Raw genomic sequence first — 72089 nt, forward strand, 5'->3', positions numbered from 1 at the left:
GTTTTAGGGTTAAATAGGAAACAACGAATAACACTTTCCTAATAAGTGAAGCCAACTTAGAGATTCTTGAAATACTTTTGGGAAGCAGGGTTGACAGAGAGATGTTTTGTGGACATGCTCCACCATTTCATAACAGACTTGTTCTGAGCTACTAGAACTATCTACACTTCTTATTCATTAGGCTAGATCCCATACTCTGTTCCTCAACTCTCTTACAGGTAGGAAAGTGGAGAGGAATAAGAAGCCCAAAATATATATATTTTTTTGTGTTGAAGACACTGACTTTAAAAAATAGAAAAGTGTAACTTATCATCAGGCGTAAGAGGGTTTGGCTGCCTTTGACTCCACTGCAGCTGCATTGATTGACACAACCTAAAGACCCGAGTCTAAATTTTTTTTATATTTCTCTCATAGTTTTTAAAGCAAACCCACTGTTCGAGTCTTTCTTTTAAAACAAAGAATGCATGTAAAAGCATGTCCTCTATGTTCATCAGACATACTGTTGAATTTGATAGTCCTATCATTTGGAAGCTACATATATTGTTGCTTTAATGCATTCCCTCACTACTTTGATAAAAGCCTTAAGATGTTGCCACTAGTCCTTTGATGTTCCCTTCTGATGTTACAGTACCTCTTTTTTTTCTTCTCTTCCAAAAAATCTGTTTTGCATAAACATGAGCAGGCAAGACATTTCTAGTTAAGGATAGAAACATCAAGTTCTATCAATAAAAGGACAAAACGAGAAGATATATCCAGACTTTCATATACTCTTGTCAAGCCCTTACAGATGAAAAAATACTCTGCATGGGTGTTTATATTGTAAACATATTACAGCAAATATATTTCACTAGTTAAAAAAAAAAAAAGGCAACCTAGGCTGCAGTGAATTTTCTTGTGATGCAACAATTCATTTTCTAATAAGCTGTTACAGGAACTCTGGGAGAATAAATCTTATACTGGTAAGAAAATATTTGCATGTCTAGCCTTGTCCATAAACTACCAGTCTATTAACAGGGATTAACTGGTTATCATACAAGAGAAAAGACTGAATTTTCATATTTAGCTTCAAAGCCGTATGTCTTCTTTTGAAAAATAAAATTGCATAGGTTTTTTTTTACTGGGAATAAGTAAGTGATTATTATTATTATTGTTATCATTATTATTATTATTATTATTAGCAGTAGTAGAAGAAGAGATGTTTCAACTAAAGGTCCTAGTGAAAAGGCGGTGCCGTTGTCCCAATGGGACTGAAATAATCCTTGCCCCAAAGATTTTTCAAAATGAAAAAGATATAATAGTGATAAATAAATATTATTATTTACATTTATCAAGGAAAATAGATTAAATGTTTTGCTCAAGGCCATACAGGGAAAATGTAGCAAGGGTGGAGACTGAATACACAGAACTCCTGAGTGCCAAACCACTGTAATTTAAATTACTGGCAAGTGTTGTGGAAAGAGTTATTTTCCTATGAATGGCACGACTGTTTTGCTGCATTCAAGAAGAACCCAGTGTAGTGGAGCCACAACATGGTCTGGTGATTAAAGAATGTTAACTTAAGCCAAGAAATGCCAGCTTGTCATCTTGCTTCTCCCAAGACAGAGATGTCCTTTGGCTAGTTAAAATTTTATGATCACTTCTCAATAACATAAATAGGCATAAAATATGACTTCTTTGTCGCACAACTGAAGCATGGTATACTTCTTAAGGACTTTTTTCATAGCTCACTAACGTAGGATGCCCTTTTCAATTACTGCTTAAAGCTTCAGTCCTACAAGCAATTGTCCATGTGAGTCTTTCCCTGAAATCAGTGAAAGCCCTTTGTAGGATAAAATGGGAAAAGAGTAGGTAGTTGCAGGATCAAGGCCTAGAAAGGTATTAGCAAGGATAAAGACATTCTTGTACCAATAAGCAGTGATTAAACAAAAACAAACAGTCCCCCCATTTTCACCCCCCCCCCCCCCCCCCATGAGATCGAAGTAAGTAGACACAAAGTAAGCTCCTGCTTAGCTAAGGGGAAATTTGGGAATTGGAAATAAGTAGGTTAAATAAAAACTATTTAACTGTGGAATCAAAAACTGTGCAACCACAAAAAGTTCTAGAGGAACTGAAAAATGGAAGGAACCAAGTAACTCTTGAGAATTAATATTTATTAAATACATTTACTCCTTCACCCTACTTTAAATCAACTACTGCTTTTGTGTTCACCTGTCTTCACTGTGTTGTTAAAGCTACTGAGTTTGGACTCAGGAGGATGGAGACATGGCCTTCAACTTCCATTAATCACTAGTAGAGAAGGTCACAATTCTGAAAGATCCTTTTTTTTCTAATCTGCAATACTCCATATACTCTATTTTAATACTGATTGATTTTACTGTACAGCTGTAAAACAGAATCTGGAATTTATGTCATCGATCAGAGTGTGAATGATCTCTATATACGAAGTCTTATATGTAGACTTCTGTTTCCTACTGCTGTGCAGGCCACTTCTTGCCGTAGTCCTGTGTTTTCACCTTCTTACCAGCCTTTCTCTTTTGCTTACCCTCCACACGTTTCCTTCAGAGGCAGTGTCCAGATCTGAAGCCTACAGTAAAAAGACTTAGAATTTTACAGTATAGCGGTCACTGGTACCATGAATAATTTTAACTTGTCTTGCTTGTGTGCAAAGACTTTTTCTGTATCTGTCACATTAAGGGAATCCTATAGTGTCTTATATCAAACCTCCCAGAAGGTGGGCTTTAAAGGTAGGTTTCGAAAACTAATGTGCGGGTTCATCTCTCTTGTAATACACACTTCTTATTATTGAAGTCTAAATCCTATGACTACTGGACAGCCCGTACACTGAAATTGAGATCTGTATACTGGGATTGAAAGAAGAAATGTTTACTATGGAGTTTTCTGTGGCTTTTACTGAATCCTCAGCCAAAAAAATCCCAGGTCCCTCACTTCTCAGTATTTGAACTATGGTTAGTAACCAAATTAGCTGTTGCCCAGGGCTGCTTTTCCATGAGACACCTTTCTCCTCCCATTCATGGCAGTTTTTGCACAGTGAACACACACCTTGCACGCTTTGACATAAAATCTGTTTCAAATAAGTTTCTGTGTACATCCTCTAAACAGTGAAACTGTATTGCTGGTACTGCTTTCTTGTCTATGAGGGAGGATAGACTGGGATTTGCTTTAATGAAGCAGTTAAAGCTTTAAATTATTTGCCTGCCTATTCGCTGTCTGGTCCAAAATTTGCCATCTTGAAGAAAACCCTAGCAACAAACCAACCAGATCTACTTTTGATCAAAAACCCTGCTGGGAGTCTCACTGTTTCTTCTTTTACTGGTAGTCTTTTGTATGATTCCCAGCCCTTTCTGGCAAAGGACCTTCTGGCGGATGTACTCCTCTGGGCTCTTCAGCTTCAGGTGTAACATCGGGACCCTTTGTTCTTTGCAAATACAGAAAGTGAGCTAATCAGGATTTTCTACATCCAAGCTTGTTTTTATGTTGAACACCTTCTATTTCTTTGTTTTGTTTAATAGTTAAACATTTCTTCTACATAATCACCCAGGACATTTTCTTGTGCCAAACTGGGAACTCCAATCCTTTATGTTTATTATGGCAGCACTGCTTCATGCTGCTTGCTGCCAGGGCCAGTTTTAGACTTGGCACCTAAGTAAACTATCCACTAGAAAACTGGAATAGGCTCTAAATTTCTTCTTCTTCTTATGTTCCAGCATTCTCCGGTTGTTATTATTTTGTCTGCTTCCCAGCTTGTGTAATTGCCTTATCTTGGTTTTCCTATTCTTCTTTTCAGGTTGTTTAGTTTTCGTTATGATGACAGACTCATCTTTCTTTTCCTTCACGGTTTTATTCTACCTATTTTCTTGGTGAAGGGCTTTATTTTTGCTTTCAAGTATTGTGGCTGGGAATAGAGGGATACCCAAAATACCTTCTAAGGAGAAACTGAACTTAATGTTCTTTCCATTGCTTAGTCTTCTGACAGCTTTTTATCGAGCCCTAATTTTTTCTACTTACATTATCAGCCTAATCTAGCCAGTTGGTCTAACTTTTCTAATTTTTCTTAGTCATAGTGTTTTCCTCTTTCGTAATCATATGAAACCCAGTTCTCGTTTTGCCCCTATTCATCCTGAGTCAGCATTTCCTGCTTTCCCCACTACTCTGAACATTGCCTCAAAGCTTTCCAGCAGATAGGAAGATAATGCCATCTGCACATCTCAGGTGACTGGAGTATTCTCCCTTGATACTGCTATGCTTGGTTTCTCATTCAAGGTTTACAGAGACCTTCGTGCAGGAGAAAAGGAGGTTGGTGATATAATTGAAAAGGACCTTTTCACTTACCTTGTCAAACGTAAATTTCAACTCAACTGCACTATAAATGTTTTTAAAGAGAGAAAATCTACAATAAAGTAAAGTGTACCTTTGGAGGTGAAAACGAAACTTTAGTAGTTGACATGAAAATCTTGCTTCAGGAATTGAAAATGTGGGTTAAATTTAGCTGGGCTGGAGACTCATGGATTAATGTGACAAGCTAAATTCTTCTGCTGGAGATCCAGCTGTGGGGAGGGACAGCAGGAATTCTGTACTTCAAGTAGTGGGATTTTGTAATCTTTAGGGAAGGATGCTCTTGCCCATTGTAGAGACCATCCTGACTGTAACAGTGAGCTGTGCACTCGTGCAGCTGTGGGCAAAGAAGGAGGGACAAGGCAAACAGACAGCTCGGAGACGAGCACAGCTACAGTCTGAGGCCACATTTACCTATGCTGTCCTTTTTGTCAGTTTTCTGTAAGAAAGCCTTCCCCACTCTGGCAAGCATTTATGCATCCGTTAATTCAGTGGGATGGTCCTGAGGGCGACCAACGTAAAGATAAAATCTGGACTTGCCTAAGAAAAATAAGGGTGTTACCAAAATGTAGCTGTCTTAGATATATGCTCTGCATACACCTAAGGAAAAGATGATGAGCCCAAGTAAATGTCAGTAAAATTGTGTTGTTAAACTATTTTGAAACAGTGCTGAATAAACCAGGATTGTGAATTGGGTTGAGAATAACCCTAGAGTTTGATGTTGATGATAATTAGCTCATTCTAGTTTATAATAATAAAAGACTGTAACAGGAAGAGTTGCCTCTGTGTTTAGGCTTTGTGGCCTTTTGAATGGCAACAGCGATGACAGACTGACAAAACGAGTGAAGGAAACTGCTAACATGGCCATACTATTATGCTATTGATTTCTTTCAGCATCTATTCTTCAGATAATAAAGCATTTAAGACACAGACAGTGTTAAGTTTCTTTCCTTAAAAGTGCTGTATCATTTCTTCTTTTCTAACTGAAATTCCAGCCAGCGTTAAGGAAATACCCTTATGAACCACTTCTCCTTTCTCTCCCTCGAACCAACTGGATATACACAAAGAGTGACATACATTATTCATGGTCAGATTTGTACTAGTCTTTTCTTGTTTGCCCTGCGGTGTTCGGGTACCTGGGCTCTGGGGCGATGCTGTTTTGTAGAGGTGATAAAACTGATAGAAATCCAGCCACTGCCGGTAGGTAACTATGCTGGCAAACCACTGTTTCTGCACTTTAACTGTGTGATGAAAATCAGGCTAATCAGTTCTTGCTTTATTCTGCATGTGTGACGGAATCACAGTTTTATCTGCCATCTTCTTAAGGCAGACCAAAGAGACTACCGTTTGCCTTCTTTCCATAACATGGCCTACTGATTATGCTGATAAATGCTAATTAACTCACTTGATAATTAAATAAATCTGTTAATACTAATAAACTCACTCTCTAAATCTTAGTGTTAACATTCACAGCACACTACTTTGTTGCAGTACAAACACTGTGACATGTTTTCCTGCTGAAAGTTCTGTGGCAACATACTAAAGACTCTTTAAAATACAGTTATCATTATTAAATATTCTTACTTTCAACTAAAAAAATTAATTTGGGGGGCAGAAAGATTTCACACAGATACATAGCTATGACAATCATTTTTCTAGGCAATTCTAACTTATTTTTAACTTGTACATTCCTTTCCACATTAGGACCGTTGCATTTGAAAGACGTGCTCTGTACAATACAGCTTATAATTAATGCTCTTAATAATGACTTACCAGTAGTAATCTTTAATTCCATATTCACACAGAACTCTCATTTAAACTAAGTGGGAGTTTCTCTTGATTAATCCCAGTAAAATCAATCATCTTTTGTTAATTAACATGTTTTTATTTAGTGGATATTGGCTGAAAAGTGTTGAATGGTTTGAGCTTACCCTAATATCACTCCTCCAGCTCCTATTCTGTAGCCTCAAGTGCACGAATGTTTGTTGTACCTGAATTGAAATGGAAATGCTGTAAAGTACAACTCTAACACTGAAGGACATGTACTTGTTTCTGCTAGGCTGCCTTTTGATTCTATTTATGGTGTTTTTACAGCAGTTCTTGTTCTAAAGGTTTTTAAAGGCTGATTTCAGAATTTAAGCAATTATAAAAGGAACTGAATTTTGATCTGTTGTACATTAGAAATGGTATTAATATCTTCTCTAATTTTTTTGGCTATATTGAATTACTGCTGAATGGAACATGTTGTGAACTAAGATTAGTTTAAATACACGTCAAAAGGCAAGACTGCTTGCTCAGTTCAGTACTGAAAGTACCAATTATGCTATTTTTGTGAGATTTCCAGTCAACTGCGGAGTACAGCAAAACATAAGTGCTTGGAGCCTTGCACTCTATAAGTGTTCACTGAATGAATTGTCAGCTTCTCTTCTCCTCTTTAGCAGATGTTAGGCTGTTAGGCTGAAAAGTATCTTTTTGTCGGTGTTAAGCTGAAAAGTGTATTTTCAGACTCAAACATGCAAAACTATAGTTCAGAAAAGACTCCTCAAAATAAACTATACAATTTTAAGTAAAAATTTATATTCATTATAATTTCTGCTAATATTATGTGCTTTTTCACTAACAGCTAGGCTCTTTATTTAACTCTTACTTGTAAGAATAGTGGCATACATAAATCCTATAAAATTATTAAAATATTTCAAGGACCACATAGTTATTGCACTGTAAATCCACTGTTACTACTCTCAGAACATAAGCAGAAGTGTATTGCCGAAAGAATATACTGATTTGTACCTGGTGTTCAAGTACTGAAAGTAATGTTTGCTAACCCCATGAACAGCACGCCAACAGCATCCTGAAGCATCAACATGGTCGACTCATTGCCACTTGTATCCATAAAACATATTTGAACACAAAATGGACCAGGTGGATTTAAAAAAATGCTCTTAACAACTGCTATGAAATATTTTTTGTTACTTTTTTCTCATATAGCTATCCTTGATGTGCCATTCCTGTTTTTGACGGAAACATCACCTGCTGCTGTCAGCTAACCCAATCTGCTCCCCTTGTATGAAAGCACACTTTGTGGCCAGATCCTAAGCTGACTCAAAATGATGTTGCTGCCTTGATTTCACAAAAATCGTGTTGTGAAGCTGAACCTAAGATGCCTACTTTGAAAGCTTCCCCCCTTGCCCTCTTTATCATTCTGAGACTGAAGAAAGCAATAGAAAGCACATTTCTTAGGCTGAAGCTGGTTTTGTCTGTGTCTTTACAGAAGCTATAACCCTTCACAGACTTAAAATAACTTGTCCAACAGATTAGCCTCCCTGATGTGACTACCTCACCAAACCACCTTATGCCACCGGCTTTGTTTCCTCCGTTCTTACAGTGCATGGGCTGGGGGGTGCATATCTCGGTACAGTTTGTTTGCAAAATGAGGGAGGACTGAAACACACAAAAGGGTTCGTAATAAGCAGTGCTGTCATCTGCTGGTGAAATTGTTACCACTTTTAACAAACTGATCATGCTTTTCAACCAACGGGTTTCACTTTTTTGGGGAAGTTGAGGTAGTCCCCTTGGCAGACAGTCATGAATCTTTCATATTAGAAATAGGCAAAACCAGTGGTTTTATCCAAAATCACTAAATCTTTTGCACTTACTCTATTTTTGAAGAAGAATAGCACGCCAGAGGTAAGCTTACTGTGTTCAGGTTTTGTCTTTTTCTTCTTTAGCTTGTTCTGCCAAAACATGACAAAGTTATTGGAAAGCACGTTATAAATGTTATTATTTGTGTGCAAACACTACTTGTCCAATGGAATAAAGACGTAAGGACAAAAAGACAAACCCCTCCCTCAGAAATATCAGTATACTCGTATGCCAAAGTACTATTTTATCCTCTTACAATTTTACCATCAGTACTTTTTTCCACATTATATTTGATGTCCATATTCTTACATACCAGGAAAATACACTTTTCAGATCTAGCTTCTAGGATTGTTTTGCTGTCTGTAACTGAACAGGAGGGATATTACTGCCATCATTGCATCTCAAATGATACAGTGTCTGCTCACCTGGGGAGCCAGAAAAAATGTGTAGGACACAATGAGAAAGTTACTACTTCATGCTCCCTCTTCATACCTTTTAAGGCGGACTTCTCTCTGAGTTCTCTTAACCCTTAAAGTGAGATACAAGTGAGAAAATGATAGCTGTCACATGAAAACAATTAGAAATCAAAGAACAAATCAGAGTCTTTTGAAACTATTCTGGAATTTACTAAAGTAGCCATCACACCAGTGATCTTTCTGCTTTTGGTTCAGTCATTTTGAAGGTCAGCCACCTGACTTTCTCATCTATACATAAAGGTAGCACACATACTTAGTGGTTCTCTCCAATGTTAGACCTATATTCCAGACTTCACCTGTGGGTAACAAAATAGACTATATGGATCTTCATAATACAGTCATCTTTTGTCTTTTCTGAGTGCTTTCATCTGAAGTTAAATAGTTAAAAATGCTGACATTAAAATATAACCTTCCCTGTCTGCAAGCATTTTCATTATTCCTGATCCCTGTATCAGCCTGTGTTATATGAATCCTATATTTTGGAGTAGATTTCTTTTTGATATACAATATTTGTCAGAAAATCTTGAATCTCTGAATATAATACATCATTCGAGTTACAGATTTCCCGTGCTGCTATAACTGTAATTTTTATGGATTTGTGTTAGTTGTTGCAGTTGACAAACACAGGAGAGCTTTAATGCTGTTACTTTGTTTCTTCTACAAGGGCTGAACAAACTGCACCGGTGGAGGTTCACTAGCAGATGATTTTTAACTAAAAACCAGATGATTGTACTTTCCATATTCAAAACTGATTTTCCTTGAATAAGTGTGTGATACCCTTTTCTCCATTTAATAGCATCTTATTCGCTGACCTAATTTGAATAGCTTCTAGAGATAGAGACAAGTAGTTAAGTAAAGGTATCAGGACCTAGCTCTTTGAACATAGCTAGCCATACAAAAAGTTTCTTTCCATTCTTCAAATGCAAGAGTCACATTCGCTGTCCTTTAATAACACCAACAATAAAGAGGAATGGGAACAGTAAAGATTTATTATATTCACAGGTCTCATGAATCAATGAGAGTGTGGACAGGGTCACTGTGCAAAGTCAAAGTAAGGATATTAGCCAGGGTTTCATAATTTGCTTGAGGTCCATTTTAATGCTTGTGTGGCCTATTAACTGTAGTGGTTGGTTTTATTCACCATTCAGATTTTCAGCTTAAATTCTAACTTAAATCAAAGGGATAGATTTGTAAAAATACTTCTTGTAGTTTGCTTTGCTTAACTTTATAGGCTGTTTTTATCGTGCAATGCTAAAAACTTGAGTCTTTTCTGCCAGTGAAGACCACAATGTCATCGAGACTCATTGTTATTTTAAAACATAACAAGCTGGCCTTAAGACCTTAGGGATCCTTTCTTCAGAAGTCAAGCTGGTGATGGCTAAGGAGCCATCAGAGCTGTGTGTATCTTAACTGCAGGAGTTCAATTAAGAAGCCAAGAGTGTCTCAGGTATACTGGCGCAAATGGAAGTGCTTGCTTTGATAATGTCTCTGTAGCTGCTCTGTGCAGGTAGTTGGCTTCCCCCAACTCATTTCTGATTGCACAAGGAGGTTAGCACAGAGGAATACCTGAAAGGACTGAGCTCCATCAGTGCTCAGTGAGTGCTAGAGAATACCACAATGAGGAAATGCTATCAAAATCCCTGCGTCTGCACGGGGATTTGGCAGGAAATGGCTAGCTGTAAGATCTAGCCTCTAATAGCCCCAGCCCTGAGAGCTCTGCTGCCTTTCTCTCCCTGAGAGAAACGCTGCTCTGCTGCCTATGCTGCGCAGAGAAAGTTTCCTTACCCAGCACTGGTTTCTGCAAAGTCTCTTCTGCAGTTCTTTTGCTCCTACATTCCTCTTGGTTTTCATAATGGTTGGCAGTGTGATGGAGATTTTCCGATTGCTCCCATCCTACACCACATTCATACTTATCAGCTATTTTTAGACATTGAGATACCAAAATACAGATGCAGTAGTCATTGTTGAAGACATGGCCTTTGTCAAAGAACTTTAAACTGTTTCTTCTTCAGTCTTTTCAACCTTGAAAGAACATTCACAACTTCCTGATGAATATGATGTTAAAGGTTAAATAAGATGAAAAATAGTGCATTAGAGTCACATGAGAATTTTTTTCTTAACTTGAAAGCTGCTATAATGCATCAACTAAACACAGCTGTGAGTTGCCAGACTGGATGTCTTTTGCTTTGTATTCTCTCTTCATGCATATTAATGGAGAAGGTCTCATCTAGTCAGATCAAAGTTCCAATAAGAAAAATATTCACATTTAAAAATTAATTACTGTGTTTAGCTTAAGTAATTAATTGACATAATCACACATGCTTTTATAAACTAAACATTAAAGTGAACAGCTACATTATTTAGTGATAGTTTTTAAGATAGAACAGAAGTGTATAATTACTATGTTAAATTGAAATTTCATTTTATTATGAAATAATTTCACAAATACAATTTTCTCAAAAAGTTTAACAGAAAGAGCAGGACAAACAAACAACTGATGTTCATTTGTAATAGAAGTTAAAAAGGATTATTTCATCACTAAAAATGCTTTTTTTCCTAACCCTTAAAATCCATTTGAAAGTCCTCAGAAACAGAGCTAAAATACTCTGTGTTGTGATTGTGTTTCTTATCTTAAAATGGAATTAGACTTTTTGGGTACTTACAGAACATTTTAATAATTAAAAAGTTCATACTTAGATGCTTATTTTCTGGTACAGTGGCTGAAAAGAACATGAAGCCCCATAATTCAAACAGTTTCAGAGGTGTTGTGTTCAGGACTAATGATAAATGATGCGATCCCATCTGGGTGAGAAATTTTACTTCAAAAGCTATTAAAAAGCTGGAACAAATTAACATCCAGCATAAATGGTGAACTGTAATGAAGTCTACTGATTTCTGTCCAGTACACTATGACCATATTTAAGCATATTATTTTGTAGCAGAGGTTTAAACATTTATTAAATTCAGAGTGAATTTTCATCAAAGAAAAAGTTGCTATTATAACAGCCAGTTCTCAGATCCAAAAATCCATAAAATTTAAATACAGAAAGGGCTATGAGACCATGTATTCTAATTCCTCTAAAATCACAAGCTTTTGTATTCCATTCAGTCATTATACTAGTACTCAGCTTTGAGTCCAAGAATGTGTTTGAAAAAAGTGTATCTTGGATTTGGCTAATCCATCTCTTCCAGAAAGTAATCAACCCTTAGTTTGAAGAAAACAGCAGTTAGAGCATTTCTTTTGAGTATTTCACTGTTTATTCACTTAATTTCCGATATGAGCTTGCCTAACATCAGCTTGTGGCCAGTGGTTGTTGCCATGCTTTCTGTGCTAGCTGAAAGACCCTGTCACATTCAGCATCTCCCACAAATTTCACAAATTTCAACTTGACAACAAGAACATAGCAGAGGTGCCTTAAACTTCCATTGAAGTACCTTTTCTTGGTCTTCAATTACTTCCATAGTTCTTTTCTGCATCCTTTCAATTTTTTCAACAGTGTTTTAAAAATGTTTATGGTAGAAATATTTTTAGGATTCCATTATTGATCTCTCCTGAGCCATAAATAAAAGCAGAGTAAAGCCAGGCTCCTGTTCACTACTTCCTTTATGCCATTTTCTATTTCTTGCTATAGCACCACCTGGACACTCCTGCTGAGTTGCTGGTTTGTTAGGACCCCAAAATTCTTTACAGACTCGTTGCTTCCAGTGTTTTCTCCATTCACTTTTCTCCATTGTTGCATCCTGTATTTCTTCCTCCAGCATATGCAGATGTGTATTTGGATGACTGGGAACACATTTTCTTTCAATGGGATCACTACTCTAAAAAAAATTTATTCTTTTTAGTTGGTTTTATTTTTCATCAGTCCCAAATCACTGATGGAAATGTTGAGTAGTACAAGACCGAAGAGCCCCTCTTTCTGATGCTGAGCCTTTGCTGATTACTTTCTTATGCATGTTCGTTAGCCAATTCTTAATCCAGTTAAAACACGCTTTATTGATATTGTGTAGTGCTATATTTTTAATTAGAATATTGAATGATACTAAGTCAAAAGGCACACAAAAGTTGAAGTGTATTATACCTACATCGTTACCTTTGGCAACCTAACTTGAAATCTCATCAAAGAACAGAAGTAGATTTGTTTGACAAGGCTTATTTTGCACAGAACTATGTTGACTAGCATTAATTATATTCCTATCTTTTAATAATTTATTAATTGAATCTCTTTTCAGTTTTCCTATTATTTCTCCCAGGACTGATGTTGGGCTAAGCAGCCTGGGAGTACAGGTATCACCTGCTTGCCCTTAGTGGAATACCAATACAAGATGTAGCACTGCTGCTTACTGAAATATCATTGACATTGTGCATGCCTCCTTTAGGGTCCCTAAAGATGCCTTCTTTCTTACTTTTGGCATACTAGGTATTCTTTTACTAATGGAGAAAAATCTCATCAGCAAATGTGGAAGTAAAATAGTTTATGTAAATAAACTACTGAAGGGCTAGTTATGCCATTGTGCAATATATTGGAAATGAAAGTAAAATTAGTGTGAATGTGGGAAAAGGTGTTACACAACTGTACCACAGTTTTACAACATGATGATGTGTGCTCAAATTAGAAAGAGCAATTGAAGAAGTTTGAATATGCATCTGTAATTCTGAAAGGCTGTTATGTTCTTGTTCTCAGAACTGGCTTGTCAGTGAGATATAAAACAGAAAAAGGTACAGTCAGTTACTTGTGCATTAGGATCTTTTCTGGATTACAAAATCCACCTCAAAGTGTTCATTTGTGTTCTAGCTTTGTTCTGGTGGAATTAAAACACCTGAGTTTGGGCTGGATGCTTTTGGCTCCCTGCATGCTCAATGTTTCTGGTTCTGAATAGGCTTTAATTTCACCATGATTAGGAAAGCCAGAAAATAGATAAAAACAATGCCTAGGAGGGAGCAGATAATCTATTTACTGTGGAACTTTATGCTGTCCTTCACTCCTCAAATAATCTGAAATAATTAACATTTAAAGTACACGGCCAAGCCTCTGCAAGAGAATGCCTGGGAAGAGAACCAGCACTTCATCTGCACAAATTCATCACCTTGTTCCACCTTGCCACGCAACAGTCAAAAGAGCCTATATAACTTCAGGAACACTTGACAGGAAGGGTCAGGTCACTGACTATACCAAGAGCTAGAGCAGGTGTGCCAGTAGGAAAACACTAAGTCCTGGGCTGTGTCTGAGGCTTGTCTGAGTCAGGATCTGGATCGTCAGGTGGTCACTGGGTGCCTATTTCCGCTAGGAATTCACAGAAATCAGGCACGTCAACGAGCAAGGTCATCCATTTCAGAAAAAAATAGGAAGGCAGAGAGACATTTAATAGAAAATGGTCTACTGAGAGATAGAAGATATGCTTTATCAAATCAGACTGCTTAATTTGTGTCAGAGACGAGAAACCAGATTCCAAGGAGCTGCCAGCTTCTTGGATGCTCTACCCTGAAAACCATCTCAGGGTCTTCCTTTAAAGCTGTTCTGCTTTTAACAGATGATTAAATATTCATTGACCCAGAGAGAAGAAAAAAATGAAAGTAACCCTATATTCAGACTGTTGTGGCAGTAAAGGGTGTGTCAGCAGCAACATTGCAGGTCCTTGGCCCAAAAAAGCTTTAATGATTTTATATACGGGAGGACTCCTAGACTGGAGAGATGCAGACACCCTCACCTTAAAATTTCACATAGTCTCTGATAAAATGTTCTCACAGATTATCGGAACTCCTCAAAAGATCAGGACTTAGAAAATTAGTCTCCCAACTCTGCTAGAGGATACCATACTGGGATTATTGAGCGAAGTAAGGATGCTTCTACTCTGAAAAATCTTTTATTTTTCTCAGTTTTCTGTGGAAGGACCTTATCTAGCAGATCTAAGATATGCAGATGGTCAAGGTCTCTAAGCAGCTAAGTGCACATTGCTCTGGGCTGTTTTACTTGTGGGATTACTTATGTGTAGGAGTGATCTTCCAGTTATTTTGCTTTTTGCATTTATTTCACTGAACCCCTAACCCAATACTATTTTTTTCCCAGACTTAATAATGTTTATCCAGATTTTCAATATTTAGACTACCAGTTCATATTTCCCTGGCTATTTCTAGAAGTCTTTTGCTTTCTCAGGTGCTCAGTGCTGTGTCCTGTTAAGTTTTTAAAATCTCTGAGGATGGAGATTCCACAACCTCTCTGGGCAAGCTGTGCCAGTGCTTAGCCACTCTTTTTACACCTTTAAAAAGAAGTTCAAAATCAAGTCAATGTTTAATGTTTATAATTATGGGAATAGTTATTTAAAAGAGTTTATTTAATCTAAAATTTTCAGAAAACCTAAACTGAGCTTAATAATACTGATATAAGATAATAAAAGTCATCCAGCATCCCAGTGGAGAATAAACTGATCATACTTGGTATTCGACACTTGACTATCAGGTTTCATAAAATTATAAAGTTTTGAGTTTCTGCTCTTATTTCACACATGTTACATGGGCAGTTTCAACTGTCATTTCTAATTTTTGAGAGCTTGACTTTGCAATCTTAGTATTCCTTTGGCATAGCATGACTTTTTTTCCCCATTTATTATACACTAGCAGTAGGATTATAAAAATGAGTCCAACTCAGCTTTGTCTTTACACAGTGGCTTGACTTTCAGAAGTGCTTTACTTCTTGTTTTTAGCATTGACTTCTAAGACTTATTTACATATATAAAGATGATCAAGGATTGCAACTTTAGGCACTTTTTGAAAATCAGAGCATAGATTCCTTTCTAATGTCAGTGGTTCTGCTTTGTAATGACTGCAACTGGCACAGGAAAGGGGATGGAGAGGTTTGCAAAACCGTAGCAACAGATCCCATCAGCGAAGCTTTAAATTCTTTTCCTGTTTGTAGAAGTTCAAGACAGTACTGACAGGATATAAGCACTGAAAGAATATCACAGAAAATCAGCTCTCCTGATAATCTTGATTTTTCATGTAGTCAGCAGTTAGCTGATTGTGTTTCACAGATCCTCCCTCCACCCCAGTGGGATGGCCCTGTGGTGGTTCACTAGGAAATTGGGCTGCACAGAGGTTTCAGTTTGCCACTAGCAATCTGAAGTCCAGAGAAAGCAAAAAGCAAGCCATTGACTTCTCAGCAATTTTCTTGTGGCAGAACCCACTTCCTTATTAAAATTCCTTATTAAACACAAACTTTAAAACAAGGTAATATAGACTTCAGACACTGCAAATTTCTTATGTTTTCCATTCAGTTTGAAGATATTTGATATTCTGGATTTCATACTTCAGGTAGGCCTGTAGAATTTCTAAGACAACAATTCGTTGCTCATTACAGAGTGATCATCAGCTTCATTTAAGAGAAAAAATAGCTGGACTGAAATGCAGTACATGCATTTGTAGCCTGTGCCGCTATCCCACTCCCATTTATGCCATGGAAAGAAGCTGTGCCTTCAAAGCTGTTGACTGCAGTGCTCTGCATTGCTGGAAAGAGATCTACATCAGTTTAGGCAGTGCAAGGGTCTGGGTAGTGGTTACTTTGCGTGGATTCATCCAGTGACCCTAGAGTCCAGCACAAGCACGAAGTGTCTGTGGGTGCTTCTGAAACGGCAGCAGAAAACAGGGGTGCACAGCAAATCCCTGCTCTGGCCATACAACGGAACATATTTTCTTTCCCTCAGCACATTGCATTTCACCCAAGATCGATACTCTTGTTAAACTGGCATGCAGTAGATTTCATGTTTGGATTCTAATTTAAGAAACTGCTTGAGTGTCTAACTTTCAATATGAGCTTAAATCTTACTGAGGGTGAAGGAGTAAATAGATGCATAAGAATCTGAATGATTTGGGGTGGTTTTACATGTATCCTTACACATGATAAATCAGAGCTTAAATTAACAGTACATTATACACTTTCTAAAATTAACACAAAGATCTCAGTTAAGTAATATCACGATTTAAGTAAATCCCAAATACACATGTAGTTCTTAAAACCTTACATGGGATGCATACCTTCCTAACATAAAATGGGGAAATCTAAACAGTGTATTTAAGATTTTATTTCAATATTTTAATGGAATATTATTTAATAACTTTAAGGCTTACATCAAAATAATTAATATTATATTCATTACTGCATGCCTTAATCTTTTTTATATGACTAGAAAATTAGTTTAAAGAAACATAATTAAAATAATTCTAGACATGCCACCATAACATGATTAAAAATAAAGTAGGTATTGCAATATTGTGCAAAAATATAGCTGATTTAAATGCAAAGCCCTTTTATGGGCTATTTATCTCTGCTTATGTATGTTAGGGGAATTAAAAAGAAGTTTGTTTAAATGACTGAATTTTATTTTTTTTTAAAAAGGTCTGCAAAGCAAGTCTTGCTATTATTTAACAATTAATAATCATGCTTACACAGAGGCCACTTGGGAAAAATTTGTTACAAGAAATTTGTGACCACTCATGCCATAGGAAAAGAAGAAAGCCACAGGGCTGAAATGACAGTAAGGTTTGTGTATGCAGTGCTCCTCTGATAGTTAAATTGGAGGAATGTGACATTGATCTGAAATGGGAGCTGTTTGAAGTAGCAACTGTCAATCTCTGTAATCAAAGGATGGCCCAAAGTCTTACTCAATTAGCCATTTTGGCATGACCACTCAGTTTATAAAGTCCTACCAACTCAAAAAGTGATCTGTCCTCAAGAGGCACTTCAAGAAGACTGCGTGGTTTGAGGATAGTGAACTGTCACCCAGGACTAGAGCTTGGATTCTTTATTTTTGGGGGTTTTTGTGTTTTTGTTTTTGTTTTTGTTTTTGTTTTTGTTTTCCAAAAGTGCAGCAATGCCTCATTTAACTGACTGTACTTATTACAAGGTGAGCCAAATGTGGATTTAGGTATGAATGAATTTCTGCTGCTGTTGATATTACTTGAAGTTGGTTGGATTATGTTTTTCTTTATACATTTATTTACATTTATAGTACAAAAGAGTAAATACACTGTGATATTAATTTTAGAGTACATATATGCTTGTAGATTTGATTGCAATGATCAGTGATTTCAACAGAGATCATTCTTAAATGAGAAGAGCAAAATGTGTAGCATACTTCTGGTCTTTTCTCAGGATCATGTTTATCTTTTCTAATTCTATTTTTCTTTGATAATTATTCAGAAGGTTTATTCAGCTGGGTTAGGGGAAAATAGTACACAAATAAGAAATGTGTAAGGGTGCAAAACTGAAAAAAATAAATTAAGGTTAATAATAATACTATTCAAATGTTATTAAAGCTGAATCTATTGTTTTGAAGATTTTTAAGTGAACATATGGACAAATACTGGTACCAGTAACTTGAAACTTTAGCAATTATTTCCATTCCTTCCCAGGTACAAACACACTTGGAAAATCAGTCTAGATACCACATACAGCAAAGCCAGAGGCACCAGGTGAAGCAGTACCTGACCCTCGATACCAAGCTGTCCAGCCAGACGCTCTCCCTGTCCCACTCCCACACAATCCAGCCCGTGGGAGTGACCTCCATTTTAAGAAACGGACACATGCCTCCTGTCAGCGATATTGGCACACCAGAAAGCCCTGTTACCAAGCTGCTGGCCCTTGGAGGAGAACACGAAAATGCGGTAGGGCTGGGCTGGCGAAAAGAATGGGGAAATGGGCTTTGTGTACTTCTACAAAAAAGTTACGTGCCCCACATTGTACTAGTCGTGGGCAAGAGATGACTTTCTTTACTTTCACGGGGCCTTCGGTTGCAGCACTTGCTCCCTGAATCCTTTTGGGTTATGTGGGTGATTCCCTTGAAAGTCTGTGAATAGCTTATTGCATGATCAGGCTTCTAAATTACTGGCAGTTAAAACGTACTGTTGCATCTTTTTATCTACATGTCACATATTGCTGTATGTTTTTTGAATATGTACTTTGAAATGCAAAACTTTTTTTTTCAGATGAGAGTTTTTTCTGTCTAAAAGTATTATCCTAACTGCATAACAAAGTTAAATACTGATTACCTTAAAGATGTAACTGAAAGAATTGCTCATTCATTTTTCAGTTAGCTAATATATTTATATATGGGTTATCTTGGGTAAATTGGCGCAGATATGCTAACTTTAGTGCCACCATTGATTTTAATAGAGGTACAGCTATTATACAATGTCAGATTCTCAGCCTATGTGAGATGTAGATCATTATGGCCTTTAATACTTCAACAGATTTCAAGAGAGTGCTTATTAGGTAAAAGGGGAATTCCTAGAGAAATAAGAAATGGAGATGCTGTACCATATCTTGGGCTTTAACAGAACAGAGTAATCTTTCTTACAAACACACTGTGAGCCATGCGAGCATCTGGACATTATGCAGCTAAGCGTGAGGAAACTGAAAAAAATAAACCCAGCACTTCCTGGAGAGCTCATCTGGGGCCCCTCCATTCCTTCTGCATTGACAACTGACATTTTATGTCAGGTTTATGGATTACTGGAGACACTAGTCTGCAAAGATTGTTTTATATGGCCTTTGTGGGGGCCTCTGTTGTCACCTCTGTGCTGGCAAGCACAGCATGCTGGAACCATTCTCAGGCACTTTGGGTATCCGACCAGGAACAACCGGCACCCACCCGGTACTACCACTGGTGGTACTACCAGTGGTACTACCACTCTCTGTCCTCGAGAGCAAGATGACTGCTTGTAAACCACTGTCCTGAACTGTGCCTGGTGACGACTGGGAGAGTGATAGTTGGCACAGGCCAAAGTCCTTGTAGGCATCACTCCAATAATTTGAATAATCCCGTCCCAGAGCCTCAGGGAGATGACTGGCAGAGTGTAATTTCCTATTTGCAGATGTGCTCTGTGGTTCAGTGTAGACTGTAAGTATATTAGTAAATAATACAGAGCCAACACACAGGTTGGTGCAATGAACTGTATTCATTCATATTATTTAATTGCTGGTGTTTCCTGGCATCCTTTTGGCCCAGACAGCACTTTCCTAAATAAGTCTGGGCACAACTCCTCAGACAGCACATGTCTGGTTTTTGCAGAAGGAGAGGAATACACATATGAGCTGTGCTGGGCCACATGGCCTAAAAGTCTGTGTTGAAAGGCCCCTGGCCTGTGTGATACTTTCTTTCGTTGCATAGGACCCTCTACATTCCCTTCAGCTACAGCTCTTCAGAGCTGCTTGAAAAGCCTCAGGGCACAAGTCAACCACTCCTGCAGACGGTAGAGTTAACAGTGACAGGTTCATCATGGGATCTTTCCCAAAGTTATTTTGTGAATGGAACAAGACCAAAATTATCATTGAAAACTCATGCTGTACCTTGTCCAAATCTATATATCTCTATATGTCTGCAAAGTATTAACTGTTTCATCCCAAGTAATTAATTAGCTATTCCATGTGCTTCAGCAGCTTTTGATTCAGATTAGAACAAAAGTGGGACCAGAAGGCTGGCTGGAGAAGTATCCAGTGTACTGCCAAACACAGCACAAACCTCTGCCTGTTGAATCTTGAGAGCGGTGTGTAACACCAAATCTTGAGTGACTCATGCTCTTGCAGAACCACAGGTTCCTTTCAGCCTTCCTGCACCAATGCAACAATACACTGTGGATATGACACATTTGATGAAGGTGACAGATCACAGTCACAACTTAGCAATGCACTCCTGTCATCTGATCCTGGTGTTGCAATAAGGGGTTAAAAAAGGGGAATGGGCTGGTGTTTGGGAGGAAAGAAGTAACTTGCTAAACCACAAAAACTGTTTTCACAAGAAGTAAAAAATGTGAATATTGTGTAAAAATGCTTAAACTATTTGAATTTTAAGATATAAACTTCTGAAATTAAGTTTTATTGATGCAATAAATACTCAAGATTATTTCCTCTGTATTTTCAGAACAACTTTGTTTCCATTATTATTTGTAATGCTTGGTCTTAAAATATTATTTTATTAGATGGAAGAGGTGATTGAAGACATAATCAATATGGAATCAAGTTTTAATGATGAAGGGATAGGTTGTTCTGAAACTCCTCTACTAATGCAAAGAACTGTAAGTATTTTGTGGAATTTCACCTTGCTGTTTATAATTGAGAATTTCATTGAGTGATTCAAGCACACATCACTCTTCAGAGGCTAAAGCAGTACTCTCAGTGTAGTATTCTCCTTTCTCTTCAGTTGCTTGTCTTTTTGTCAAGAAATATTACAGGAAGGGTTCCAATGTGGTGGGACACAGCTGTTTTAAGTGGTCTGAATAGCATTTGGAGTTCTAGCCCAGCACCACGTCTGGTGCATAACCCATTGGAGGTGCTAATTCCCTTGCAGGACTATGGGTATGAAGAGTCTCTAGACCCTAGGAGGCCTTTTAAAGTCTTGCTTAAAGATCCTTCTACCTCATCTAAAAAAGTCAAAGCTTCCCCATGTGACAATTTCTACAGTACAATAGTTTCTCCAGTGTTTTATGCTGAGGCAAGGGTGGACTATATTTCTTGACTTTCATAAAGGCAAGTTGCACTTAGTAGAATAATTTCAAGAACAAAGATGAGAAATGTCACTTTTCAGATGAAATGCTTTATTGGAATAATTGTAACTGTTATAATTTTGCACTGTCTTTTTATAAAAAAATGACAGAGGATTAACAAAGGCTACATACATTTCCATATAAGTTACACATTTCAAGAGGAAGGATGGACCTTTTCTGGACACAACAATGCATAGAGCATTATTATTTTTGAAAATAACACCTATCATAACTGTAATGCAACACACTTTATAGAAGGGATGTTCTTTGTTCTCTCAACCCTGATTTATCTTGGGAACCTTTTTCCACAGATTTTGTCCTCAGAGTCTTAAAATGGGTACTGATAAAGGGAAACCGCTCTGGCAAAGGAAGAAGGATTTTCACAGATTTTGACAGTCTACAAACTTCATTTCAGAATACAGAGTCAGATGCTTGCTTTTAATCACCTAGTGGAGGAACATCTTTTTCTGACTACAGAACATCACTGGCTACAAAAATACATTAGGAGATAAGATCTCTATGCCTCTGTGTTGCCCGCTACACAGTCCAGTATTAATGGCAATTAATAGTTCCATGAATACCTGGCATTTGCATGCCAGCTACAGAACTAATACAGTCAGTCTGATTTATACATATCTCAGCACAGAACATAGCAAAGAAATGCTCCCTGGGGAGTGAATTAATATTTTGTCTCAAATTAACATGAGGCAGGGGAGGATCCTTTCAGGTGTGGTACCGTGGGATGGTGATGAGAGACACGAATTCTGGGTTTTGGATTAGACTCACACTCCCTCAACACCTTTTAAAACTGGATGATGTTAATCTATGCTAATTCCAGCCTCATTAGCCTTCATCTTCAGCCATGAAGGACGTATCTCTCTAAAAATATTGAATACCCTATTCTTGATGAACAAGGAAAAATGCAGTGACTTTTAGGCCTAGCTGGTATCTTACTTGCAAAGATTTGAGACTCCTGCAATGCCTGTGGGCCAGGTAATTGTATTTAGATTTTTGTTTGTGCTGAGGAAATCACCAGGCTGCCAGGTAAGCCGGGGAACAGTGTGCATTTCCAAATCTCTCTGTGAAATACTATGGCAAAATGAAGCCTGCCTTCAACAAGGCATGCGAACTGTGCCAGCGTGGAAGCAATAAAACAGTGTCTCTGCTTATTCTGTCTTCTGTTTTGGCAATCTGTACTCCAAAAATATATGAAAGAAATGGGGCTGGTTTCAGGCATTTAGCTTGTGACTCAGGGTTTTATAGTGTCTTTCAGGCAACATCCTAAACCCGCCTGGAAAATTTTGGTCATAAGCTGTGTAATAGAGAAAGAGAGGCACGTAGAAAATATGTTCTTTAGATCCAGTTTTTCGTCATCACATTAAACATAATGACATTTGTTTATCTGAGTTAAAAATGTACATATTGCAACAGCGTTGGACTAGGAGACATGATCAGGAATGAGAGAATATGTAATTCCCCTGAGAAGAGGAACTGGGGCTGTGCTGTGCTTAAACAGAGATTCATAGTACTTCTCATGTACTTCTGCACAAGGTGCCTGGCTCTGGTGGCTGCCATCAACACAGAGTAAGTGAGATCACAAGCGAGACTGAGTTGCCCATGTGCCTGGCTGGTTTGGTGTTTGCTTCCTCCTTACACTTCTCCAGTGTATTTTTAGGATTGCATCTTAGATTTTTCCCTTCTTGGCATTGTCTTGAATTTGTCCAAACTGTGCAAAGCAGTCTGTCTAAAATTCTGAAAAAATCTGAGTCTCCTGGTTTTCTGAATATGATATAAGGCTTGGGGGTTTTTCAGCAAAATCTTTTCTTGAACAAGCCAAATTCATGAAGCCATTTTCTTTTCTCATTTTTCTCAATAAATAGTGACTGAGAGTAAAGACTTTGCAATGCTACCTGTTGTGTGTTGCAGAGAATTAATGTTTGCTTTAGTTAGATGCATCCATGTACCATTTTAATGGCACATTAAATGAGGACATTGAATTCTGTGAGACCACTCATGTGAATAATTGCTCAGAGGCTCATTGTCTGACCCTGAATTAATGAATTACAGTCATGTATTAGTAGAATCAGAGAAGTGAAAACAAGAACATCCCTCCATCTCTCATTAAAATTATTACAGCTTCTGAAGAGTGAATTGTCTGGCTTTTATTGTGTTTGGCCCCAAATTCATAACTTTATAAAACTCCCTGGTTTGGGGTGGCAACTTAAAAATTGCTCAAAGTAGGGAATTCTCTGCCTGTGTTTCTATTGCTCTTAAGAGTACCCTAATGGTAGAAACCTACTTTTTAGAATTATTTTTTAGAAGTTGAGTTAAAATATAAGACTAGGTCCCCCCTATATGCAAGAAGTCTTGATTCTTCCGAAAGTATTTGTAAACTCCGTTAGATCTTTGTCCAGAGAACATAGATGAAATCAAATCATAACTATTCTTATGAACTATCACTTGATGAAAATTGTTTGTTCACCATGGCGTAGGTAGGATTTAATAAAGAAAACTTGAAGATGACACCAATTTAAAGTCATTTTTCCTTGTCATAATAATTTAATCTTATGAAACTCTTTACTAACAGAGAGCAACATATTTATCTATACTGTAAGAAATCCTTTTCTTCTCTATCGTATTAGGAGCGACAGGTTTCTTCCTGACCCTATAGGAATCATTAAAAAAATGAAACAAAGAATATATGAGCAAGTATGAGCTAAATAATATTATGTATGTCAGATATGGTGACAGACATTTGACAAGTAAACATTTTTCATTTTTATCAGACTTCTATTCTTATTCACAATCCTCAGAGTCTATTCAACATTCTGTAATGAATTTAAAGTTTATTAACTTCCAAATGCTCAGAACACAGGAAATGTAGATGTGCAGGTCTGTTCACACAAAGCATATATGACACCATCATTAAAAGTTTGGGGCAAGTTCTAAAAAGCTGTGGTCTATATTCCTTTTAATATCTGAAAAAGGGAAGTTTAAGAAACATGCTGTATCAAGGGAGATGTGGAGAGCATTAGTCACAGTGAAGAGAGCCAGAAAAGAGCGGAGTTAAAAAATAGGATCTCTGTGCTTTTCAGGGTTGGATTTGACAGTATGTGACCTAGTGAACCTCTACTTGTTACTAAATGTTGTTTTGTTTTGCTAATATAAGTATACAGCCCTAGGACTCACCAGAAAACCCAGTAATTTAGCAAGCACAACACTGATCTCTATGAAAACATTTGGCATTTTACCAGTTCTGTCACTCAGAAATAACTGCTGTAGCCCAGATAATCACTGTACAGCTACTGGGATAATGTCCTCTACTTGACGTGCAGTCCACTAAAACTGACATCAAAAGCATTAGGAGATTGACTGGCTTGGAATGAGAATAAAATGAGAGGATATTAAAGTTCTGCAAGGGCACAGGCTTATCTTGCACTGTGCTGGGTGCGACAGGCCAGAAAATAATTTAATTTTGTGAACATTTCCAAGGATTCTAAGTTGTCTTTTGTTCTGGTGCAGAAGAAAACAAGAGCTTTCAAAATTATTCCTGAAGAAGCCCAGGGAGAAAGGCTCTGTAGCAATTAGATGGCTGGTGGTGAGAGCTAAGGAGTAGTACAGAGTAATGCCTGGCACAGAGCGCTACCATAAAGCTGGACTTCAAAAAATCCCCTACAGTGGCCCAACTGGTGATCTGTTGAATCAGGTGGGCTCACTGTTGCTGGAGTAGTAGGTATTGAATGACCAAACAAAATCGAGCAGTTCCTTTCGGATTGCTTGGAGAAAATGGAAAGGTTCTCCACAGAAAAACTTTTCCTGTCCAGTAGTAAATAGAGCCAAGAAAAAATGTTTCTGTGTTGATTTATTCATAATATTTAAGAAAAGTTTTCTTTAATTATTCCCCTGAATGAGCTTGCCAGCAGGAATGTTTTCTGAAAGCAATGGCTTCTAACCAATAGAAAGCAGAGATTTTATTATGATATATGGATATAAGCACCATAAGTGTGATCTGAAGAATTATTCTCACTCTGGGAATAGAATAGTCTTGGTAGTCCTAGACAAAGCTGGAACAAATAGCTGTTAAAACAAGTTATTTTTTTTTAAAAATCTGCAAAATATTTTCTGGAATTGTTCTTTCCTTTAAAGGAAAGACATACTTACAGATTTGAAACAACATTAATTCCTTCAACAGCTCCAGCTCTAATTGCATAGTGAAATCATTATGGTGTCATTAGTGCTTTGAAGTTCACATCACCTCAGAGATTTAGAGCTGTCACAAACAATGAATCTGTTGTTGGGAACTTTGTCTATCTGTGAATCTAACCGAATTTCTTCAGTCCTTTGGATCTGACTTGAAGTATGTGGTATTTATATGCTGGGAAACGAATTAAAAGTTATTTGTTATATTAGAAGCAACAGCTAAGGGGCAGCAGATCCCGCAGATCCCATTGCTAGTCATCTCCTGGTTGGGTGGTGTAGGAAGGAACAGAACAGTACAGATCTGGCTTGTCTGGTACTTCTGGTTTTGCATAAGCGTAGAAAGAAAGAATGAACTACCTGTCGTGGTGTTCATTTGCTGGGCCATCTCCATATAACTCTGAATCCGAGATAGCCACTCTTTTCCTCTGCACACTAAGGAGCTCCGTGTTGCCCAGCACTATAACAAGGGAAGGTGTAGATAGATTCTTCTCAGCTTTCACATCTGCTTTGCTCCCTCTCCAAGAACTCAAGTGGCTGTCTGTACGATAAAGGGGCCTCTAGTGAAATCATTAAAAGGCCTCTGTAACTGACTGGGTGTAAAGACTGGGAGAGAGAGGAATCACTAACAGAGAGGGGAAGCAAAAGCTCCTAGGCATGCTGAAAGGCCAGGGTTTTGCTAGCTGTTAGATGTCAGGGCTGAGCCGGTGGGCCAGCCGGGTGTGGGGAATGGCAGCAGCACAGGGAGTGCTGTGCAAAGGCGTTGCCTTGCAATAGGTCACCTCTTGAGGCATCCTGCCAGGCTTCGTTGCTTCACTTGCTGCATTTCATACATTCACAGCACACTATTTCACTAAGATTGGGAGATACAGTCTGCTTTCAGTCCCCTTTGGAGTCAATTCCATTGGGATTGCTCCACTTCTGTCACTGTTGCAGGAAAACAGCTTATGGAGAAAATCCTCAGTGGCCCCGTGGCTCACTTGTATTTGGTCAGCTCCTTTGGCATTTGAAAAAATCTTGCGCTGTACAGGCATGGATTAGAGGTTAGTTCAGGACAGACGAGGATATATGTTTTCTTTCTTTAATTTTTATAATTCTGTTAACTACAGCTGGTATAAAGTTCTGATTAAATCTGTTAACTCTGCATTTGATTTTATGGAGGCACTATTTATTGATAAAAGGACAGTGCAGTCTGTCTGCGAAATCTCACTGCTATTACAAGGTCTTTGAGGTCACAGTTTCTCATCATGGCATTAATAATTTGTATTTGTATTAATTATTTGTCAAATACTGATGGTTACCATCTGGATGGATTACAAAAACTGCGGTCTGTCCCATTCCCAGAAATCATATAGAAAAAAGAAATTCAAGTAGGTATCCTCCAAAGTATTTTATTCAATAATTGCTGTGACTATTCAATCATGAAGTAAAACTAGGTTTCCATTAGAGGTGCATATAGTACTGCTGATCTAGGCAGCCCCCTGCTGCATAATCATGAGTATTTTTTATTTAGTGAATACTGATGTCATTTGGCAACCTTTATAAGTTTATAAAATCTGCTAAAGTTCAAAACCATTTTAGAGGAAGGGCCAGGGTAAACATTAACAACCTCATTTGCTTAGGTTGGGTAACTTGAAAAGGCTGCATAACATCAATGAAAATGCTTTGTCAATCACATTCTACACTAGATTAGTCTTAAAGTCCAAGGAAGAATCAAAGTTCACCTAAGTATATAAACTTCTGTCTAGCACTCCCTGGTATCGTTTCCAAGTTTAACGAAAAAGAAAAATGAAGGAGAAAGAACAGTCGGTAGCTATTGAGGAAATAATAGACTCCTCAAAAATAAAACTGGTGAGCAAATATTTTCTTTGTCTTTCTTCAACAGTATAAAGGTGCTAGATAGGAAATTGTGTCTTTCAGTTGCAGAGAACTAACAATGAAATGCACAAACTGAGAACTCCTCAAGCCTGTTTTCTGCTGATGGAGGTGTCTTTTGCTATCACTGCCACTGCTGTTTTGAATGTCATACAGGTGCCGGATGAAGGATTGTTTTCAGTATTTCACACGATACAGTACTTTGAGGCTGAAACAGGCAGTCTACAGCTCTCCTCCATGCCCTAAGTACTGCAGATAGATTGGCTATGAGTGTTTGCTCATGCTGTAGAAAAGGACTTCATAGCACAGAGCATACAATACTTTGGGTCAGGAGAAGAACTGTGGTCCACTTTTACATAGCTGCAGCACTCAAAGGCTGTGCAAAATGCTCAAATAGCTCAGCTCTGTCTCTAACAGCAGAATGTCTAATAACCCTTCTGTTTTGGGGGTTGATGTCTCTGGCTGAAGGGAGCCAGAAGACTCAAGCTTCATGCAACGGGAGTAAATTTTTTCATAACTATGAAATGAAGGAAAAGTTCCTTTTTTCCTTTTTGGTTTTCTCTTTCAGAAAGGTAAATAAACATAAATGGAAGCATTATTCTAAAATATACAGTTGTTTGTATGTAAGTGCCTCTTACAAACATGGTCTTCATCTCAGAGCTTAACACATGTTGAATAGAGGTAAGAAAAAAAGATAGATAAAGCAAGTTTCTAATTCTCTTAATATGCACTCTTTGCTAATTCTAAGCTCCTGTGCAGCAGAATCTGCAAGCAAATTCCTGCTGTTTGGGTCCACCAGGCAGATTCTGTCTCATCCCAAAGCCCTGATGCACAGGTCTGCTGCATGTCTCATGTTGCTGTCTGTATGCGACAATGCAAGACCTGAAGTCCTTAGTAGATGACAGATAATAGAGAAGGCTACATTAAGCTCCTTGGGGTTTGTAATGTGTACGTTATGATTGATTCTGGAGCTGAACTTTATGAATATCTGTCAATGGCATTTACATAGGTTGACTAAAAGACTTGCAAGCTCAGAGGCAGCAACAGTGGCCACTTACTTTGTTCTCCAGGCACAGTCAAGCTTCTTACTGCAAGATAAAGGTAACTTGTGGAAAACACAAAGATTTCTTGAAGGCCATTTTGAGAAATAAATTCCTGAAAGATACAACTGTTTTTCTTAGCACCTCCTTCTCCATCATCCAAGGCTTTCTATGACCTTTACTATATGTGTACAGTAGTTTATGCAGTAGTTAACTATGCATTTATATTTACACTATAAATAAACACTTGTTAATATATCTGAAATCAACTGCTACAGAAAGGAATTCCAACCAAAATGAAGGTCTGCATGGTACATGTTAATCCATCTGAACACACTAGATCACAGAAACCAGTAAATACCTTACTGTAATATATTCAGATACTTAGGTGATATGTGAAATGTCAGAAGATATAATATAAAACATATAATATATATATAAAATATATAATATAAATACTGGTAATAGAGATGTTAGCATCTATATTTAAAAGAAAATGCCCCATGGCATTTGGGGGGCAAAAAAATCTGATTTTCACTTTCCTCAATTTTCCACTTTTCTTGTGTTTTTGTGCTGACGTTTTTTCATTGTTTTTAGAGGAAGAATTTGAATTATTTGGTATATTTACATATGGTAGCCAGAGAAACAGAAGCTGGATGGAACCAGGAACTAGTGCATTAGCTGGTGTTACTAGTGAAATAATCTTAGTAAAACAGCTAACAGAGCTGTCACCTAATTGTCGTCTTTGGGTTTCAGACCCTGGAGGTTAGTGGGGCAGTACTCCTGTGACGTTTGATTTCTAGCTGCAAGTTGGATGATGACAGTATCACAACATCACTTCACTTTTGGTTCATGTCTGTTATGTTAGTTTTGTAACCAGAAAAGCCAAGAACAGCTAAAAACATCTAATTAAGAGATGATAACTGAGAGAAAAGAACTCTCCTGCAAAAGGCTGATTCTCCAGAAAATTCCTTTGCTTGGTCATATTTGATCAGACATTTATCTAGACAATGGACTTCTATGTATATGATCAGGGTAGGAATGTACTGTAACAGGGAATATGAACAGAGTTCATTTTTCTCTGATGAATAATGAACCAGCTTGATGATCATTATTTGAAGATAAAAAATGAACCAGTTTTCATGCATAATATATAATATGTAATACAATATATCTGAACATTAAGTCCCTGGTTGAGGAGTGCGTAATTATGAACCATGTTAAAGATAAATATAGAAGGAGATATAATTTGTTCAAAGGAAAACAAGTCTGAAAAGGAAAGCATTTGCTTTTCTGCTGTTGTCTTTAGATAATAAAAAGAGGAATTGGAACATTTAGGTATTAGTTATTACTAAAGACCATCTATTTTCAAATACAAGTATTTTGTATTGCAATTACAAAAGGACTTAAAACATTTAGCTGTGAATGGGGTCTTCTTGTTCTAGACTCTAAAACCAGTATACTACAACTTTTTTGACAGTTGACAGTGTAAACACATCCTTACAAAGAAAAAGGATATCACAGCTTATGTAGTTCAAATTTCTTCAAGCAACACAGCAATTGCAAAGGAAACCCAGAGGTTGAACCCCAGTCTTCTGAGTAGAGGACTTGCACTGACCGACAAGATTATTCATCCTGTCTGCAATACCTTTGAATTAGATGAAAACACAATTTACTAAAACACACATTGAAGATACAAGAATTACCCCAGTTTTCTCCTTGTCAAAAATTAGAAGCACCCGGTATACCAGATATTACTATTTAGAAAATGGATTTGCAATGACTGGGTTATTATACACTTATTGATCAACTCACTATTTGGCCAAATTTAGTGCACATTTTGAAGTTCATCTGTGAACTTCGAAGATTGAAAAATAGTGTTTTTACCTGTGATGAATAAACACGAAAAGAATGACAAGGAATTAAGTATGTGGGTTTTATGTTTTGTACTCCAATAACACAAATACTGAACAAACTTTTACTTGATATGTAAAATGAACTGTGGACACAGTTCCAAACTTAGATTTCTACATTTGGGAAGCATATATGGGATAATAGTATAAAAACTTTGTAGAATGTCTGCTTGGATTTTTTAATTAAAATGAATAAGCAAGAACCACATTGAAATGGATGGATGCTAACATATTTTTTTGTGGCTAAGAAGGAGAAGTAGCCTCATTTTACAAAACTGTTCTTTGAAGTGATGCTATCAATTAGGTTCATGAGAACATGATTTAAGTGGGATATATTTGGGGGGGGGAAGAATAAAGTATTGTACTAATATTTCACATGTAAAGACTTTATTCTAGATGCAGTCTGAGCAAGTACTAATTTTTACGAAGCACCAAAATAAATTTTCTCTTGCAGATATAGTACTCAACCTTTCAGTTTAGGCAGCTACGTAGTTTCTTCTTGTGACAAGTAAAGCAGCGTGTGTTATGCTTCCCTGTTATCTGAGTTTGCCAAGTCTGTAGGTGCAGTACAGGCAATCTGACCATGTGTAATAGGGCCAATGACCTCCAGAACTGTCTGTACTGCACATCAGCTGCTCTGGATGTATGCCATACTTCTGTTAATGCAGGAAATATAGGCATGTAGACACACTTGGTGAATTGCATGTCTGCAGTTATTAACCCTGGAAAAGAGGACAGCAAAGGAAGTTTCTGCTAGCAGGACTACTCTCTTGCAGCTTGCTTCCCACTGGCCCTCTTTTTCATGGGCTCTTCTGACCTGGGCAGAATGAAGACCTCTGATAGAGGCAGTCGGGTCCTGACCTCTGTATTTTCTGGGGGCATCTTGACCCTTCTGATCATACACTGGGCTTGTGAATGTCACTGTGAGGAAAGAAGACCCTGGGAGAAATGGCAGCTGGAAGTAAGCCTCCACTAACAGGACAGTCCATCCTGCTGCCTATTCGCAGGTCCCTCAAGGGAAAGCAAACTAGCTGATGAATTGTTTTGACCTGTCAGGACAGTCCAGATGCCTTTGGTGAAAAGGCATCTTAGGCTTTAGCCATTTTAGGTAACTAGAACATGTAAGGTGTCTGCTCTTTAAAAATGTACGTACCCCCCATCACTTCCATGATTAGTGACATCCTTTTGGATGTATGGAGAGCTGTTTGCTACTGGAATTAGTCTTTCTAGCTAGTGCTTCAAATCCAGGATTTGGTGACTGTAGCCTTCTTTTATGAATGCATATTAGTAAAATGCAATATGGATTATATAGAAAGTAACTGAACAGGATTCTTTTCAGGTTAAGGGGCAAGCTAAAGAGATGATAAAGATTTTATTAAAAGAGAGGATACTGATGAAGTGCTCCAAGAATCAGTCCTGAGCCTCAGTTTATTTAATATTTTCGTTAGTGACCTTGGTACAAAAAATACGTTTATGCTGATGAAATTTACTAAGGTAGCAAAAGTATTACCAATACAAAGGAGGATGAGGATATCATAGAGGAAGAATTATATGACTGTGATGACAGAATAGTATAAATGGAAGGAATGTAATAGTACTGAGTGCAAGGTCATTCATTTAAATACTAATAACAAGAATGTCTGCAGTAAGCTGCGAGCTCATTAACTGGAGATGACAGAGAAAGATCTGGTTACATTAGTTTCTCAGAGGATGACTATAAGCCATCAAAATGATGGGACTGCAAAAAGGAGATAAATATGATCTTAGGATCCATCACGAGAGAGATTTCCAAGAGACACAAGGAAATATCCACTGCGGAATTCACTGGGTACAAAACTTTTAGAATGCTGGAGACAAATAAAGGTGTCCACCCTTCAGAAAAACTAATACAAAGCAGGAAAGGTAGAGAGAGGCCTGTTAGGACATACCATAGCATGGGAAGTCTGGCTAAAGAAGCATGGCCTGTTCAACTTAGCAAACCAAAGGCTTAAGGGAGCTATGGTCACTCACAACAATCACATGGGGATGTTAAACAAGGAATTATATAAGTTAAAAGAACACAAAACCAAAATAAAATTTGTCTAGGAATGGAAATAAAAAGAAAGATTTTTAACAATAATTTGCGATCTTTCAACTTCTGGAACATACTCCAAATAAAAATATTGGAGATGTGAAACCTACTTGATTTTAGACAGGGCGTTATTGGTTTATGAAATGGATTATGTGATGATATGTTAAATGCACCCAATATCCAGGAAATGCTTTCTAGTCCAGACTGGGCATTACCACCTTCAGCAGAATTTTTAAATTAAGAAAAATCTAGCTGACTTCAGAAGAGGGTTGGGCTGTTATTTTCTATCTGTTCAACATTGACTGTGGTAGAGCCATGATCTTTACAGACTTGAATGTTTCTGTAATACAAACACATCATTATATTACAAACACACAAGATTAGCCAAAATGGAAAAATACTTAAATAGTATGTGGTCATGTAAGTGAACACTATCGTGACATAGAGCTGTCTAGGGACTACAGGTGAACAGGCATAGACAACCCTTATCCATGTACTTTATTATTATATTAAGTATCCTTCTCTTTTGCTCCTGGAAGATATGGAAATGCTATTTGGTTTCAGTCTTCCTTGAAATTACATGGCATTTACCAATAGCTGCCATACTGTAGGATTTGGAATACCACATTTTTTCCCTTAATGAGGCGACGTTTTTCCTGGCTAAGTAATGTTTTCCTTTAAAAAAAGCATGACTTGGTATTAGAGACTGCAAATTGTGATCATGGCTGTCAATTGCTAGACATCCATGTGGGTAACGAACCCTTAATATTTGCCACACAATCCTGCCTGCATAGCAGTTCAGACCTAAGTATTGAATATAACAAGCTCCTCTGGATGAGGCCTTTACAGTACTTGTCTTGGACACTGCCAGCAAGCACAAGGTCACAGGCTCTTGCGAGGTGCTGCTGAGCTCAAGCCAGGCACTCGCTCAGGTACTTCAGCTGAAGTTTGCTTTTATAATTGGTCTAAGCTTCGAAGTTGAGCATCTTTCAGGACTGAGCCCTGTGAATGGAAATTCTCATGTTCCAGTCTTTGCACACAGGCATTGAAGATCCCATGACACTTTATACAAAAGGAAGAACGTTAACCCCAGTGTCCTTGCCAAATGCTAACTTTGTTAATTACAGTCTGCTGTCTTTAATTCTCCTTGCAGTTTTAATTAGATATGGTATTATTCTCTTCCGGTACCACATTGTCACTGGTTATTCCCACTTAACCATTTGCTGTGTTAAAGGTTGTTAATCCTCTGTCCAAAGCTGGCTGCATTTTAGAAGCAGGAAAAATGGCTAATTATATACTGCTATTTTTATTACATGTGGGCTCACCCCTTACAAGCCACTTCAATCTAAATTCTCAGACACACATACATAAATATGTGTATCATGAATGGAAATGTTGGCAATTATGTGACTTACCAGGACTTCTCAGAACAACACAGGTGTGAACCAATATAGCTCATGACACCTGCAGGATAAATAGATTATTTCCTGGAATTTATGAATTTTCATACCCAAATGTCTGTGTTTCCACATCTCTAAACAGAAAGCAAGAACATGCTTTTGATGCAGTGTAATCAGCTGGAGTTTTAAAGTGCTTTGGGATTCATCAAATTTGACAGTGCTATATAATTGTAAGATCATCATTGTATACAGATCATATAATTATGCCATTGCAAATGATTTGTACTTTTAGTAAGATTGCATTGGATTTTTGTAAGATTATGTCAATGTATATATTTATCTTGTAATGTAGAACTGGAAGCTATTTGAAGCCTCAGTACTCCAAAAACTTTCCCAGCTTGCATGACATTGTAAGAAGTAAATTACATCAAGGTGTATGGAGTTTTAGTGCATATCCAAACAACTAGATGTATTTTGACACACGATTTCTGTAATATATTGTGATATATATTTTAATTTTGTAATTTAAAAATCAGTTATTTCCCAGATATATACATTTCTAAAAGAGCTTCCTACTTTGACAGACAAAAAAACTATCTTTCCTCATGTTGTATCAAAACTGGCCAATTTCTATTTTAAGATTGTTCTCAGTGTTCAGTAACATTAGCAAGGAAATTCCTTGGGAGTTTCCATGCTTGATATCAATGCAGGGCAAATTCAGGTAGAGAGTTTCACCAAAAGAGTTTGATACATTTTTGACTTTGTATTTTTAAAACTCCCCCATAATCAGAAATGTGAATATTTCTCAAGAAAGATCCAGTCTGGTTTGCTTTGTTTTTCTTCTGTGATTTTTAAAATAAGAGTTTATTTGGAAATTTTCACATTAGGAGCACAGTGAGGTTTCGTGAAGGAAGGTACACGTGGGAAGCCTGCAACAGTCACCCCAGGTTTCCTTTGGAGTCAATAAGAAGAAACAGAGGTGATTCAGTTCACTCTAAGTGTCCAAGACAGGTCAGATTAATCACCTCTTATTTCTTCTCCTGATCCTGAATCCTGACATTGGGAGTTGTTCCTCACACACGAATTCATAGCAGATTTTTCCATGTGTCACCTTTTTTGTAGGAACACAAGGACTGTCAAAGGTAGTCTAATTTACTGGTACTTTACACCCACTTTGCCCTACTAAGTGTGAAAATGCTGTGCTGGCTAACTGAGAATGAAGACAGTTTCAAAGGGAGATCACCAGTGGCTCTATCCACAGAGAAGCCGCTTACCCATTGTGGTGGCCATTACAACATACTTGAGATTTCTGCTAAATGCACAGGAAGAAAGAGGCAGTTGATAGTGCGATCGGCACAACTGCTTTTGGGCTGAGCAGAACCACCCAGACAAATGCTGAAGGGAGACAGCAAACCTAAGTCTGGAAGGGACGTAGGTATGAAGAAAAGAACCTTTTTTTGTGTGTCCTTTTTATGGCCAGATGAGTAAACTTTTTATTCTGTTATCCAATCCTTCAGTGCACTGACTGAGACCCTGACAGACTTAAGGAGGGTCAAACCTACCATTCTCTATTCCCCAAGAGTACGCTACCTATGGATTATTAAAAATGATGATATTTGTCACACCTGTGAATGTTTCAATTGGAAAGACAGCTTCTGCAGCCCAGAAATTAGTGCTTTCAGATAGGTAAATGAGTGAGAATTTTGTAGGCTCTCTGTGACAGTGCTGTTGAATAGGGTTATTCACTGATGTCCAAGTTTTGGAGAATAATTTAGGACAGTTAACATTAGATCAAAGCTTCTCTTTAATGGCATGGAAAAACACTGGTTTTGACACTCTTAGTGATTAACACATACATGAATCATTCTAATTAGTAAGGTTATAGGATTGTAGACATCACTAGATGAATGGCTTGGGTTTGGGTTTCATTTTCATCATCTCCACATGGCGTTATGACTCTGCTTTCCTAATGACTGATAAAAATTGCCAAATGATGAGGAGAAAAATGCTGGAGACCATCTGTGTGAAACAAAGATGATATGGGACATCTGGGAAAATATTTCATGCCTTTCACTGCTCAATGGAAGCATTAGTGCAGCCAGACATACACCATGGACAGATACTCACTTGCAGCCCTGGCTGTGTAGGATGACGCTACCCCAGCAGTCCTGCTGTTGGAAGGAGGCATATGAACTCTTACCACTCCAAACAATGGCAACTGAGTTAGATGGAAGTACATTCATCAGCTGTGCAATCAAATTCAGCTGAAATGCCTACCTTTGGCTTTAAGTTGAGTTTACTCACCCCCTTTTGAACCCTCACACACTTCTGAACTTTCAGGTGTGTTGCTATTATTTTTTCATTACCAGCTAAGTTGGCCGTTCATGACCTTTTCTCTTGGATTTGGGCCTTGTCATCTGAATTGACACCTTTGTGAATAGACTATAGAAATTTAACTATATTTTGAGGATAAACATGAATTACTGCTTGAAAATTAGAAGTAATCATTGATATATCTCATGTGTTTGTGTCAAACTGTGGCTTACAATTTTTTCATGAATGGTATTGATAATCTTATAAATTAAAAAGGTTACCACCAGTTTCATGCAAGTTATTGAACTCACGTACACAGCTGTGTGAAATACGTAAAATGTGACAGATATGCATTTCTCATTTGTTACATTATTTATTAGATTATATTATTTTCAGTGGTTACTATTCCCTAGCATTTCACAAAAACAGTAGCCTAAACCACATAACAGCCTTTTCCAAAGTCCACTGGCATAAGTGTAGGAATCACATTGAATCTCAATTTTTTGTATCAGCACTAAATATGAAAATTCTGTTTTCATATCATTCCAATAAGCCAAATTAATTTCCATGAATGTAGGAAGTCATTAAATATGTGTCTAGAGCTAATATGAGTTCACTCTTGTAATATAGTTATACTATCCCTGGAACAAAGAAAACGCAAAGTTAAAGCTGCAGTGAATTCTGTAATACTTGTCAGTTTACCACTCAGGAGTGAAACAGAGGTGCTTAACGTGCGAATGCGCTTAGCGTTCAAATCCTGCATATTAAACATAGCTTGTTCTTTAGTAATACTCAATTGAATTCCAAACATTCTTTAAAAAAGTGTTTTCACTAAGAAATCAAATATGTAAGCAGATTTTCAAAACTGACTTGGTGTTGTGATTTCTAATGGTATTTAAGAATTGTCAGTTCTCCTAAGTAATAAACCTCTACAAATTACTTTTAAAATGAGCATGTTATTTATGTGTATTCAAAAATAATCCTGATTGCTTCATTTCATTGTGGGTTATACAACTAGGAGAATTTAACACAAAATAGGTTCTCAGATAATTTAGTAAAGTTATTAGCTAATTTAGTAAAATTATTATTTAAAAATAAAACTTATTTACAATTTCAGATTTAGTATAAAAATATAGCAAGCACTGCCATGGAACAATTTCACACTGAGCAAGTCATTGGGAAAGTGTCTCCATTCAGAATAACTTGTGGTGAAGCTCACAGTTCCTACAGGAAAAGAAATGATCAGAGTCTAAAAAAAGCTGGTTCCCAGCAGACCTACAGTTGGTGTCTTGGTGACCTGCCTGAAAAATGCCAGAGTGTTTCAGGATCCATGGGTGCAGATCTGTAAAAACATGTTTTCTTGTCTATGAAAAGCAATTTTCTTAAATAACTCCTAATTTCCTTTCATGAGTTTCTGTCCCAAGTCAGTAGTTTTACTCACAATTTTCCTCACTTTTTTCACCTACTTTTTCCTCCTTTTTGTTTCTTGGCCAGCTGGACCCAAACTCAATGTCTGAGTCCTGTATGTTGGCTCCGAAAGAAAAAAAAAATTGTCTGCACAAACTTTGTATGCATGATAAAATGAAAAAAAAAAGTTGCTCTTATTGCCTTAGAAGGCAATAAAAATGCAAATCTTTTTGTGAACCCGGACTTGGACTCTTTTTATACAGCTGTTTTCACATGAACATACAGAAATATGTAGGATGATGATCAGTGCTGAAAGGTTGGTTATATGGTCATAGAAACTGAGCAAAGCCTGAACTGTTCTTTACTAAACTTCTACATATTTTACAGTTATTTCAGATATGTAAAATTATTCAAGTAAAAGTAATATTTGGGTAATTATCTGTAATCCATAGAAACATACTTTAGCTTTATTTCTCTTTAAGTGCATTCTATGAGTTTGTTTAAATAATGTTATATTACATTTTGGAAGGTAATAAGGATAATGATCATATATGTTACGTATGTTAAAACCATTAGGTTATCTGGTCTATCCTGACAACAGCACAGTTTCTTTCCTTAAAGCATATTCTTTGATGTTCTGTCCACTCTAATTTTAACTATTGCATCTAACTGGGTCACTGAATCTTTATATTGCTAAACCAGGCACAGTATGAAGTATCAATTCAGAGTTTAGTGATGTGGCTAAAAAATCACTGGGCAGTAGGTCAAAACCAGCAAGGTTATTTTTACTTTCAACCTAATTCATGTTTTGAGTGCAGTTGTGGTAATCCTGTTATTGGAAAATACTGTATAGAAGTAATTAAAAAGAGGCACTGGGGGCCATATCCTGCCATCACTCTGCATCTGAAACCCATGCAAACGGCGCTTAGAAAGCTGCTTGTGGAACAGTGGCAGAGTGTGACCCTTCACTTTCAATTTTACTTAATACTACATAATGGCAAACTTTCCTTTTAGACACATATACACAGCTCCTTCTAAAGAACACCAGACTCATATTCAAAGAAGTTTGCTCTTTGAATTATGTTTTTTTAATCTTTTAAGTCTTTAACTTATTTTAATTTCTTTTGTTCTTATTCTTCTTTCCTCCCCCTACCCCTCAAGCTATCTAGCAGCATTTTGGATATATATAACAGTGACCAGGGAATGACACCAGCTAATATGGGTCTCACAAATGCTTCTTGCCCAGCTAATCTACCAGTAAAAAGGGAACTCACAGGTAAAAGAACTCTGAGATTTTAGTATTTTATGATTTCAGAAGTGATGGTGTTTCTCTTAGAAGTTGAATAAATCTTATCCATGAAATAGATGTCCATAACTAAATTCCTGAGAAGTTTGCAGTTTGTAGTTTAATTTAAGGAAAAGAACAAAGACCAAGGAGAAATGTTTTCTTTCTGTTCTCTTCTTTAGCAATTCAGAAACCATGTTTACCGCCTGTTTTTTCTTAACAGCATGCTTCTAATAAACCTAATTATTCTAGGAAACATAGTGGATTCTTCCACATGTTGGCTTCTGGTCAACGGTATAAATAAATTATCATCCATTAAATTTGTTCCAGGGTAGAACAAATGGTTCTTTTAAAACCTTACAATAACGCTATTCAAGGTAAATCTATATTAGTGGATTAACAACTTTAAAAGTTACATTCAATTAAGCCAAAGAATGCTAACAACCATGTACAGTTCATTAGTGTCACTCAGAGGAAACAGTGAGTTTGTTCAATATCTTACAAATCTGATTAAATCTTGCATTATGGGTTATACAAATCCATATTCACATTATTGTATTGTAAGTTTTATCCTGATGTAAAATGCAGCAAATTGGAGAAAAATACCCCTCCATAGCATTTCTATGCTCTTAAATAAAAAATGTGCAATAAAAAAATCTTAAGCAACCTGCCAGACTTGCTCAAAAACTTAGCATTGGTAGAATATAGATTTGCTTATGATCTTGTTTAATAATAAAAAGAGTAATGAAGTAAAAAGACTAGAATGCTGCTCTTTGTGACAAGAGGCCATTTTGAAAAGGTGAAAGAAGTACTGGAATTGCAACTTAAGGACTGTTTTAATAAATGTTACTTTCTGTCAGAAGCAGATACACGAGCGATGGCAAAGGAGAGACAAAAAAAGGATAACCACAATCTCAGTAAGTATATGTTCATTGTCCATCTCATTAAATGGAATGTATGGGGAATGCAGAAATAATATACATTAGCTACCACGTCTCTGCTCATCTAGATCGGCATCTTACCAGTGTAATCAAATTGAACTCAGTCTGCAATCACAGCCAACCACACAGCTTTCTTCCCTGAAATTAACTTCTATCTTTGACTTTTGTCTTTCAAAATACTGAGCATACTGTAATGAATTTCTTTCCATATCATCTCCTGCTACTATGTTTTTATTCTACAGTTGTACAGGTATCCTGCACACTTTACTTGATGTTGTGTCTAGGAATTACAGTGCAAAACAGACAAGAAAGGAGGCAGATGAAAAAACCAACAGTGAAAATCCAGAGTCTTCACACCTTACTTACTGAAGCACCCAAGTGAGAGGCTGTATCTCTCTATGGGTGATGGGAAGGAAAAAAAATTACAGAGGATATCAGACAACTTCTAAATGCTAGTTAAGCACTTAAAGTTGTGGAAATCATATGTCACAAGAGGAGATCAAGGCAGGACTGGGTGAGACTCACGGTGCTCTTAGTCTGCTCTGATACACAAGCCCCCTAACTTCTGTAGGCTGGGATACACTTCTGTTTCCTTTATGGAGAACAGTGCAGCCATGTACAGATGTTAGACATCTCAGTTCTAGAGGAATAGCCTTCTGTACTTTAGGCTTAGAACATAGTGAAATTCATAGTTCAGTTCTAAATATTGAACTTATAAAAATAAACAACATTTTGGTTTATCCAGAATAGAAAAAAAAATAGTTTTTATTGCTGAAAAAGGTTGCCTATAAAATTAGGCATTTTTTCCCTCTAACGAGTAATTTGAAACAAAAAACCTGAAGGATTCTTTTTGGAAAGTGTTGAATAAAGCAATTACATTTTCCAGTTCTCCTTTCCACTTTTTCCAGCAGAAATAGTCTGGGAGTTGGACTCGATGATCCTTATGAGTCCCTTCCAACTTGAGATATTCTATGATTCTATGAATTTAAACCTAGACTGGTAATTAGTTAATAGCCACTATTTATATCTTTGTTCTCTTATTTATATCTTTGTTCTCTGGCTATCCCATTAATCTTAGAGGGATTTATGGCTTTACTTGCATGAAATTCCATACCTGGAAGTACACATCCACTGGTACAATGTGCTAGCAACCACTGTGGACAACTTTCTGCTACTTAGACTTTCCAGAAGACATCCTTATTTCTGTCTGTATGTTTCTGTGGATCACAGATAGACGATGTAGATTTTTAGCCTGTTGCTCGCACATGTTCTCTGAAGTGCCAGTGCAGCTGCTGCTTGTCTTGTTTGGGCAGGAATGGGGAGCTTTTGCTGGAGTAGGAAAGGTGGTGGGTGAGACTCGTCTGGAACTGCGAGAAGGGAAAAGACATTGCATACATTAAGGATACCAGGACTTACCATTGCCTCCATTGTTTATTTCGGCTCTGAGATCATCCTTCCTGAACACAGAAGACATTTCTGAGAACTGTCCCTCACCACTGGCAACTGAGCTGAAGGCTGTATGCCAGGATGGTAGCATGCAGACATGCAACACCTCTTCTGGTTTGGCTCCAGATGTATACTTCAGAGCTCAAAGTCTCTCTGGAGATAGCTCTACCACCTGATGGCTTGCACATATTAATGCATTACATATAAAGGCTTTATTAGTGTGATTTACTCTTTTATGTGTACCATTTTTTTTTAGAGATGGTCTGAAAAGGCAGTTTTTGAAACCTGATTTTTACAAACATTCAAGTCACAGGTTGAATTAAGGTCCACATTTTACAGAAATATTCTTGTACCTCCTCATACCAAGGACGAACTAGAAAAATGTTCCTTTTGGAAGACTGGATCCTCAATGAAACCATGAAAAGGGATTCAGATCTAAGAAATGGAACATCTTCCTCTTGTAACAGCAAGAGTTTAAACCATTACTAAATGTATTTTGTTTTTGTTTTTGTTTTTGTTTTCCAAACAAAGCATTAAGGGTGTAATGTTTGTTTTCTATATGGTCATCCTGTCCATGTAGTTTAAAAATTAATTTTCTGATTTGGCTTTGATATAATTTAGTACTTGAAATATTATCAATAACTCAGGATACCACTGGAACTGCAACAGACATAAATCAGGAAAGTTCTATTAAAACACTTTTCCAAACTTCCAAATTTCCCCCCTAATTCACTAGCATAACCATTTGGAGTTTATTTCCAGGAAAAAACTACAAAAACAAAAAGAAAAAGATATTGTAAGTGTCCACTTGTAAAGAAAATTTTTTCTTTGCCTTGTTTCATAGCCAATGTTTAGTTGACTACTTTTTGATGAGTCTCTTGCAGAGTTTTTTCACACTGTAAATATTAATTAAACAACAACTATTATGCCATATGACTGTATAGTTAATGCACATTCTTTAACTGTTTTTGCCCTGCCATTATTTTGCCAACATAACTGAAATACATCTTTTAAATTGCTCAGTTGCTATGTGCTTACATACACTGTGTTCTCCTACAAGACCCAGCACATTCATGCCAGTGGGATGCAAGGGGTCACCTAACAGTATGCTCAGGAGGATTATAACCCTGTCTCCTGAATATGTGAATCATGACTACAAAACCTGAGCTGCTTTAATCTGTTGAGTGAAATTCCTGTTTCTAGAGAAAGTAAGACAAGATAATATGTCTCATCAAGGCAGAGCACTTCACCAGGGTAAATAATAACACCTAGAGAGTTCCCTGAGCTGGAATCAGCTAGGGAGAAAATAGCTGACTGCTGCACAAACCTAAGAGCCTCACACAGACAGGAAGAAAAAATACCTTTATGTACTGGAGGAAGTAAGGAACTAAAAGTGATCTATGTGGTGGGGCTGGGACTGAAAGCGATATGATTGTATGACTGTGAGAAAGGTGAAGTCAGCCTAGGAAGACCCACCAGGCTTCCCTTGACTGCATACTTCTACTTTAGCTCTACCAGGCTCTATGGAACAGCTTTTTGTACTTATATTCAGAATTAGGACATCAAACTTTAAGTGCATGTCTCCATACATCGATGAGGGGAGCATGTATCCATGTTCCAGGCTGCCCTACATGGGTCAGCTCTGGTCTTACAGAGTATAGTGGCATTAGTATACTGAGCCCAAGGTAAGGTCTTCCAAGATGCAAGGGATAACAGAAATGGCTCAATGCAATGCTAGTAATGCACCAAAACTGAATCCTGCCCATTCAGTGAGGTTGGATTGAGTCAAAGTACAATGTGAAGGGAGTGGACAAAAGTGCAAGTTCACACCAGTAGAACATCATTGCTGGTTTCTGACAGCTAGCAGTACCACAATGCGACTCCTACGGCATTTGTCCTTTTTCCTCCTCAAAACGTTTTTTTTCTGGTAGAAAAAGAACTTTTTGCCATTTGTACAGGATTTCCACATTGTCTTTCAGTCTTGTCGTAACTAGGCTACCCAGGAGATGGGTATACAAGAAATCCCCCAAAGCGATGAGATGTCTTTCAGGCCTATCCACTATAAAATGTGAGATTTCTACATGTGAAAGCAGCTGGAGAAAAACTGGTGAGAAAGCAGAGGACAATTCTCTCTAAATTAGTGAAATGAGAAGCAGGAAGGTGACAGACCCTTTGTGTAGAGAAGGGGCACACACTCCGGTCTGGATACCAGTCCAATGCTGATAAAGTGGACTGAGAGCACAGAGAGGGGGAACAAATTTTAAGAGGCTTATCTTCTCTTTTTTGTTTCCGACTAAACTGCAAGTAAACCAAGGTACCATACATAGTTTGCCTTAGGAGAAACATCACTTTAAATACAGAAATATTTTGTTTAAATTAGGTTTTTCTTAATTTTCTGTGTGTTTTAAAAGTTATTGTAAATACGTTTGTGCTGTCCATCCTCGAAGGAAACAGATGTGCTGGGGATAAAGTGTTTCTGGTATACAGTCTTTCTCAGTTTCAGTGAAGGGATACAGTTGCAGTTACATCCTCTCCATGGTTTGCAATGCTGATAACAGTAGATAAGGGATAATGAAGCTCTTGGCCACAATCTGTAGCAGGAGTTGTGACAAAATGTGAAACGCTAGATGAGTTGTCTTGTGTCCCTGTTGAAGTCATCAGCAAACTCCACTAAGCTGAAAACTCCGTTGTGTGGGAGCAGGGTGGAGAAAGGATACATAAACATCAGGAAAAAAAAGAAGCGTTAGCTCACATTTAGACAATATGCGACTATTTCATTCTCTAGGAGTCTAGTTGTAAATGGGGGAGAAACCTACAGGTAGGGTAAGATACAGAGGTGGTATTAATCATGGAGTTTGTCCTGAGAGTAAGTCAGAGACAGGTAAGAGATCATGTTGGGACTTCAATTTCAGGAAGAAATTTGCTGTACATTGACTGACTTGTTTTTAACTAATCAAAATGTTTTATGTTTAATTTCTCCAAGAATATTTCACCATAAAAATAGTAACTGTTTCTTTTTAACAGTTGAGAGAAGAAGAAGGTATAATATTAATTACCGAATCAAGGAGCTTGGCACACTCATCCCCAAGTCTAATGATCCGTGAGTTCAACAGTCTTTCCTATAATAATGTTTATAGTTTAAATAATGAAAAAAAAAAAAGACAGTTGCATATACTGGCTATAGGATTGAGTAATGGGATACAAAATCTTCCATGCTGGGTCACTGGCTCAGATCAGGCTGCTAAAGTAACAAACCTGTGACAGATTTTTGGTGCCTGTTGGGAAAACTTATGTGAAAGGATAATAAAATGAAAGCAATTCCAGGGTGTTTAAGAGAGACAGCCACATCAGGGAAAAGAAAAACAACAAAACAAAACCCAAACAAAACCAAAAAGAAGATAAGCCAAACAACAGAAAGTCCAGCTCCCTGTCCCTGGGAGCAATTGTGTGGTGTCTCTGGAGAAGGAAGGAGTGATGCTTTCAGCCCTTGCCATGGGCCCTCTAGTGGGATAAAACAAAATGCATGTTGTCACTGTTTGCCCTTTGCCTAAGAAAAAAAAATCAGCCTAAGAGTCTGTAGTCTGAGCATTTTTAAAAAATCCTCCACTCAGTGCAGGGAAAACAACAGTCCTAAAATGCAAGGATAAAAATAATAATTGCTATAATTTCTATAATAATAGCATTTTATACTAATGCATATACTTAGAGTAACACAAAATGCATATTGCTTAAACTATACCTGCATTCCCTTAAAGCTTATATTTGTCATCAATATGAAAAAAGCCACCTCGGTAGGAAAGCCTATTGCAGGATTAGCAATAACAATTCAGTGTGATATTTAATGCTCAACTTTAGCCTTAGATTTCTCATGTCACTCAGGGAAGCCTTAAGACCATGCACTAGCATGACTGTGACTCGCATAAAATTGATTATACAGATTTTGTCTTTATCATTTGCATGTCAATACAGACCTGCATGGTACTTCAAATGAAAACATCTATTGATATTTCAGCCTTTTTTTTTTCCTTAGGACTAAGAAACTTTTGATTATTTTAAGGATTTCTACAACAATATAAAGCCGTGTGAGACTTACATAAGTACAAGGTTGGCATAACAAGCCACTTGGAGTGAAATCACCAGAGAGAAAGTTAACATACCGCATCCATTTTAGAGAATTCATTAATTCGGCTCCTTCTACAGAATCCACCCAAAATTAGATAAATGGGCATGTTTTTGTTATTAATATAGAATTAGGTATTACAGCTGAGTTAAAATAAGAAGTGCTTTAAGTACCTAAATAAACTTTTGGCCACATGTGATCTGTTGCAAACACAGACTGGTAGAAGAGTTTTAATTTTGCTGGTGCATCTTTCAGTATTCAAGACCATTTGGGCAAATAATTGAAAGATTTCTCAGAAAAACAGTGGATGGCACTGTTGGTTTGCAGCTATAAAGCAATAATGGAAGCAAGTCATACTGCAATTAGAAGTGGGCATGAGGTACAAATTCCAGTTGTGATTTCTGATTGCCTACAGAGGTTTTTCAGTTACATGTTTTGGTCTGGATTCAGGTTTAGTTTATGAACTTATTGAAAACATTAATACCTAGAGCAATCACTTAAGCTCTTCTTAAAATGAATGTCTGGACCTGTAATTTTGCTCCAGTAAGTGGATGATAGATTTTACCCACAGATTTTGGTGTTGTTCCCTGATGAAAAAGTTTCAGGTATAGATCCTGAAGACTTCGCCTTTTCTTGTTTTAGTCTGCAAACCGATGACTGAGTTCAACAGTGTGACAGCCCCAAAGTGGTTTATGTTTACAAAAGCACAAAGTGAACTTAAGTGTCTCACATTCTGAGGCCTGCTGTCTTCAAAAGGCTGGTAATCAGTACTCCTTTTGAAAACAGGCCTATTTAAAAGCTTTCAAGTTGGTGTTAAGAAAAAAAAGGCATCAAAAGGTGCAGGATGCTTTTAAAAAACTAAGTTATAAAGTAACTTTGCTATAGCTTGGTGCCAGGTTAAATTAATCCAAAGAAGTGTAAACATTTTTTTTTTATATTTGTAGGTGGAAATACATTAATTTGACCATGTTGTTTTGTTGGCTGAGCAGATCAAAATTATTATTTCTTTCTGGTGTGGTCCTGTGTTGCCAAATCATAACTCAGTGTCCTTACCCTCTCTTTCAGTTCTTGCTTTTTCCTTCATAACACCTTACTGTGCCCCCAATCTGCCCTCTTCTTCTTTGAAAGAAAGAGATATATCATCTCGTACAATACTTTACCTGTAATGTTTTATCACACATAGCATTTTCACCTCATATATTGATTTTAGAAGGTTCTTCTTATAGTGGGAACTTAGCTGTAAGAGGAGAAACCTTACTGATGCTTGGACTAATGACAGTGAAGCAAATCAGCCTTTGCATTGAAAAGCAAATACTACTATAACTAAGCCATTGTGGTTAGCATGCCTGTCCCAGATGGCTTGCTTCAAGAAGATTACTTTCAGACTCAGGAACAGAAAAAGACATTTTTGATGCTATTTGGAAACCTTTTATGATTTATATTTCTTAGAAGTGGTGTGTGGGGTTTTTATTTCACTTTTGTTTTGTTAGTTATATAGTGAACTTGTTTGGCTCCTGCAGAGCTTCCGCAGGGACTTTCTTTTGACTGGCTTAAACCCCTATTCTTTTCACTTTTTTTTTTTAATTTAATGATGAAAAGTGTGGATTACATTGCTTACATGAATGGGTGTTTTAAGTTCACTTCATCAGCATTAGAAAATGGAGATAAGTTGCAAAGAACTTTGACTCTTTTGTTTAATTTTCAATGCTTAGATATCCAAGTGGTAGATGATTCAGAAATGCAAAACAGTTATACAGAATAATTCAAAAATAGAATTAAAAAAGGCCCAAAATACTCAGTCATATTTTGCTGAAAAACTCATAACCTGCTCCTTTAAATATGCCTACCTTTCCATTCATGGTTCCTTTGTGTTCAGCCTTTCAGAACCCAGTTTTAGGTGGTTAACAGGGCTTCACATTGTGATAGAGTCTCGAAATGCCTACGCAAGAACAGTTTTATGGTAGCTGGACAAGAATTGCCAGGAATACTAAGAAAAAAAATCTTTCCTTTAAGAATTCTAGTTGTTTTACAGAACCGGGATGTTAAGAGAACCACTGAGGATTTGGGCAGAAGTAGTGGGTTGCTCACTCTCTCTCTGCTCTCTGCAGCTGCCTGTGCCTGACATTCTGTCTGTGGACAGACCCACTAACGGCCAGCATGGCCCCATTTCTTGTAAAGGAAAAGCTTGTGTACACTCATGCTATTATAAAATGGAAACTTGCTGCCCCTGTCAGAAGAATACACTTTGTAATTGTGCAGGTCATCAAAACAAGTACAAAGTTCTTCAAAGTATTTATTTGAGCAAGCATAGCTTAAAGATAATTTCTCAGAAATAGGGAAAAGAAATGGTCTGCAAACATAGTTTCAACTTCACAAATGTATTTGCTACTAGTAACTGCTCTCTGGCTGGCAAACTCTGTGACTATCACCCTCTCCCAAACTCTGTTTTCGTTAACTTAGTTTTAATCTTAGATGATCAGATGCTGCCTACAGGAGCTCCACTTGTGTAAACTAGTGAAGCTCCTTTGACTTCAACAAAATTACCTTAATGGAAATGAGCTGAAGATCAGTCTCATGGCTATGTTTCTTTTCTCCTAAATGAGAAACTCTCCTAGGGAGAGTTACATGTTTTGGTCTGGGCATTTGAGATTGTAGAGAGGTTCAGCTGGTAAAGTTAGGAGGAGCTAGGATTCAGAGACTAATAAAACACAATGTGGTTTTTACTTATTTGCTACTTTTCCATGCAAATTATGTTAAGTGTGGTAGACCTCTGTTAATTAAACTAGATAACACACACATAACTTGCTAAAAATTTCAAATTATTGTGCCACATGCACACACAAAGACACAATCCTCCTTTGCAGAGGTCATTGCTGATGACCAGACCTGCAAATCTTCTTACTGCTCTCAACTGACTTGTTTCACGTGTAGAGTTTCCCATGTGTTTCAGTATTTACAGGATGGAGCCCTACATATGTACAATAAAAATGAAGACTAAGAGGGGAAAAAAAAAAAGGAATTAATAGATAGTGAAAAAGTAAAATGAAAAAAAGAATTCCTGCCATCTCCAAAGACTAGTTGATCTATATCAAACTTTGTAGGTTCAAAACAGTTATGAATGCAACTGTTTTGTCTGTTTTTATAAAGCAGTTTCCAATAAAATGACTAACAACTGCCAGTGGCTGCTCAGGTTTTAAAGGTTCTCAAATGGGTCTGTAGGCCTTGTAATTTCAAATTTTATCTCTATTATATATTGAGCAAGCACAATATATAAATCTCTAGGAAGCAAAACACACAATTTCTTAGTGTCGCTTTTATCATTTTTCGGATAACTCCATTTGCACCCAATTTAGAATTCAGCATTTTCAGAGAAATAACAGAAAACCAATAACTGTTCAGAGAATTTCTGAATTCTTCTTTGCACTTGCTGTGCTTGGGTTTAATCCATCTTCAAATGCTGAGGTTTTTTTTTCTTCCCATCATAGATGAACCTGCTTGCCTGCCTGCTAAGCAGAGCCAGATGCATTGCAGACTATTGCTATGCAGACACCTCCCCGTGCTATTCTCCCTGTTTGCCTTCATCCTCACTAGTTATACTGCTACTCTTCCAACCCAACACATCTGCATAGAGCCTCTGTTTCTCCATAGCACTGTCCTGTGACTGCTGTATGGTGCTCTGGGCTAAAATGGATGGAGAGTGTCTGAGATGCAGAACCAGCACAGACATCTTCAGTATTTTCTTTTGCTCCTGGTATAAACAGAGAGACATGGAGTGAAAGACATGTTGACTTCTAAGGTCACCAGCTGATCCTTTGCTGTGTTGCCTTCAGACATTGGAAGATTTAACTTCAATATTCCCCATTTAATAAGACAGCAACCTGTATATGTATCTATGAGTAGAGACGTAGAAGAAATGTGGGATACACACACATGCACAGACAGACACACACACATAAAATAACAGAGTCTCTTAAATGATAATAGTAACCACAGCATTTTCATCCTAGATCTCCACAATAGTTTTGCCTCTCAAATTTGTAAATATTACCAGAAGAGATATCTATCCATGTGTCTCTCATGCAGAAGCTGACCAGATCCATCTCTCTGGCAGTTTGAATCCAGGAATTAACCCTCCAGTGAAGATTTATGTCAACCTATGAGAAAAAATATCATTACCATATATGTAAAAATTTAAACTATCAAGGTAACAGGAACTAAAAGTGAGAAATATCACTTTTGGTTGTCAATTATGTGTAACACAAATGAATTTCATCACAAAAAGATTCCAAATACAGTCATGAATATATGGCTTATTCATATGTTAATCAGAAAAATTAACCAAAAATATTTTTGTCTGAATTTGATTTTGAATTCATCACATTTTATAACTGACATTAAATTGTTTGTGAAATCACTATGAAATATTTGCCAAATATGTGATATATGCATATTTTTCTCCTGCTGTTACATGTCTTAAATATTTCCATTTTGCCAGCTATGGATTAATTTCTAATTTCATAGTGTTATATTTTTATGTTCAGACCATCAGTCCAACACTGGCTTAGTTTTGTCTTAATTACATGCTAGGAGGAGTTGACGCCCCTTGCCTAGGCAGACTGTGTTTCTCCAGAGTTTCTGCTACAGGTTTTCTTATTACTGTAGCACTTTTTAAAGTTGCCATGAAAATGTCCTAAATCAGTCATTTTCACTTGAAATTAAACAAAAACCTACTGTAATTCTGAGCTATATATAGAACATACAGCTCATATCTAAGACGGCAGTAGAGATTCCCAGCTTGAAATGTTGTTTTCCTCCTAACTTCAGCTGCTCCTGTTTATTCAGGAGTGCTCTGGTATAGACAGACAGGCACCTCGCTGCCTTTCAAACTCCACTGCAATTCAGGTGTAAGTAGGGACCTCTCAGTATTTTACCTAACTTTCCAAAGAGGCCTGAAGAAAACAAGTTTATAATCTGGTGATGGCAGTCAGAGATTTGTGCAGAAAATAAGCATCGTGTACTAAAAACTTCTTTAACCTTTGCAGTTTGAACATAGGTATCCCACATGCGAGGAGAAAGTCCTCTCCTGGGAGGGAGTCCATGGGATGCTGGCAGGAAAATGTTCTGTCCTCCTGCCTGGGCAAGAAGTACAGGGAGAGGAAGGAGGAGGCAGAGGGACTGCCAAGAGGTGATTCAGCTGCCATGAAAGAGACAGGTTCTGCTCTTGGCTCCCACTCCCACCTCTGCTTTAGTTTTTTTGACCAGGGATGCTCTAAATGAGAATACATACTCACTTCAGTGAGCAGCCTCTGATGTTTTGGCTTTGTAGGCAGCGGGGTCTGAGACAAAAAATATTTTCTCTCTGACCTCCTCACCTTCTAATCCTGAAAGCTGTGCATTCCTGGCCCACATCACTGAGACGAGGGGAGGTCCCAGTGTGCTGGAGCCCCGCGGTTTGTGTGCTGCCCAGAGAGAACAAGGATGTGAATTCGAGCCCTCTGTGATCAAAAAGCTGGTTCTCCCAAATCTCTAGCAAATGATCTAAATTCTAGGATGTGGTTAAACACCATGATGCGTTATCACAAATAATTTTGCATATTCTTCTGAGCATCCTCAAAGCTATCAGTTCCATAAGGTTTTATCCCTGGCACAGTGCATCAGGAAAGGCCAGGTGGTCTGGGTCCCCAGATCCTGTACCTGCCTCGCTTTTGCCCTATACGTTCAGTAGAAAGAACTCTAAAGGTGCTTAGCCTTGGGGTAGGGGTGCAAGGTTCCTTAGGCACTTACTCTGAGAGGCTGAATGTAAAGCATAGACACTTCTGCAATAAATCCACTTCAGATCACAGGTTTACTCACCATAGGTGAGCATGTGAGTAGGAGCAAGTCTCATTAACTAAAGCGGACAAGGAATAATGGAAAGTGATGATTGACCGGAGTATAATTTATATTTCTTTTTCACTCTATAAATGCTAGCGTATAAGTGTATGTGTTTGGAATAGGTACTAAAAAAAATGCACTAAGGTGGTTACTTGTCACTCCCAACCTCAGATTCTTACTGGTTTAAAAAGCTTTTTCCTTCTCAGGTTGCTTTACAGGGCCAGAACCTCTGCCAATCTTCTGCTCGGTCTAAGCCATCTTGCAGTGAAGTGGATAGTTTGGATAAACCCTTCTGTCTGTATATTTAATGCACAGGGCACATCCTGTATCATAAAATACTGAACTTTATCACAAGTTAAACATTTTCAACAAATTTCATTCTTGTTCCAAGGCCTCCAAGACCTTACATAAAGGAATACATGGAAAGTTGATAAAGGGGTACATGAAAGTCCTTAAGCAGATGCATTTGAACAAGTGTATTGTTAGTAAGCCTGCTTGTAAGCTGGAAGTTAAAACATGATTTCCTGAATGATGGACAGGTTTAATCTTATTTTTTTGCAAGGCTTTTATTTTGAGTTGGGGTCTACATGTATCTGTGGATTTTAACTTGGTTTATATTGTTTCAAGATTTTTGAACAGAATTTTTGTCATTCCATAGCCATTATGGTTACCAAAGTGTGATTTGTCTGGTCTATCATCAATGAGGAGTGGCATTCAGCACAGACCATTTTTTTCTCAACAAGCATAAAAGCAACCTCATTAGTAAGTCAGGTAAAAGGAGTAGTATATTCAAAATGATCTTTAAAAATTTAGGCTTAAGTCCTCAGTAATGTATATTTCCTAGTTCATTAATGCAGAAATACTGCACATAGATTTTAATCTTAGAGTTAATAATAAAAGCAATTTTCACTAAAAATATAAAAACTGTAATGGTAGAATCATGATATTGCATTTAGCTCTCCCACAAAAAGTCACTTTATTACTTTCTTTTGACACTTATTTTCATTCTGGGATTAATTTTACTATATAAGGGCTTCTTAACTATTCTATTAAAATTTCCATTCAGAAGCAATAATATCTAAGAGTGAATAATAGTCATGTAAATCATTATTTCATATTAATGTAAAAGATTTTGTAAGTTCTTATGAATTCTGCTGACATGCACAATTGTGAAAAGGTTATCTCTACATTCTGCAGTGATATGCGCTGGAACAAAGGAACTATTTTAAAAGCATCAGTGGAGTACATCAAGTGGCTACAAAAAGAACAACAGAGAGCCAGAGAATTAGAACACAGGCAGAAGAAATTAGAACATGCTAACAGAAGACTTCTACTGCGAATTCAGGTTTGTATAAGAGCGTTGCCATGAAGTACAGAGCTTTCTCAGTACTTATCCCTCATCAAATTTTATTAATCTATATCATTTTTCCCCAAGTGGCATTTATTGAAAATGAATTGGCTTTCCCTATTTATCGCTGTGTATATTGGGGAGGGGGTATTTTTTGGATTTCTAGGAAATTCCTTTGATAATTAGACCTTACATAAAGGAATACATAGAAAGTTAATTAAGTATTTGTACAAACAGTTTCCTTATGTATGTATTAGAGACAGAGAAAGACAAAAAAGGAAGCAAAGAAGCATATTCCTGCAGCCAAAAGTCAATACTGGACACAAAATTCCCTTAGTATTTTCATTTTCCCTTTGTAACCATTTCACATGTTACACTTCCTTGGGTATAGTGTGCCATATAATATCTGCTTGTGACATGAAGCAGCAGAATATGGCCCAGCATGGCTTGAAATGCAAGATTTGAATATAGACACATATGAAGATGAGATAGATAGACAGACAGACAGACAGACATAAAATCAATCATCTTATATATGGTGATTTACATGCATATCTGTATATCATAAACATAATCAAGTATCTTCTGTTTCTCTGGATAGCAGTGGATAATGAACTAGAAAGTTGCAACGTTTTTCTGTCACCTTTATCGGGTTCAGTACGCAATGGTTTTAGAGAGGCTGTCCTACCTCATGTTCCCGTAGGACAGCTGCTTAAAGACAGGAGGGGAAATAAAAACAAAACCACTCGAGTGGCAAATTTTCATAGATTAACAATTTCATATTTTAAAATGTAGTCTCACAACTGGACAAAAGGTATAATTGATTTGCATGTATGATCCGTATATTTACTGCAATAGTTCTGAAGACACTGCTTTGCCTTTTAAAGTCATTATCTAATTGTTTTTGTTTGAAATGTTAGGAACTAGAGATCCAGGCACGTGCACACGGCCTTCCAGTCATGTCTTCACTCAGTGCTGTCGATTTAGCTGCACAAGTCATCAAGCAACAGTCTTATCCAGAGGAGAACTCTGTAGACTACTCTCAACAAATGCCTCTGGCACATGGACCAAATTCTGATGTTTGCGATGGATCTACAGCCTTTTCTGATCCACTTTCACACTTCACGGATTTGTCCTTCAGCGCAGCTTTAAAAGAAGAGCAACGACTAGAGGAAATTTTACTGGATGACACAGTGTCGCCATTTGGAACAGACCCACTCTTGTCCTCCACGTCCCCAGCCGCATCGAAAGAGAGCAGCAGGAGAAGCAGCTTTAGCACAGATGATGGAGATGATTTATAAAAGCAGAAAGGGCCTCATACTTCTCTAAACCACTTGCTAAAAGACTGAGTTGAACGTAAGCATGGTGTTTGTGCTTATTTTAAATATGAATAAGGAGAGTCCCTGTGAAGATACGTTACTACATGACAAGGGTTTAAATCAGCCCTTACTTCACAGGAAAATGAGGTGGACATGAACTCATATCACTTTGTCCAAAATTCATACCCTCTGTCCACAGCTGACATTTGCACAAGTCTTTCTTCACTGGGATGTTTTTACTATCATTCCATGACTTTTTACAGCACTATGAAAATGGTTACCACAAAAGGAATACCCTTGTTACAAAAGTGTATTCAAACTCTCTCTTCAATCTGTGTTCACTATTCTCTGCTATAAACATGACTTTTAGTCATTTTTTAATTTCTCTTTTTTATATAACTAAAAATTCTACAAAACGTGAAGCAACAGGGAACTATTTAAGCTGGGAACTATAGAGACATTACAGGTTTTAAAATCTGAAAAAACAGATGGTAATGGTTTTGCACAAGTGAAGTAAGTATGAAATTTAAACTGCGTAGGCTTCTCTTTAAAATGAGAAAATCCATTAAGCTTTTCATGAAATTCCATTTTTTTTAAATTTCATTTGTAGAAAAAGAACAGACTTTTAATATGTGTTTTAATGATACAGAAGAAAAATGGAAACTAACATAATGACAGAGACTCGAACTCAGACAGAAAAAGATATGACTTTTCAGCAGAAAGACTATGGATGTACAAGACTCAACAAAGATACTCCATGTTACAATTAGCACAATTTAAAACAAGCACTACCAGTAACAGTGCTATGGCAGTTGCTTATTCCAAGAACGTTCAAACTGTGTCCTTTTTTGTGTGGAAGAGATCAGAATTCAGAGACACGACAGTGTGCTTCTGGACAACATTTTCAGTGTCCTTTGGCAGCACAGTAAGGTTTTTCCAAAGGGACTCTGCTTTATCCATATGCATGCCTTTGATCCATTTGGAAACGGAGGGAAATTACAAGATTCCCATTGCATACACTTGAAACAAAGAGAATTTCATTGCAAATTTGGCTTTGGATTCACTACAGAAAAGCTGAAAAGGAAGACTTTTCAAACCGAAGGGGTTATTCAGAAGTGTGGATGTGATGCACTGCTTCTCATAACTAGCATGCTAAGAGAGGGCATTCAGAAAACGTGTTTTGATGACTCAGTAAAGGCTTGGCAGTTAGAGGGCAGGTAGAAGGCATATCATTTCTATACATCGTGAAATTCTGGAGAGCGATATAAGTTCCTGGAGGACATTAAGTGCAATCACTCTAATTGTAATATTAATACATGGGGAAATAAGCTGGCACAGGTTCTTCATAGCTCTTCCTCAATCAGAGCCAAAAGATCACATTAGGGAGTTCTCTAATGATTCAAAATACGTTTCAAAAGTGTGTATTAATTTTGGTGTCACTGAGCCTGCCTCACGCCCCAGAAATGTCACAGGATTGGAAATAGTAAGAAGAGATTAAAATAGCTTGTTTTTTATGTTAACATTTTAAATGTATTTAAACATATTATCCAAGAACAGAGCAATTGTTTCTTCCTATCGCCTCTTCTGTTATTGGTACCTGGGTCCTCCTCACAGTCCTTGTGAGGTTTGTGTTCCTCCAGGGCCGTAGCCCATTCCTGACCAACCCAGATAGTGTCATGATAGTTTCTTAATTGGAAAGTTAGCAGTGGGATAATAAATTACATCCAGATGGCTATGAAAGATGATGGAGTATCCATTTTCACAAGAATATTTATGTTTTTAGGAAACTCAAGGATTTCTATGACCCGATGCAAACTACTTGGATGTAAGCTGAACAGAGCAGAACTGATCTTCTTGTTGCATGTGTGTGGGGTCCCAGACAGCCCAGCACACACCTGACCCTCAGAAGAGGCTAAGATATGTTTCCACTGCATGGTTAAAAATAATAACAACAACAACAAACAGTCTTCTGGTCTTTTTTTTTTTTTTTGTTTTAGCATGGAAGAAAGGAATGGAAAGGCAAATGAGTATTAACCAAAGGTAATTGAACACAGAACTGATCAGCATTTTAATTGGAGTACTTCTATAAATTAAGCTCGTTAGAAGAGGAACCACTTTGTCATAGTTTTGCCAAAGACTAGCTAATATTGACATTTGAATACAGAATATGATGATTTAAAAGTAACATTTATGCCCACATTATGTCTAGTGTAGGATGCGTATTGTCTATTTCAGCTGATGAAAGGAGGGGATAGTTGGTTGATATCAAATGCCATTTGTCCTTGTACTGCAGTTTCTAATACATTAGTTTTAAATACACCAGTGTGGATTGCTCATAATGGAGAAAAAGAAATTAAATATGAATATATTACATGATTTTCCCATTGAACTTTTACATGGGAGTTAGACCATACTTCTGAACTATATTGACTTTAAATAACATCCTGAATTTCATCACTTTTATAAGCACTGTTCTAAAAAAACATTATAGTGCATCCATTAAATTTTTTAAAGTTGATTTTCATTCTTCTGACAATTGCTTCAGTCTGAAGCACCAGATTTTTTTTTCTTCCTGCATGAGAAGCTTAACAGAAGGTAATGAATGCTTCTTTTGCAATATACCGTATTGCATCTATCTAAACATATTCAGGCTCTTTTCATTAACACAAAATCCCCAACCCCCTTGCCCAAAACACTAAATGTATTAATACCTGTAGGTGTGTATTATGGTAATGTTGTTTCACTGCCATTACGTTTTTTCTAGCAGGAAGTCATCATAATTAGTATTTTAGCTAATAACCGTAACCGGTATTACAGCATCACCCTTGAAATTAAGTGGTGATGCGGGGTGCAAGAAGCAGTAATCTAGGACATTTGGGGAATAAATAGGTGGTACTGAAGGCATTTAGGAGCTGTGTGTGCTGGTGACCATACCCCAGACTTTCTGGAGTGAGCACTCCCTCTCCCACGCCCGGTTTGGTGAGGCTGCTGTGAAGCGGAGAGGTCTGTTAGAGCAGAGCAGAGCATGGTCCTACCGGCTGGCACAGGGGAAAGGGATTTCACATCTACGGGGACAAATCCGGACATCCTTCCTCAGGCAGAATTACTTTGCTGCCCATGCGAGTTTTATTGGACTAAAACGCAGTGCGAGCGAAATAAATACAGTTTTTAGCTATTTCCTACAGAGATCTGTTTAATGAAATCTCAAGAAAGACATGCATAATATGTCTGTGGCTCTGGGCCTAGAAAAGAATTTAAAGACTCACAGAGTTTGACCTCAAGCAGGGCAGGGGGTGAGGGGAACTGGCTATTTTTGTCAAGATGTATTAAATGAGGAATTCTTGCTTGCTTTCAGTAGCAGCTGTTCAAAGCTGGTGGACATATTCCTACAGAATACACAAAACAGCGGACTGATAATTACACGAAAGGAAAGGGAGTTGAAATATTAACATCCTGTTTAATTCATGAAATGGATATAGATACTATACTAAAAACAGAAACCTAAATTATTTCATTGCGCATAGCGTGGATAGTGTGAAAAGCTACAGAAAGTGCAAACAGTTTTAACAAACAGGAACACAGTTGCTTTATATAGTAAAATAACTAAATATAATTCAGTCATTTAATCTTAATAAGAACATTGTTATTGTAATACCTTTTGACTTTAATAGGGCTGTATATATGAATGGAGGATGTAAAATTATTGTAATTTAAAATTATGTTAAGTCTCTTAGATAAGTAAAGGCATTTACATTACTATTATGAGACTGTAGAATATTTTTATAATAATTGCTATTTTTCATTGTTAACCGTAGAGTATCTTGTTTTCTAAGTCAATGTATGCAGACAGAATGTACTTTATTACGCACTGTACATGCAATCTTTTTAAAAGTACGTTTTATACATGCTCATATTTTATGTTTATTATATGAATACAGTTAAAGGACTGAAATTAAAACATCTCTTTATATGTCCCTTGTGAAACTTCACTATCCGGTCCCTCAAAGAATGCCATCACAAGACAATATAATAACATCCTAAGATGTTATTATACATCCTAGCTAAGAACATCTGAGATACCTAACAGACAAAACACTTCACAACTGCTAAACATTTAGTCCATTATGATACACCATGATCCAGTAGCCTCCCATTAATAAAAATAATTGATACATTCTTTAATATGGTCTCCTGCCATCTGCTTATTCCTGCTGCTAAGGCTTTGATTTATGGAAAGTGTTTTCAGAATGTTTCAAAATTGCTAGCAGGCATGATGATATCAGTTAAATCACTAAGAAGCTCTACAAAAACCTTTTAATGTACTAGATGTTCCCCAGACAATCTAGGATAAACAGAATATTGTATTTTAAGATGTAAAACATTTTTTTAAAGCTGATAATTAGGTAGCATTTGGCACTAAAAGATACTCTTACTTAATGAATTAAGTAAGGATTTGGATTGCATTTTGAATTCCTAATATCAAAAGTGCTGCTTTCTTTAGAAGATATTTGGTGCTTTCTGTGCATGAAATGATGCAAGAGTTGTTGAGTAGTAACATATATTTCAGTTATAGTTTTGTAATAGTTCATTGTTTCATGTAAAATAGTGCTCATTGTTTGTGTACATCAGATAAACATTCTATTTGTAATAAAGTTGTTCTGCGGGCTCTTTATCTCATGAAATCAGTAAGACACCCCTATCAGTATTAAAACAGAATACTATTATAAATACTATTTAAAGTTCAGTGATTAGCTATGGAAAGAAGCTTTGCTTTTTTACATATTTATTATGCACTTGGGATTTGATCATAAAAGGTACTCAGCTCCTTTGTGAGGGACTGAGAAGCCTCAGTTCACTTTGAAGAAAGGCAATGCTCAGCCTGTTGCAGACTCAGACACTTAATGATTAAATAAGCAGCATCAGAAAATAAAATCAAAAGTTATTTCAGAGATTAGAAAAGCACTATGTGATACACTGCTTGATTAAAAGGAGTGATATTTGTAATTGACATACAAACGGATTTAATGTCAGCATCATTTGCACTGACAACCAATGGGAGATTAGAGGAAAATGTATGAAGTTGTGATAATAATCAGACCAAATGTCTAATTCTAAAGGAGGCTGCATCAGTGAAGTATGCTAAGGCTTATTGGTTAAATCACTGGTACCCATCAAGTTAAATATATATCAGTTTCATTAATTGGCAACCACAAGACAAGTGTTCTATATTCAGGGTGGTGATGATTTTGATATAATCCACCACATTGTGGTTAAGTATATGATTCATGTAATAAGAAAAAGGTGCCTTCAGGCTATTGTTCCTAGCATGGATTAAAATTTACATATTGCTTCTCCTTATGTCAAAACATCTGGTGCCTGCAAATGCTAACATTTCGTTAAAAAGTTTCACAAGATAGGAAAAGTGGATTGGAAACATTGCATGTGAATCATTCAAGCATTATAATGGAATAAGAGGCTGAGTTATGAACAGGCAGATTGAACAATAGTATAGTCAAAGAGATTCATATGCTTATGAGTTTGATAGACAACACTTTGTATAAGAAGGGGAAATGCCCCATATCATAAGAAATAACCAGTTGTTTTTTTTTTCAAATGTCATTGACATGTATCATCTTGGTTACTTTCCAAACTGCATTTTTCCCCTGAATAAGATCCCTGTACCTAAGTATATGTACTTAGTGCTAAGATCATGGTAATATATTCATTTCATTCATGCACTTTAGTATGTTGGCATTCCTACCTGCCATGTAGTTTCCTCACAAAATTTCATGACTTATTTTTACTCTCCTATTTTACAGCAGAATATCAGTGTATATAGCAGGGTAGATCTCAAAAGATTTGGATGGCCGGTTATCCTAATCATCTTACTTCCTTGGAAAACCTAGCAGTCCTTGCATCAGCACCTAGATCCTAGACTTAAGATCTTTTTCCCTTTGATTTCTGAGTGGGACTTAAGATGTTAATTTTCACTTATTAAAAACATACATTTTTTGGTGCTAGATTATCCAGAAAGCTACATCACAGAGTGCTGTGATTAGCAAGATACATTAATGTTGGAAACTTCCCTCTGTGTGAAAGGAGGCAATAAACAGTGTTTTCTGTGAAGTGTCTCGACTCAAGTGATACTATATCTATTAATTTTCTGGAATCAAAACATAAACATTCCTAGACGGGCGTTGTGTTTGCGAAAGAGGAACCATTCAAAAAGTAATGGCTCCCCCAAAGCGCTTTTGCATTTTAAAAACTTACTCCTTGGATTAGAAAGGTACTTTCTCTTTCAGGCCTCTGGAGTTCAAGCACGTAACATTTATGTGCCCTAAGTCACCCTCCAACGATACCTCAGGGATGTCCCAGGACTGCACGTCTGTGCAACGCAGATGGCAGTGATGGCAATTGCTCTTTTCTGCAACCAGTCCCGCCGCCGGCACAGTCAAACGAGCCAAGCCTCTGGTGGTGAGCCCCGTCCTCCCATCTCTCCAGGGAAGGGACACCTCTCCCCAGCCTCACTTTCCACCTGGTTTCTTCCTTGGAGCTGGCACAGGTCTCCTAATCGTCCTGCCTCAAATCCAGAGCGGGGTCACCTTGCAACCCTGCCAACACTGAACAGGTTCAAAATCCGTACGTACAAAACTGAGTTTGCACAATCCGGTTGCCCATGAGAGCAAGCAAGGATCTGGCAATGTGCTTGAGCTCCTCTGCAGACCTTCTAGGCTTCCTCCCACTGAGCCTGAGGGGGTTTGAACAAGAGGTTACCCAAAGCCCGGCGCAGGCCAAGACCTCTCTCTACTACAAACCCTGTGACAACATTAATTTTGTGAACGGTAGTTAACAGGAGTTTTGGGGGTGTTTTTAAACGTTTTACATAAACACACATTTGTACATTGTATTTACTTGTAATGGACTTGCCTTCAGTTACCAAATGATTCCAAATTATTTAAGTTTAATATACAGAATTTGGAAAACAATCTGTTAGCTAAGTATTTTACATACTCTCCCAGGAGTAGGTTGAGTTAAAGGAAATGTGTCCTTTTAAAACATAAGACAATAACATTAAAAAGTCTTAATATAATGTCTTGTTATCAATCAGTTTGACCTGTGGCATGGGCACCTCTCCTCATCACTAGGGGGAGGAACCTCACCTAGAAAAAATCCTGCATTGCCACGGACGCATTAGGAAAGTAAAGTGAATACCCAAAGTCATTGCAGAAATACCATTCTGTCATTTCCACTGGAAAACAGTTTCAACTTCAGGACAGCTAATATACACAGCCAGCTTGCTGTAGAAACAAACCGACACAAAGCAATTTAGTCTTACTGCAAAGTAAAGTAAGCATGGTCAACCGTAAGCATGGATCAGAGAATTGACTTCTGCAATAAACACTCAAGGGGCATTGTCTCCCCTTGGGAGTTTACACTCTAAATTACACTAAATTTGACTTGCTCTTTTGCAGTGGGTAGAGCATCCTTTGGGCAAGTGAAAGCAAAGCCTGAGACAACTGAAGTTAAGGAGCATGGAAAACAGAAGAAGGTACATTCTTGATCCCAAAATATCACAAATGGGATCTGGTGCACCCAAAGGAAGATCTCTTCTCAAGGGCAAATGCCAGCCTGAAAAGCAGGCAGGGGAGTACTGGGCTGGGCTCTGGCACAGCCTGTCCCTTCCCACAGGAAAAGAAAGGAGCTTATGTCAGGGTATTTGCAGCTTCCAGTAGGGTAAGCTGTGAGTACCTCTCCTCACTCACCTCTCTCACACCTTTCTCTCCCTTTTCAAACTGTGCCAAATTCTGGAGGATAAAACACAAATGTTCTTTCCTCCTGTCCTTACTGCTCTTCCTCCTCCAGAGGCTGGTGCAAGTGTGAGGAGCAGCAGCTCCTCCTGCTTGTCAGAGACCAAATGTCAGAGACCAAATGGTTTAACAGGTTGGTAGCTGTGAAACAATGCCAATGCACTACTGGTGACAAGTAATTATATGATCATTTAAAAGGACAGAAATGGTTTTCTACAAATCTTAATCCTCAATATTACCAAGCGTGGGAATAAAATAAACTTATTTGCCCTTTAAGCCTTGCCATTTCAGAGGAACTAACTTACTTTTGATGCTCAGTGCATTGAAATCCAGTAATAAATAGATGTTTGGTTCCCGTAGGCCCCTGAAATCCCAAACTGGAGGATCGTTGGCTCTAGGCACTTTCAGTGTTACCAGGAGGTGCCCATGGTTTGCTCTTGATAACTTGCTGGTGGGTGCAGACTTTACATCAAGGACCTGTTGGCTTTACTGGGGACTTTCTTCTAAATAAGGGGTTTTGTGCTTGAACTTAAAAAATTATCTTTTTGTTAGGCCAATAAAAATATGCTTCTTACTGCAGCTATCAGCCTCATGTCCTATTTTGCCAGTGTAGCAAGGCAGAGAAGTAAGTACATTTCACATGAAAATAGTTGCAAAAATGTGCCTATTTGGTCTTTCCCCTTCAAAACCCATTTTCTGAACTAGATATCTGGAGTCTCAATACAGGCCATGCATTATTTTGTTTTGGGGAACTAAATTCTTAAGGGAACCGAGAGCAAGTGATTTGGGACCGTTCATAGGCTGTTTCTGTGAGACTGCAGCTTTCTTATTATTCTTTCTGTCTTTGCATAACTGTATTTTTAAAGTGCTTGTGCTAGACCATGGTACCAGCCAGAGAATTTAAAAGCACAGAGACAGTGATCTGATTGACAGCTATTGCCCGAATCAGATTTATATATGTAGTCTGAAATATGGACACAGATTCTGTGTACTGAAATAATTAAGATCCTCTGTGTCGTCCTCAAATTCAGTTCTGGTATGTGGAGCAAAGATGTTACTCAGAGAGTGGCACAAGGAACTCATCTTGTAGAAAGCATTGCAGTGATATCGCACTTTCCCAGGCTTAGAGACCTGGGTTTCTTTCCTCCTTTATGAAGTTACTTCATAAACATCGCTTTTCTATTCCATTATTGGAGCACGTCTGCTAGCAAAAGTCTGTGGAAGTCCTATTCCTATTTCGCACAAGGTCCTATGGTATCTTCCTCGTCTATAAAATATAGGGATACTTAGGTCTGTATTATAAATAATAATACATGTATGTGGTGCGTGATTCTAATGATGTAATTCAGTTTCAGGTTTTTACTGCCATTCATAAACTGCTTCAGCAGACTTCTTGTAATTTATGATATCAATAGAGCCCCTTAAATTACATCCTAGATTCTGCCATGTATTGCCCTATGAAAGAAAATGGCTTTGTATCCAATATCACTGTAAGAGGAGTGCTAAAGGGAGAATGAACCAAAAGTCAAGTGCCCTTTATTGACAGTGAATATTGCCTTCACAGTGTGCAATATGTGAGAACTGAACACTTGAAAACAACTGCTGTAATCCTCAACTTAATTGTTTGCTTTGAAACTATGTGGCGATTCCTAGCATTGGTTTGAAATAAGCTTGTCAGGGTCACAAGAAAGGTGAGGCCATCTTTCACTGTGCTGTACTTTTTGGACCCACAGCTTCTAACTCTGAGAACATCAGGGCCGAAGTAGCTGCTGCAAAATTTTGTCATTCTCCAGTCTGACTCTGGAGCTTCTTTCTCTTGTCAGGGGCTGGCTGCCATGCCAGGACCTTCTGGGGGAGAGCAGAGCTCCCCGACTGAAAAGATTGGTCCTGAAGCCCACGTTGCCCAGGGTAGTGATGGCATTTGTACAGGAGCCAAATACTCTTGGCTGTAGCGTGAATCTGCACTGGAGTTTTGAATATTTCCAGTCGTGACCTATGTAGAAGTTGTCTCTTCTGCCTTCATTAGGCAAGGGGATAAATCCCAGTGCACCCATTAGGAGGTGGATCACAGCATGGTAGACTATTGCCTCCGCAGCTTTTTTTCTCTTTATTCGTCTTCCTCCTATAAAACCCTCTAAGGAGGTCAAGAACTGCAGGTGGTGAGGGGGCGGAAAGGGTACACTTCAAAACTAAGCAGAGACAACTGGCCAATTTAGCACTGAGTTATTTTAATTCAGGTGCTTTCTTCCTCTGCAATGTGTAAACCTTCCTTGAGCAGAGGAGTCCTGGGGGCAGTGGCTGGAGGGGATCCATCACTGTCTTGGCTCCATCAAAGCCCTTCTGGGGACAGGGAGGCAGCGTGGAGGCACTGAACCTCGCTGAGGGACTCCTCGTGTAGTTTCCCATCACACGAATGCTTTTATTCCTGCCTAAGGAATGATCTACTACTGCTAAAAATCAACAGAAAATAAAGTCGTATAGAAGCTGTACTTGCAGAACCAGCTAAACTTCTGATTTCACAACATTCAATTCAATTGTTTGCTGTGTTTCAGCAACAAAAGCCATTTGTATTACACATGAAAGCTGGATTCAGAAGAAACACTATGATCAGTATACTGGCCAAAAGATTTGAAATGTTAATGGGATTTTTAGTAGTTTACTTTTAATACTTGCAGATACCTCTGATTTTTCAAAGTATTTAAATAGAGTTTGACCTTGATTCTTACCTCTGAGGGAACGTAGCTTTAGAGCTGTTCGCTTGCAGAAGGTGCAAAAACCAACATTAGCTGGTTTTATATATGTAGGGAAACTCTTGTAGTTTTCAAAGCAGTTGAGCTGATATTCGGGGAGCCTAATCAGATTTATTTTGTCTAAACAACAGAGGAGACTTGAAGAAAAGACTTGTTCTGAACATCCCACAAGTTTAAAAATACTTGGTCTTGGACTTTGAGTATTAAATATACTGATACCTGAAGAGCATGAAATGCAATGGAGACAAACAAGACACAGCATGTGAAAATTTCTTGGCTTTTTAGATAGTCCCCTAATCTTATTGTAACTGTACCTAACTATTTATATAGGACAACATACCAACTCATAGGAATGTTATCTAGACTACTTTTTATCACATTTACTGTTTTATTTTATTTCATTCTTTTCTTTTTTTTGGTACAATTTAATTCTAGTGGCACTGTGTAATTTCCATCAACAAAATAAATGAAATGTATACAGTAGAAAATGGATCCTGTTTTAAAATGCTCAGACCTGTCAGGTGTCCATTAATCTATATATATTCCGTGTAGGAACTAGAAAGCAATATGAGTTTTCACATCCTTTGCATTTAATATTTACCTGTGGGCATGTATAAAATAATTCAAATAAATCCACAGCTACTTACAATTTACAGAAGGGGACTAATGCTGGTAGTTGATCCTAAACTGACACAAACCAGATATTCTCTTAACGTTACTCCAAGGAATTTTAAACTGACTCTGTTAAAGCCAAGGTTATTTGCCTTGGGGATGCCTAATGGAAGGGTTATTATAACACTGGCCACAAATAGGTGTCTTGAGAGAGCCAGGGCCATAATACTTCATTGACAGCTAATAGATTGTGCTATTGCTGTATCATAGTGATCTTTGAGGCCAAAGGTCATACCTCTTCCTTAATATTTAAATAAAGATACTTGACTAGAGCAGAAAACAGCTTATTGCCAGTGGTGGCTGCTGCTCAATTTACAAGAACCTTTACAAAGTCATGCTAATTCCCGGCCTCCTTAGAATGCACGATAACCTTTCATAAATCCATCTTTTCCAGATGTCCTTGGAAATGACAGTTATAAAACTACAAATGATTTGTAATGCAAAATGGGACTGACAGACTTGGAGATTAGTTCTCAATGTACTAAAATGACTAAAGACTATAGCTAACAAAAGACTTAAAATGCATCAATAAGTATCTGCCAAAACAGCCTATAAGTATCTTAAACATGCTCAGTAATGGCTGGAAAATAAGAAATACTAATGATTGTGATATGACGAGTGGCCATTTTCCCTCTAAGGGTCTCAGAGCAGAACTTTGTTTCTGTGGGTCGATCTGGAAGGCAGATTTTTAATTGCTCATGCTTCAAATACAGCATTTTATTTGTCTGTATCATCCTCGTCATGAACAGGACTGTTTATGAACAAAACAGAATTGCTTATGAGATCAACTTCTATTTAGACTTACTCTCATTACAGTTCAAATGGATTATAAAGTGTATTTAAATTTAGAAAGTGTGCCAGAAAATACATTTGGTTAAAATAAGAAATACTCCTTCCACATGTAAGGAAAATATCCTCTTTAAGGTTTTGAAAGTATATATGATCAAGGTTTCTAAGTTTTACTGAAAATATGCACTCTAATTTGTGTTTACAAATAATTTAATTTTCTTCTACTCCAGGGGATGCTTTATAATTCAGAAAAAAACATGGATTTTTAAATATACCTGTATAAGTGATCCATGAATTCTTCAATATTTCCAAAAGTCTATAGAAATAAAAAGAAATAACAGATGTTGACAGGGTTCCCTAGAAATACAGTCTTCTAGCTAAGGCAAAAAATACTTTCTAATACTAAAAAAAAATTCAGAGGAGCCCACCACAAGGCATATCTGCACCCTTGCACTTAGAAATCCCTGCAGGGACTGCCTGGCAGGTAAAGCATTAGGGTGATGGCAACGGCTCATAGAACCAGCAGGACCTGCTGTGGGAAAGCATCCTCCTTTAAGGCTTGTATTCACCACCCTTCTCTTCTTTGATTTTCTCTCGTACTTTCAATGTACTTGCTCTCACTTTTGTTCTCAGATCCTTTGCCTAAAAGACTTTAATCTTGGGAAATGCTATTTTTGGAACTTGGAAGCATTCATTGAGTTAATGAAGTATTTGATGAAATAAATAATAAATGTTATCCATCATGCTAAGGAAGTATGTTATTTTGAAATGGTCATTTTGTTCCCCTTTTCATACTTTTAAAGCTACCTGGGAAAATGATAATATATATTAGAACCAGTCACATAGCTTAATTGGTCACAAACATATTCCCAGGTTTTGTTCATTTGGGAATTATTTCATAGTCCTGGTTTCTGCAGAAGTATTTATAATTCAGAATTTTTATATGGATTATCAAAACATATTTCAACCAATTTTTCACACGTTTTACCTCACCTGTACAGCATTTCTTTCATGGCAATGATTGTTTGCCAAGATATGATGGTGTTGGTCCTGCTCTCAGACTGAATTAGTGAAAGTTATTAATCAGTCAATACCTGGTTTATGAACAAAAAAGCCATTCATGTAGATATTAAGGAATGGCATTAATAAAGAAACCCATTTGAAAAAAAATAGCTCTTCAGACTTTGATATAATGTTTGTGAGCCATGGTCTTATATTCTTCCCAGCTCTATTTTGTTTATTTTCATTAAAAAGTCTATTTTTATATTCTAGAGCTCAGACACCAGCTCCATGATGTCATTTGTCATGATAAGTCAACAAGTAAGGGAATAAAGCAATGGTGTTCACTGCACCCTTGTGCAGTAATAAGTTTGCCACGTCTTTTCCTTTTGCGGGATATGTTGACCCAAACTGGGAAGTCTTTATCAGCTGTCACTATTTGTTCATTCTCACTGAATGTCCTTTCTCCTCTTTCTCTGGGACCTTTCAGCTTGCCTCCCCACATCATTTATTCCCTCCCCAGCAGGCTGGGGCACTTCTGGGTTTGGCACCCAGCACAGGGCTTTGCTATGAGGTGCGCAGGGCCTCCAGCTCAAACTCATCATAACAAGATGAGGGAGAATTAAGTATCTCAGGCTAGGGAACCACAGACCAACTGACCAACACCAGAGGAACCTGCCAGAAAAAGGGCAGAACTTCCACCTTTTTCTTTGTGCCTGAGTGATGGACTTTATTTTGTTCTTCTTGCAGCCATTAATTTTTCCTTGGCATGAGGTGTTAGTGGCATTTAGATGAAAATTCAGAAAAAGATTTAACTGCCAAGCCCTCCTCTGCAAATGAGTGGCTCAGGCAATCACCCAACGGTAAGAGACCTGGCTTTGAAACACTTGCTTTGCCTTGTCTAATGTCAGGCTTAGCACTTTTTCCATCCATGTGACTGATGAGCACTTTAAATAACGCATCGATCTCTTCCCAATTGACTTGGGGGGGGGGGGGAGGTGTTGTTTGTTTTGTTTTTTGGTTTGGTTTGGTTTGGTTTGGTTTTGGTTTTCATTTTTTAACAGGACATGAAATTGTTTCAATCAGGAGAGATTATTTAAAAAACCCTCAACTGTAGGTACTAGTCTAGTGGTAGGAGCAGCATAGCTTCTTCGACAACAAAAGACCTCAGATCAGGCTCCTCTTTCAGATCAAGTGGCATTAGGGTTCAGACATCCCATAAGAACCCCCAGAGCACTGCTCTTTGAATTACTGTGTACGATCTTCTTGTCTGAGTGTACCTGGTGCAGCTTAGATGTGCACTAAAGATATATGCCAAATTGGCACTGGTGGGTTAAGTGGAGGAGGGGGAATACATGGAGGCTGCTAGGTGGGTTTTGATAGGATCTGATGCTCTGAGTGACTGAGAATCTCCAGGACTTTGGTAGTTTTGTGTATGTTCCTGAAAAGAGACTGTGTGTTCAGGCATAACCTTGTTTGCAAAGCAGCTACATCAATGTGAGATGCAACCACAACTCAGTTGTTGGCTGTCACCCTTCAGGTTTCATAACAGGGCCCTCCGACTGGTGGGCTCCAGTGCAAGGAAAAACAGGTTCACTTGAGTCAAGCTCTGAAGAGGCTGTAGTGGAGGTGAACAGCAATAGCCTCAGAAACAGAGCAGCTACAGGTATCTTGCAAGCAAACATCTCACTACTATGGTGCAAGCATGGTGCACGTGCAGACCTGGGGGACAGATGAGCAGGTTTTGTGAATGTCACAAAATGTTGCCCAGATGTTTAAGGAGAAATTTAGGTGCCCAGTAAGACCAACATAAATTCAATGATTACCGAGATATTCTTTCACATTTACACTGGAATATTTCTGTCTGGTGGTTTGTAATAGCGATAAAAAGGATAAAAATGTTTCCTACATGTTTTCCCTGATAATTCAAGTAATGATGATGTACAAGGTTAACCTAATTCCCAACAAAAAGTATACTTCTAAACATATTTCTCTCTTGTGAGGGATATAGGGACAGTTTGTTTGCCTGTACAGCCGTTTAAGAAAAGTATACTCAAAAAGTAGGGAAAAGATTTCTCTGAGGTTTTAAGCTTACAAAGTCCTATCTGTTTGTATTATCAGAAAATGAAAAATAAAAAGTGAGAAAAAATATCACAGTGAGAGAATTCTGTAATTTGGGATCCCTTGACTCCAGAAAACAATCTCTGAACTTGCCAAATATATTCAGGAGATTAAAAGGAAAGGAAGGGAGTATTGCATGGCTACATATGAAGTGGTTTTACTCTGCCAACCTGTCCTAAACCAATAATTCAATTTCAATAAGAAAATTGAAACCATATGTCTCTCTTTATAGGAATGATTGGTAAATTACATTTGGTTAACCATTTTCTTCCTACTCGTTCCTAATATGGTACACTTCTTCATTTTTTTTTACCTTTTTGCAGGACTAGCAATGAATCTTTTCATATTTAAAAGATCAGCACATATCTTATGCACAAAGATCGCAGTGCCAAATACATTTCTGCAGCAGACCACCTCCAGCAATAGTCTAAATAATGGTTAGAGAGGAGTCCACCTACAAGGGAAAAGTATCCCAGACACCTATCTGATCAGAGATGAGGAGGCAAAGATGATGAAGTTATTCACTAAAGTGGACCCCATAGTTCTTCTGCCATCAGCAATATATTCAAGGAATTAATTGATAAGGCTTGTTTTCATGCAATAAATATCTGAAGGATGAGGAAAGAAAAATGAGGATGTACCATGTAAGAGTAAATGTGGTCAAAGTACAAAAGCAGGTGGCTGACAGGAGATAATACAGCATATAACCTGTAATAACCTGTACTGTTAACTTGTCTTTTGTCTTCCAAAAAGAAAAAGAAAACAAGAAGTAAAAAGAAAAAAAGGTAAATCCAGAAAGAAGGAATCAAGCTTTTTCTGCCTTTTTTAGTAATGTCATTGCTTACTTAAACTACTATGTACTCATTCGTTTCCCCAGTGATGTCCTCTTGTCACATAGAAAACAAAGCTATATGAACAAATTTTATGCTATTAGAGTCTATTGAAAAAGATAAATGCTCTCACTGCAAATTTCCAAGTGCCAGTTGTCCAATTGATGGGCTTGCGGAAATACTTACACACAAGTAACAAACAGGTTTCCTCAGCAAATTGCTGAGAACTGTTGGTAAAATTCCTGAAAGAACTGTGAATAACCTGTGTGATGAATGGGGTTGAGAAATCTCATCATCTTCATATTTCTGAGGAGAGCTTAATTAATTCAAATGAAGAAATTAAAGGTATATGAAGGGGATTAAGGCAAAAGCTGAAAATAAAAATAGATCTGCAAAATATTAGATCTCTCCTAGCCTCAAAAGAGATCAATTAAATCTTTACAAAAGAAAAGGCACTGAAAAGGTCTCCTGTGGGGCTAGCAAAAGTCTGAAGTGTAATATTTTGGAAATGCCATAATTTAAGCAGAATACAATGTGTTATTTTTATATGCTGCAGAACTCCACAACTCCACCTCCCTCTCCTGTTAAAAATGCTACCCAACTAGCTTAATACTTGCAACTCTTTGACACAGTGCCCTGGATTTTAACACTTTCTGCCTATTTTATTTTCCATGTCTGCAGCAGTTCCAGAAGTCAGTCACCCCAGTGCTATTATTCTCCATAAATCAAAGAGGAGTGATTGATTCCTTTATAAATTATGTGTACCACACAGGAGACTGGCTGGTAAACATTGCGATAGTAAACAGGCCTTCTCTTTATACATAAGTTTTTGAGAATCCTGCACAAAGAGTTTAAATTTCTGATGAACTGCTTGCTCCATCTCTAATTAGCATTAACACTAAAAACACTATTCACTATTCATATTTGCTCATCTCCTTATCTTAGATTAACCACTGTTTAATATGTGGTTAAAATTATTCTGCACATCATCAACTGATCTATGTGAAACAGCACAGAGAACAAAAGAAGCTTAATCTTCCATGACGCTTCAGTCAAGTGAAACTGTACATAATCCAGAGACAGTTTCTTTTTGATAACCTGCACTTAATACACACTGCATGTCTCCCCTCTCTCTGCCCCTGCATATTTTGAATCTGCTTATTAAAATAAAAAATAGCCCTGATTATTACTATTTTTTTGCTAGATTTCACGCCCTTCGGGCCTAATTGTGCAAACTCTTTGCATTGGGCACGATGGTTGAGCTGTCCCATGGACACGACTCTGTGCTAACAGCCGTGATACCAACGGGACCACTTGCAGTAACATTACAGCCAGGAAGAATGACGACTTTGTGAGCTGAGGCTTTGAATAGTGATCGTAGCTGCAAATGACTTGAGACAAATAGTTGCCGTTTGGGCTGCTAAGATGAAATAGAAATAGAAATAAAAAAATAAACAAGATCCTTCCCATAAGCAAGTAAAATCATATTTATATACCAAATTAATATACCAAATTATTAAGGTGTGACTGCAGAGGGTAGGCTCTTGTTAGTGAGTAAGAACACAAATTGCATCGCTGAATCCTGTGTTTTTCCAAATTACTCACCTAAGTAAAGAAAAGAGGGCTCAACAAACAGTCGCAGTAAAACAAAACCAATTTTCTGTACCCTGAGACATTTTATATTTAAAAAAAAAAGGTCAGCCGGGAGTTACAGCAACATGTTACTTTTTAATATCGTATCCCCCAGCTGCGTAACAGGGCACGAAAGGCGTTTTTGCCCACTTGGCCGCAGCGTCGCCTGGCAGGAGCAGGATGCGGGCGGGCACCCCCGCAGGCAGGCGCAGCCCCTTCCTCCGCTGGTCCCTTCCAGGGGCCAGCGCGGGGCGGTGCGGTGCGGGGCGGGGCGGCGGGCGGTGCGGGGCGGTGCGGAGCGGTGCGGAGCGCGGTGCGGGGCGCGGTGCGCGGCGCGGAGAGAGAGGCCCTGCCCTCCCGCCGCTAGAGGTCGCTCTCGTTACAGCTTTCCCGCTCGTGCGCCCGTTAATTATTTTCCTCAGAGGAACAATTCTGCCTTTTAGATTGGAATGCCTCACTTTAAGTGGTGTGCTAGAGAAAGATATAATGCCTCCTTAGCTTGTTCTCCTGCTGATGAGTAGATGTTGGGTTGACTGAATGAATCATCCTGGATATTTTAATACACAACGGACGTACTTCGGCAAAGAAGTTTGAGCTTTCGCCTTGGCTTCCAAAAGGTTGAAAATTTGACCAGATAAAACAATATGCTACGGTAAAAGAGCCTTACTATTGAGGGACAGACAGCATGATACTTGAAACTCTCCTGAGGACATCTAGGATCTGGTATATACTTAGATCTCATAATTGCAAATGTGAACCCTTTTACATTCATTTCTATTTCTTTTGGGAAAAAAAAAAGGTGTATTTTCCCATATGAGTTGACAGTAAAGTTCTAGTGTGTAACTAATTCCACTTTGTCATGCATTTTTATCTTAATGAAAAAAGGGATATTAACTGTGGTAGTCATCTTTTTTATTGTAACCTTATTATGAAAAA

At 37.6% G+C, this 72089-nt stretch overlaps 1 protein-coding gene across 1 annotated transcript; it reads left to right on the forward strand.

Annotated features, from left to right (window-relative positions):
- The first annotated feature begins 17333 nt into the window (after nucleotides 1-17333).
- TFEC (transcription factor EC) lies at nucleotides 17334-55374 on the forward strand. Its single transcript, XM_072849690.1, has 9 exons — nucleotides 17334-17366; nucleotides 17875-18126; nucleotides 20440-20535; nucleotides 38381-38495; nucleotides 39365-39421; nucleotides 43916-43991; nucleotides 52083-52230; nucleotides 53154-53589; nucleotides 55336-55374. The coding sequence occupies exons 1-8, from the start codon at nucleotides 17334-17336 to the stop codon at nucleotides 53532-53534; spliced, it is 1158 nt and encodes a 385-aa protein (XP_072705791.1). The 3' UTR covers nucleotides 53535-53589; nucleotides 55336-55374.
- The last annotated feature ends 16715 nt before the right edge of the window (nucleotides 55375-72089 follow it).

This window comes from Ciconia boyciana, chromosome 1, assembly GCF_034638445.1.
Source record: "Ciconia boyciana chromosome 1, ASM3463844v1, whole genome shotgun sequence".
In the NCBI taxonomy this organism is placed as follows: Eukaryota; Metazoa; Chordata; class Aves; order Ciconiiformes; family Ciconiidae; genus Ciconia; species Ciconia boyciana.

What these genes read in the sequence shown, in the direction of transcription:
- TFEC (XM_072849690.1), top strand. Translation starts at nt 17,334, where the DNA reads ATGCCTCATTTAACTGACTGTACTTATTACAAG. An exon ending in AGTAAAAAGGGAACTCACAG is followed by an intron (nt 38,496 to 39,364) that starts GTAAAAGAACTC and finishes ACTTTCTGTCAG; the next exon opens with AAGCAGATACACGAGCGATG. An exon ending in ATCCCCAAGTCTAATGATCC is followed by an intron (nt 43,992 to 52,082) that starts GTGAGTTCAACA and finishes TACATTCTGCAG; the next exon opens with TGATATGCGCTGGAACAAAG.